The following is a 70,708-nucleotide window of genomic DNA, read 5'->3' on the forward strand; positions in this document are numbered from 1 at the left end:
AAAACCTGGACAGAGAGGGAATGAGTGTCAGTGTGTTGGAGGGAGCTCCCACACTGGGAGTTCTCTACAAGGATCAGATCACAAATTCTTGTGTGCTGTGTTTCACTTCTCTTAGAAATGGATCCTAGGGGAATCCTCCCTAGAATTGTGGGATCTCAGCTTTGAGAGGACCTTGGCCACCTCAGTTTGCTCTTCAAAGGGTTCCATGGCTACTCATTTCCCCAAGGAGTTGGAGGGTTCCTCACTGGATACTTCCAGTAACTTGATGGGCTTTTGGGTTGTTATTGTTATTCTCCATGGTGTCTTACAAACAGCAGCAAAATCCCCTCATCTTCCGACAGAGGCTGCAGCTGGAGTCCCCACACCCTATCCCACAGCGGCATGGCCTGTCACATCCACTTGTATTACTGGACCAGGAGGCGGGAGTGACTCAGTTCCTCAGTACGAAGTGACCCCATTCCCAATCATAAGCCCTCGACTTGCTCCACAGATGTTCTCCAGAATCCATAGAAGGGTTGTGAGGGGGCAGGGAGCAAAGGAAAACAATGAATCATCCCTTAGGTTAGCTGAAATTATTTTTCAAAGAGAAATGTAGAAATGGCTTGGACTCTAAAGTCTCTGGAGATGGCATGAGGTCCTTATAATAAGAACCAACATTTACATAGAGCTTGAAAGTTTGGGAAGCATTCTACATCTCTGATCTCATTTAAGCCCCAAAACAGCCTTGTGAGATCAATGGCACAACAATTATTATTTCCATTTTACAGAAGAGGAAACTGAGTCTCAGAGAGGTTAAGCAACGTGTCCATTTTCCAGATGGGGAGACTGAGGCAGAGGTTTAAGTGACTTGCCCAGGGTCACACGGGCTAGCAAATGTCTATGGTCGGATTTGAATTCAGGTCTTCCTGACTTCAGGTTCCGTTATCTGTGCACTGTGCCATCTGGCTACCTAGTTTGCAAAAAGTTCATCAGGCAATAAGCTTTGAACAGAGAACCATTCCATCCTCCAGACATAATGGGCTCCCTAATCCTGGCCAGTCATCTTGAAAACACACTTAGAGCAAAGAGATACAGTAGGAAGATAGATCATTACGATCCTAGGTCTAAAACCTAGAGGTCAGCTAGTCAAACCCCTTCCCTTGCCTTTTACAGATTTGGAAACTGAGACCCAGAGAAGAGACCTGTCCAAGGTCACATAGGTAGTAAATAGTAAAGCCAGGATTTGAACCCAGGTTCTCTGACACCAGATCCAGTGTTCTTTCAGCTAAATCACACTGCCTGTAGTTTTATTTGTTCTGATACTTACTAATATGGTAACTAGAGACAAATCATTTACCCTCTGCCCCACCCTTCCCTCCCTAGCCACAATTTTCTCATCCATAAAATAGGAATGATGAGATTTAGACTATCTTCCTCACTATACTGTTGCGAAGAGAGCATTTTATAAATTGTAAAGTATCGCAAAGGGGAGAAGGACTGAGCGCGGATGACTCAATGCCACCTATGCCTACTTCTAGGAAAAATAATGGAATCATTCATCCAGCTTGACCTGGAATTGGGGGTCTTCATTGTTAGGCACTGGGCCATTCCTGGACAGAATCTTCAAATAACTAAAGGAAAACACCTCTACTTTTGCAATATGAGGTATGTAAGACAAGCTGGTGAAGGGTGGGGTGATATGACCTTCACAAAACTATTGCCATGTAAGAGATAATGAAATTGAAACATGGAGAGTAGGGAGAAAACTGGCCTCCAGGTCACATAAGGGCAGGACCAAACCTAGAACCCAGGTGTCCTGACTCCCAGTTCAGGGTGTCTGTCTCTCTCCTCTCCCCAGACCTCCTTCTACTTCTGTAGATCAGTAAGTAGTCTGTAAATAAGATGACTTGCCCACAGTAACACAGTTATTAGGTGATAGAGTCAGAATTTGAACTCAGGTGTACCTGACTTCAAGGCTTATCCTCAACAACACTCCCTCTCTCAGGATTCCTTCTACTCTGCCCACCTCCCACTCCCCATTCAGGGCAGCAAGTGGAGCTGCCAGAACAGTCATGGATGCACAGAAGAAATCAAGAGAGGAAGCTGAGAAGGAAGCACAGACAAGCAGGACAGTTCTGAAAGTAACGTGTGGAATTTATTACACTTAAAATTTTTATCTTTGTATTTATTTTAATTACCTAAATTTCTCCATGACCCTTCCTCCCATCCTCCTGCCAGAAAGACATCTCATATGAAAGACTTTTTAAGAAATCAAGTTGTGTTCATCCTTTGTTCTCAGAGGACCAATGACTGCACGAGGGTGATGCCTTAGACTTGAGTGTGAATTGGATTTAAGTGAGATAGAGTCATCAGCCTCACCTTGTGCTCCCCTCCAAGATCATTAAGACAAAGGTCAAGACAAGTGCTAACCGCCCCAAGAAATCAGTGGTACAAAATGGAGATTCACGCGTTTATACAATTTCTTTTTGTGTTTTATGGAAATGCTCTTTTTTTGGTTTATTCAAAAGAATATAAAATTATATACAACAAAACAAAAATCCCCAAAGTCTGAAGGTAGGTTTGCCTTCTCTTTGTAAGGTTTTTTGGTTCTTCATGAAAGGCTCAAGCCTGGGGTGGTGATGTTTGAGGAGGAGAGGGGTATGAGGTGTAGAGGAGGGAGAGGCAGACAGAAGGATGGTGTAGGACCAAGAGGCCGAGCCAATGCATCCTTTGTTGCATTTCAGTGGTTTTGGAGATGGTAAGCATGGCCTATTGGTTGGAGGAGCTGCCTCACTCTGGGGGCTGATGTCAGTTTCTCCTGGCCCTGCTGTTTCAGGAAGCAGATGCTCGGGCTAGGACTCCAGGACCTTGGCTTGCTGTAATCAGTTTGGGAACACTTTTTCCCATGGAAGCAAGTGAGGGTGTTTGAGCTTCGACCTAGGAAATATCTTGGAGGAGGCAAGAAAAAAAAATGGGGAATGAGAACTTGGAGGAGCAAAGAGGGGAGAGGGTTGTTGGACAAGTTTTTGGGTGCCCTGTGCTATCTGGAAAACTTGGCCAAATGACTCATTCATTCCCTGAAGGTTCAGGAGGGGAGAGGTTTTGTTTTACACCATGACAAGCCTTTTCTGTATTTTATAGGAGCTGCTGCCTAGAACCCTTCCATAACATGGCTTATTACTGTCCTACAGAGATTCCTTGAAATTATGGCATCAGTGGAGAGAGCCCTGCGCTGAGTCAGAGGACCTGGGTTTGCACTTCTGTTGTATTGACTAGATTATTGACTTTAGGCACATCACTTAATCTCAGTGGTCCTCCGTTTCCTCTTCTGCCAAAAGAGGAGGATGGACAAAATTATCTTTATAGCAGTTTCCCCACCCCTGCTCTAGGGTTTCTTCCCATTCTAAGGATTTATCAATCTACATAACAGCTATATCAGAGACTAACAGCACTGAGTACAGGGTAAGTACTTAAGAAAAGTCGATTAGTAAAAGCCTATTATTTGTCCTATGCCTCCTCCCCTCCTTTCTTACTTTCTGTGGTCAGTCAGTTTCCAAGAAGGGCCAATTCTATTTCCTCAGCATTTCTCCATCTATCTCTCCAAATCCACTGTCACCACCTTAATTCAGGCTATGTTCCCCTATCTTAATAGTGTCCTAAGTTGTCTCCTTTCCCTTTCCAAATTCATTCTTCATAAATCTTGACTGAATATTTTCCCCAAGGGACAGTTTTAACAATGCCACTCTTGCTAAAAACAAAAACAATAAAACAAACCTTCAGTGCCTTAGTCTGGCATTCAATGCTCTCCACAATCTGGGATCCAAAAGACCTTTCTAACCTTATCTTCACATTATTTCATTGGCCAGCATGACCATTTCAGAGATATTTTATCCACATATGGGAGTGATCTTCCTAGAACAGTACCTACCTTCTGATACTATAGTGGCTGAAAGCTGTCTGGCTCTGGTGAGATTCCTCCCAGCTGGGAGATTCTGTGATTGTGGGTTTCAAGTTAGGGTCATATATCATAGATTCAGAATCAGAAGGGACCTTTGCTGTCCACCCACCTTGTTTTACATATATGGAAACCGAAGCCCACGGATACAAGGTGATATCCCAAGATCAGCTATCATAGTTAAGGGGAGGGTCAGGATTTGAACCAAGGGCTTCTGTCTCCAAATCAAGGGCTCTTTCCATCGTAGAATGCTGATGTTGACTTAGAGCCTTGGCATTTCAGGGGAGCAGATCTTATAGGTGATCCTTTCAGGCTTCTTTATTATACAGAAGAGGAAAACAAGGTCCAGGGAGGTAAATAAAAACTAACATTGATATAGTGCTTTAAGCTTTACAAAGTCCTTCACATATATTAATCATATTTGATTCTCTAAACTCTATGAAGTGGATGCTAATATTATCATCCCCACTTTACAGATGAGGAAACTGAGGCTGACAGGGGTCCAGAGACTTGCCCAGAGTCACTGAGTGGTTACATGGCCAGATTCTAAGTGCTTCCTGACCTTGTCCAGAGCTATGATCACAGTGCCATCTAGCGTCTCATTTATGGGAGTGATTTGCCTCAGTCAGCATTGGAATCTGGATTAGAACCCAAGCTCCTGGCTACCATTCTTGGGCTCTTTACATCAAGTCAAGTAAAAAAAAGTATTGATTAAGCCCCTACTGTGTGCAAGGCATTGTCCTAAGTGCTGGGATACAGAGAAAGGCAAAAGACAGTCCCTGCTCTCAAGGAACTCACAGTATAATGGGGGAGAAAACAACCACAGCAACAATATAATAGTAATAGGTTTTTTTTTAGCATTTCTATATCGCCCACTAGGTGTCAGGCACAATGCTAAGCACTTAGTAATATTATCTCATTTGATCCTTATAACAACCTGGGGAGGTGGGTACTATTATTATCTCTGTTTTAGGCAGAAACTGAGGCAGTGGTTAAGTGATTTTCCCATGGTCACACTGCTGGTATCTGAGGCTGGACTTGAGCTCAGGTCTTCCTGACTCCAAGGGCAGCCACTGAACCACCTAGATGCTTCATGCATGTCACATGTCAGCATTAAAACAATTCTGTGCAAACAAGACGCATAAGGGATGTTATGGAGATAATCAAGACAGGGAAGGTGCTAGAATAAAGGGGGCCTTGGCTCTGTAACCCCTCCAGGCAGATCTTGGATTCCTTTCTCCAGCCAGAAGAAAATCATCGGGGGGGGGGGGCATAACAACATAATTTACTTTTTCTTTTTTTTTAGGCAATTGGGGTTAAGTGACTTGCCCTGGGTCACACAGCTGGTAAGTGTCAAGTGTTTGGTCTGAGGCCACATTTGAACTCAGGTCCTCCTGACTTCAGGGCTGGTGCTCTATGCACTGCGCCACCTACCTACCCCGTAATTTACTTTTCTTGAACACAACAAAAAACAGGATCACAAGAGACCCCTCTCTCAGTCTCTGCCTTCGGGTGCCATGAGAAACACTTGCTATAGAAAGTGGGGTTTTTTAGTTGGGAGCTGAAGAAAGCCAGAAGGCAGAGAGGGGAGGGGAGAGCACTGGGGGTGTGGGAGACAGCCAGAGCAAATGCCTGGAGTCGGGAGATGGGCGATCTCGTTGGAGGAACAGCAAAGAAGCTAGTGTCGCTGGATCACCCGGAGCCGTGGGATGTAAGGTGTAAGAAGTCGGGAAAGGCGGAGGGAGCGTCACGAAGAGCTTTGCAAAACAGAATTTTGCATTTGCTCCCGGAGGCAATAGAGAGCCCCGGAGTTTGATGAGCAGGACTGTGGGAGAGTCAAACCTGCGCTTTGGAGGACGGATTGGGGCGTGGAGGTTGAGGCAGGCGGACCCACCTCCTGGTTATTGCAATAGTCCAGGTGCGGGGTGACGAGGACACGTGGTTAGAGAGCAGGGGGCGTGGACAAGCGACGTCGCAAAGACGAAATTGACATCACAGACGTGAAATCGACCACTCTCTGCTTCCGTGCACTAGACTAGGCAGCTCAAGACAAATAACACGCAGAGGCTGAGGGCATTCCCCCCGCGGAGACGCGCGTGACTATTCCACGCGCGTGGTGCGAAACTCCCAAGGTGGAAGCTTCCCGCACCCGTACAGAGTCTCTGGACGGGGCTAGACGCCCGTTTCGCTGTCGTCGTTGTTGTTGTGTTTACTAAAAGTGAGTTCCGCGCTTCCCAGCCTCGGTCCCCCCTCAGTTGTTTCTGTTTTTTTTTTTTTTAGGAATCCCTAGCCTGGAGGGGAGGGGCCGTACGGATGGGGGCGGAGTCGGACGGATTGGGCGCGACCAAGGTTGGGGGGCGTGGCCTGAAAGCCTTCCAGTCCTCCCTCCCCTTCCTATCTCCTCGCCTCCGGCGCCCACCGGAAAAGGCGGGGCCATAATGAGTGGGCGTGGCCTGAGGCCTCTCCCTCCTTTCTTTGGCTCTTTTGCTTTAGAGCCCAGCGGGGAGTCTCGGCCCATCTAAGAGGCGTGGCCGTGGGTAGGAGGCGTGGCCTGAGAGTCGCCTTATCCTTCTTTCCTTTTCGCCTGAGCGCAGCAGGGGGCGACCGGACTTCACAGTGACGCGTGGCGCGCACGCGGCGACGTGACGTCCTTACCTCGCGCCGCGCGCCCCTCGTACGTCATAACTCGGCGCCGCTGTCGCCGAGGAAGAGGTTGAGAGCGGTTACGCTGCAAGGGAGGCCGAGGCCGAGCAGGAGGTTCCGGAGCCGGTGAGGCAGGGACTAGGGGACTCTCGGGGCGCGGCAGGCACCCAAGCGGGCCGCGGCGAAGGGGGCAGGCCGACCTGGCCCGGAGCGGGCTGTCTGTCCGGAGGGGCCTCGGAGGCTTTCCCGCCTAAGGGTTCCCCTCGCCGGGGAGGTGGGAGCGGAGAGCCTCGGCTCTCCGGGGCGGGGAGCGCTTCGGGAAGGCCGCGGGGGGTACAGGGGACAGCGTGCCCGCCTCAGACCCCCACTAACTCGGGGGCTTGGGCGGGTCCCGGGCCCTCCGCAAAAGGGGTCCTCCAGGTTGTGTGAAGAGCGGCGGGAGGGGCCTGCTCTGTGGGGACGATGCCGCGGTAGATGACCGCGAGCTCCTCCCCAGCCCTCGAGGCCGCTTGGGCCTGAAGCGTGCCGGGAGAATGCTTTCGTGTCTGACACGCACGAAGGCCTGAGTGGGCGGTGTTGGTCATGGGGTCCATCAGAGGCCTGGCCCACCCCAGCTAAAGCCTGCTTCCTCCACAGAACATCTGCCCATGTCCGTTCATCCCGGCCTGAAGAAATGAGTGTCCAGGTAAGCGTGGAGGCGGCCTTGGGCGTATAGCCGGGTTCGGCTCAGGCTGCGGAGCTTCCTGAGTGTCCTGGGCCTTGCAGAGATAAAAGTGAAACGTTCCCTGCCCTCGGGAGGCTTGCCTTCTCAAGAGGCGCCGCATACGCACAGTACTTTGGGGAATGGGGATCGAAGGTGGGCAGGCAGGGGGCTGGTCTGGGAGCAGGGATGCTTGGAGGCCGAGTGCCCACTCTGTGCATAGAGCGCCAGGCCTGGAGTCAGGAAAACCTGAGTTCAAATGTGGCCTCAGTTACTTCCCAGCTGGGTGACTCACTTAACCCTGTTTGCCTCAGTTTCCTCATCTGTACAATGAGCTGGAGAAGGAAATGGCAAACCACTAAGCATCTTTGCCAAGAAAACCCCAGCTGAAGTCACAAAGGGTTAGACGGGACAGAAACAACTGAACAAGTCATTTGCTCTTTGCAAGGCCATGTGAAGGTGGTATAAAAATGTCTAAGAGTATGCTCCTGACCTTTTAAAGTTATGTAGTTGAGGTGAAATGAGATAAACACACCAAAAGATAACAGTTTCTTTGCTGGCGGCACCTTTTTTACTGTGTGTAAAAGGTGACCTCCCTGTACCTTGTCTGTTGGTCTGGGAAGCCTCTGTGCTCCTCTGGTTCCAGATCTTTGTTCCTGTGGCCCAAGACAGTCTGAGATTGTTAGTGGAGTTTAGAGTCTGGACAAGGGGCAGTCAGGGAAGATTCCTGTGGAAATTTTGTGGGAGGGAGGAGGGGGTGGAGAGAGAAGGTCTGTTTTTGAGCTCTGACCAATTGTGTAATGTGATTACTCTTCTTTTTTCAGTATAGCATTCTCTTCAAACAAGAACAAGGTATGAAAACACTGTCTTCTGGCCCTTCATTTCTCATCAGAAAGCAACAGCTTTAAAAGTTCCTTGTTCTGCAGAGCTGCAGTTCCTGAGCCCATCTTTACTTTGCCTTGTGTGTTTTTAAGCCATACATTGGATCACTTGCTATGATTGAAAAAATTCAGTACCCTTCAGCCAGCCTCATGTGGAACCTCTCTCTCTAAACCTAACCAGGCTCGTCTTTAGGCATCAGATGTAAATTCCTTTTTGACTACATGGTTATTACCCATGATCACACAACAAATTAGTGTTAGAGATGGGACTAGAACTTAGGTCTTCTGATGTTAAATACAGTTTGTCAAAGACCTCTAGCACTGTCCCAGACAGCTAGAGCCTCCAGCCCACAGATTGAAATATTTACCCAAGTGATGTGATGGTACTGGAGGCAGCATGCTGTAGTGGGTAGCAAGTGGGCCTCTGAGGCAGACCCAAGTTCAGATCCTGTGGGTTACTTCCTTACTCGGCGACCCTGGACAAGTCACTTAGGCTCATTCTGCTGCCAGCAACTCTCTGCATCTTTTTAAGTTGCAAAGAAAGTGTGGCTATGCAATGGGAGAAAAAATTCCTCACTAGATGTTCCCTATAATAATGAAATCACAGGTCTGGTCTGGAAAAGATAGCTCTGGGCAGATAATATTTTAATCCGTCGAAGATCTGTAAGTGTATGACATTCTCTGTGCCACTGGGCTGGGTTTCATGATTTCTAGGGAACTTTCCAGCTGCCACCTCTTCTCCCTGCCCCCCTCCTGCCAATGTTCTGTTCTGCAGTTTAAGGCTGTTTTAATGTTTTTGTTTGAATAGAAAGGTAATACTCCAAACCCCTTCATTAATGGAGGTATAGAACTAGATGTATAAATTTTATAAACATGTGATTGAAACATACTTTAGTATCTCAAAGATTTGTGATTTCATTTGTTGTGGATATTCACTCTGCCTGAGGACTCCCCATCATAACAGATATCTTTTTGAGTTCTTGTGCTTGAAGCATTTTATCACCTCATGACTCACCCTCTTGTGATGAATAATCATTTTTCCCTGCCCTAGCTCATGATGATGCCATCTGGTCAGTTGCCTGGGGGATGAATCAAAGAGAGAACTCTGAAATGATTGTATCAGGATCCTTGGATGATCTAGTCAAAGTGTGGAAATGGTAAGTTGATTTTTCTAGGAGCTAATGCTTCATAAATGAAGTTTTTGAGTTCTCATCAGGTTACAGGATCTTTTTCTTTTGGCTTCAGCAGTGGTGAATTTAAGTTGCAAAAAGAGATATACGTTTATGTGTATGTGGGAATTTGTTTTACCAAACTATGTGGATCTGTATTGAGGGATTTGTGATATCTTTGTTTTTGTTTGCTGTTGTTGTTTTTCAATTTGCTCTCGGAGTATGTATGTGGAGGGAGCTGGGATAGATTAATCAAAGAAATAGATTAATCAAAGAAACGTTTATTGCTTAGGAAAAAAAAAAAGACAATTACAACTACTGAAAAAACAAACCAGTGGTTGTAATCAGGAAAATATTGAGTTGTAGGAAAGGAGGGACAGCTGATGTTCTTCCAGCCTTATACCTTTCCGCGTGTAAGTTTAAAAGTCGTTCTAATGGCCTTTATCATATACAGATCATTAAGATGTTTTCACCTGCTCTCTGGCATTTAACCATATTTTGGGGATGCAGTCAAAACAAACCTGAGGGGAAAATGTATATCTCAAAACACTTTAATCAGCAAAAGAGAAAAAGGAGCATACAGCTTAAAGAAATAGAAAAATCATCAAATGAAGAACTCAGATAAATGTGCAAAGATATTGTAGAAATCAAAGAAGAAACAAAATTGAAAACAAAAAATGACTGAGTTGGTAAAAACTTCAAGCTATTTTTTTTTTCGGAAATGATTAATAATAGTAAAACCATTAACTACTTTGATTTTTTTAAAAAGAGGAGGAATAAATTACCAAAATCAAGATGAAAAAGGGAATCCATAATGAAGAAGAAATCAAGGAAATTGCTCAAAACCATATGTAAGGCTAATTATATGCCAACAAAGCTGAAAACTTAAATGGAGTAACATTTATAAAAATATCCAATTCAGATTAGTAAGATAAGAACTAGAACATTTAAACAACCCAATCTCAGAAACAAATCAAACAAGCCATAAGTTAACTCCCAAAGGAAAAAGCTAAGGGGTGGCCAGGATGGATTCACAAGTGAATTCTATCAAATATTAGCTCCTTTATTACATACATTTTTTACAAAAATAGATAACACCTCACCTTACCAAATTCCTTCTGTGAAACAAATATAAGCCTGATAGCCAAAATGGAGAGAGAGAAAATTATAGAGTCTCTCAATCTAATGAATATTGATGTAAAAATATTGAATAAGTTCTTACCACAGAGGCTGGATCTATCTCAGAAAAGCAGGGAAGGTTCAACATTTGGAAAACCTCAATCGTAACAGATTGTGTTAATAACAGAAATAACAGTCATCCATAGATGAAGAAAAGGCCTTTGACAAGATAATTTTATATAAAAAAACACTGAAAATCATAGGAATAACTGTACCTTTCCTTAATGTGATAGATATTACCTGTTTAAAACCAAGAGCTAGCATTTAGGGAGTGGGGAGGCCTTTCCAGTAAGATGATGAGTAAAGTAAGAATGACCACTGCCACTTTTACTATCTGATTTAGTTTTAGAAATGCTTGCTATAGCAATAAAAGAAGGAAAACAAATTAGAGGTGTAAGCATAAGCAAAATTATCTCTAGTGCAGTTGCAGAGCACCAGACATAAAGTCAGGAAGTGTGAATTCACATCTGGCCTCTGCAACTTACCGTTTTCCTGAGCAAGTCACTTAACCTCTGTCTGACTCAGTTCCCTCATCTGAAAAATGGGGCTAATAATAGCACCTACCTGCCAGGGTTATTTTCAGGACAAAAATGAGATGCTGTTTGTAAAGAACTTTGCCGGTCTCAAAGAGCTCCAAAATGGTACCTGTTGTTATTTGCTGGTGAGAGGGTGGACCAGTTAAAGAATCTTTGAGATTCAAAGAAAAAAATGGAAACATTTGTCATTTGAGTCAAGTAAGACTAGGATAAGCAAGATCCCGAAGCAATCAAGCCTCAGTGTCTGTTTGGTAAATCTGAGGGGAGCATCTGCTAAGAACAGGATGTTCTATTCATGATAAACTGTTGAAAAAGACTGGGAAGCAGCTGGGCACAATTGAAGCTTATGTCACTGATCTTATACAGTAATTTACCCTGAAAAGCTTTGAGTAGATAAATAACCCAAGTATAAAGGATGCCTTTGTTTAAAAAAAAATAATTAGAGGATAATGGAAAAAGGCACCTCGTAAAACTGGCTAGGGAGAGGATTCCTAACCAAACCAAGGGGTAGCGGTGCTCAAATGACGTAACATGTAAAGTGTTACGGAAACCCTAAAGTGCCGTATAAATGCCAGCTGGCTGTTACTGAAGAAGACAAAGTGAACAGTTTCGATCATATAAAATAGATGAGCTTTTGCATGAACACAATAATGCGGCTAGATGTAGAAGCAGTTAATGGTTAAAAAAAATCTTTGAAATAACTTGTCTGATGAAGGTCAGATATTTGAAATATACAGAAATATATGTGCTTTGACACATATTACAGGCCTCAGTGACCTTAGCTCTAAAATGAAGGGCTTGTGCTGTGCGGCCTCTGGATCCGTTCTTTGAAACAGATCTCTTATGAAAGTCCAGTGTTTAAACTGTCTAGAGAATTTGATACACGCATGTAAGAACAAGAGACCTACAACACTTGTTAACTGTGTAGCCCTGGGCAAGCTCACTTAGCTGATGTCTGCCTCAGTTTCCTTAGCTGTAAAATGGGAATAATAACAGCACCTACCTCAAAGTGGTTGGGAGGCTCCAATGAGAGAATAGTTGTAATGTGCTTGGCACATAGTAGGTGCTTAATAAATCCTTGTTCCTCCGTGCCTCAATAGATTATCATAGCTTTAGAGTCAGGAGGGATCCCAGAGACCGTATAGTGAAACCCTCTTTTGTTCTAAATAAGTTAACTTTTGAGGTCTGCAGAGTGACTTGCCCAAGGTCATGTAGGTAGTACATGTCAGAAACAGGATTTGAATTCACGTGCTTTGACTCAAGAGCCAGTGCTTTCCACTGTACCACATGGACTGTAGGTGCAAACTAAAGCTCATGTTGTGAGACATGGCCAGTGTGATCATCTGTTTGGCTTGACAGTACTCCCTTGTTAGGAGGGAGGGAATAGTCATGGGAAGGTGACACTGATGCAACGACGTGCATCAGTGAAACATTTAAGAAAGACTTTCCTTCCTTCCTTCCCTTCCTTTCTTCCTTCTTCCCTCCTCCCCTCCCTTCCTTTCCTCCCTCCCTTCCTTCATCCTTCCCATCCTCCCTCCCTCACTTGCTATTGGGATAATATGAGATGAAGCTCCTTGTAAGTCGGAATGCCACACAGAAGTGTCCACTATTATAATTGTTGTCATATTCTTTTATGTATTGCCATGTGGCAGCCACTTAGTGGCCGTCTGCTGGTCCGTGGACAGCAGACACTGTTGCTCTTTGCTTAGTTTCGTGTTCATGCTTGTCCAGCTCAGCTCCTTCCTATGATTGATTGTGTCTCATGGAAATGATTAGTTATGCAGAACGGACATCCAGAATGTTTGTGTTCTGTCACTCGATGGACCTCAGGTGAAGTATTAAATGGCCATTTCACCTTCACCACTTTCCCCCTTTCCTCTTGTTGAAGGAAAAATGAGAAGCTGGAGTTACAGTGGAGTCTGGAGGGCCATCAGTTGGGTGTGGTGTCAGTGGACATCAGTCAGACTGGGGCCATCGCCGCGTCCAGTTCTCTTGATGCTCATATTCGTCTGTGGGATTTGGAAAATGGCAAACAGATGAAGTCTATCGATGCTGGCCCAGGTAAGAGGGAGCTGCTTCTTTTTTTTTGGCACAAGATAAAGGCAGGCTGTTGCTGAAGAGACAGAGTTTCATAGAAATTCTGATAGGGCAAATCTCTGGCCTCATCGAGCAAATGTTTTGTGTGATTTTTAGCTCTTTGCAATATTTCCTTTAGTTATCTATAAAAGTGTTTTGTATAATTGATGACTGATCGGAAAGTGCACATTCCCAGTGCCAAAGTAATTCCTTTTGTGTGTCCTAATCTCCCATCCTTACCTGCTTCAGGATGCTTAGCCCTCCCTCAGACTCACTTGGATTAGTGAAGTTTCCTGCAGCTGCCTGCATATCATGGAAAGAGTCATGCTTTATTCAGCCATGAACACCGCTGCCTTTCATGCACACAGTAGGGGCGTCAGTGGTTGCTTTTGGAAAGTTGATCAAACACTTTTCTCCCCCTGCCCTGGGGAGTGGATGGTGCAAGCCTGACCTTCATTCCACAGTGAGGGAGGAGTGTGAAATTTCATCGCTGCTTAATTACATTCTGTTCGGTTAGACTGTTACAAAAGCAGCGCAGGGTAGTTTTACCTAGTGCTGGTGGGTCATTGCCAAGAAACATGATTATTAGTCTTTTTTATTATGAAAGAAATGTGCTGGGATCTAGGGCTGTGCCTGTGCCCTGGTCTTTTTGAAGAGACCGTTTGAGTGTTCTGGTGACTCAGCTTCTTGAAGGCAGAGACTTTGTTGTAATTATCCTGGTGTCTTTCATTGCCCAGCACAGGGTCTGTATGAAGTAGGCACGCAACAGATACTTGAACTGATTTGAGTTCCCTTTAGTAGCTACAGCAACTCATCTCATGGACCATAGACTCTCTGTTGAATAATGGTACGAGGTTTGAGTATTCACTAAGCAGTAGTGACATTCCAGGTTCCAAGCTCAGAACCAGAAGTTTGAGAAATAGATGGTCTTATCCAGAATGTGCCTGGGGTTAGGATTGGAAACCGTATCTGCAAATAAGCATGTGAAATATATTTATGGAAGCAAAATATGAGAATTGAAAGCTGAGTTATGGAATTTATAAAATGCATCAAACAGTGACTTGTGTAAAACAACAAATGGTGAACGGTTTGTTAAATTTTGTAATGCAAAAATGTATAATTTAGTTTAAAAAAAAAACCAAGCCAAAAGAACAGCAGGCCGGAAGACCATGAAACAATCCCAGTAATTGTTCTCCTTTGCCTTTACAGTGGATGCCTGGTCCTTGGCTTTTTCACCTGATTCCCAGTTTTTGGCTACAGGAAGCCATGTGGGCAAAGTAAACATTTTTGGTGTTGAGACTGGGAAAAAGGAATACTCGTTGGATACAAGAGGGAAATTCATCCTCAGCATTGCCTACGTAAGTGATCCTTTCAGTCCTGGGCCCTAACTTCCTTTTGGTTATTTTCACTGCAGGTTTCTTCTCATCTCCCGTTTTGCTATACAAGTACAGTATATACATTGGGTGAGATTTATTCCCTAGGTCTGTTTAGGTGCAGCACTGGGCACATTAGGCCTGGGCCAACAGTCAGCAAGAGGTCTTAAAGGAAACTTTGTGATATAGGTTTGCAGGGTGACATGGTGGTGACTCTGACGCTCAGGCCCTGGATGGCCACGTTCTCTGGCACTCTTTGTATGACCAACATTTATCCTGCTTGTCTGCTACTTCTGTTAACATTTTTCATTCTTGTGGATTGCTTTACATTTTTGTAACTTGTTTTCATTCTTCCCTTGCTTTTCTTGGCAGAATTAGCACCTTCTCTTAATTCCACTAATATATTTATTACCCAGTTAGGTGACCTTTTTGTGTTCTGTCATTTCTGGTGCTGATTCAGCTGGCATTTCTGTGTTAGTTTTGTCTCTTGGTTCTTTTTTTACGTAAATTTTTTTTTTCAAATCGAAGTATTTCTTTGACTCGTTTGTTATATCAGGTAAGCTCCTGCCATTTACTGTTTTTATGGACTTTTTTTCCTTTTAATACAGAGGCAGCTGGATTTAAAATGAGCCCCCACCCTACTCCACCCATTGATTTGTATTCTTCTAGCCCAGGGATGGGGAACTGATTAGTTCTGTAAAATTTGGACTCAGTCCAAAGGCTGCCCTTAAGGATCTAGAAGGCCTCAGGCTTCCCACCCCTGGTCTAGCCTATGTGTGTTAGGGGTGGAGTTGTAGTGGTTGTTCTTAGATGCTTCTGGCCTCTTTGTTAGGATGGAGGAATGGAAGATGTAGTAGGAATAAAGCTTTAGTGGTTGTTTCTTGCTGTTTGGAGCTCTTATTTCAGAGTGTCTACAGGTTGCCTCCCCCCCCAGTGACCTTCCACCAATCCTCCTTCCTTGCTCTCCCTCCCAACATTGGGGGCAGCTTGGGATAGTAACGGTGGCATCTGCTTTTTGTCCCAGGGTTGGGGGTAAGGTGGGTATTGCTCCCTGGCTCTGGTGGTGTCTGGAGCACCTCAAACCCTGCTCCCTCCCCTCTCCCCTGCCTAGATAGTGCTGGTGAGGTGCTGGCTGCTTTTGGACCCATCCTCTTTGCTTTCTGCTGCTTTGCTTTTTTCTCTCTGCTTTCCCCTTCACTGCTACTTTATCACTTTGCTCTAATTTTGTTTTTTAAATGCTTGAGGATTGCTTTTATTTACCAGTGGTGGCTATAGAGTATTTATATTTCTTTTGTTTTAGAGTGAGTAAAAGACCATTCCACTAAAGTTCAGATGAAATTTTATATGTATGTGCCTGTGTATATGTATATCTAAATGTCTGTGTAGGTGTATATGTATATGTAGTGCACTGTTCCCACACAGGCCTCTATTAATGTCAGCTGTTACTATGTCAATGCCCTCTTGCAGAGTCCTGATGGGAAGTATCTGGCTAGTGGAGCCATAGATGGAATCATTAATATTTTTGATATTGCAACTGGAAAACTTCTCCATACGCTTGAAGGTATGTGTCTTTGCACATATACAGAAGCCATGCTGTGTCAGCGATCCAGTCATCTCTTTAGATAACAGTATTGCTAGATGGCGAATGAGTTTTGTATTTGGAAACCCAGGAGATAACGATTTCAGTGATATCCAGATGAAGCTTGATGGAGTGATGAACACTGATTGTGTTGGCTGAAACATGGTGGTGCTCGGGTGGGAGTGGAGCAGAACTACTAAGGCAGAACAGGTCGGGGCGAGAAGGTTCTGTGTGTCCCATGGGACACCCTGGCAGCAGCGCCAGGAATTGGCCAGCGGACAGCTGAGGAGGACCGTCTCAAGAAGCAGAGCCTCGGTCAGTGGAATTTCTTCTCCCAGATTAATAGTATCTATTCTAAATTTCAGGCCATGCAATGCCCATCCGCTCTTTGACCTTCTCCCCAGATTCACAGCTACTTGTCACGGCTTCAGATGATGGCTACATTAAGATTTATGATGTGTAAGTTGCTGTTTCCAATGAAAGCGTTATGGTGAACACATGCAATGCCTCGGTCAGTCGGCAAGGGTTTGACTGTCGGGATCAGTTCTGTGGGCCAAGCCCTTTGTACGTTGGAACACATTGGAGCATATGGATTGTCATCTGAGCGGGAGGACCTTCGGAATTCCTGACTGAGGATGCCCTTTTCTCCCCTTACTTCCCCTGTCTTCAGACTTTGGGGATAGGCTGTGTGGCAGGGTTAATGAATAATGAGCATTCTTCTCCTTCTTATCACTTAAATATCCAAATGGCTCTGCGATCTCCTTGGCATGGCCGTTCCCACCCACACCTGCCCATTTTGTGCGGCTCTTGTCTGTAGCCTTCAGCACTCTCACCCAGGTTATCCAGCTAATAGGTGAGGCCCTCCCTTCTTTCCCAGCATAGTAGAGAGGCCATCAAGAAACAGCAGCTGAGCTTTAGTTTTCTCTCACTCTCACCATATGACTAACTCATCTTGTTCGCTTACATGCTTCTTTTTAAAAACTCTTTTACTCTGGTCTCCTTCATGATTCCTTGTTGGTTATTTGTTGCAGCCTACTCACATTTATCTTTCACTGCATTTCTCTGGCTTATGAGGCAGTACTAATAATGGCTAGCATTTGTAGGGCTCTTTAGAGTTTGCGTAGGTTTTTTTTACAAATGATGTGTCATTTTGTCCTCAAAACAACCCTGGGAGATAGGTGGTATTATCTCCATTTTACAGATGGGGAAACTGAGGCAGACAGGTTAAATGACTTGCCCAGAGTCACACAGCTAGTAAGTGTCTGTGGCTATATTTAAACCCAGGCATTCCTCATTCCAGGTCCAGCGTTCTACCCACTGTGCCATTTAACTGCCTTCAAATGGATTTATTTTTACAAATCTTTATATTTCTAATTGTTTTTATTTTTCTTCTTCTTCATTGGTATTATACAGATAGTGAGTCCCATATTGGTGATGGCGAGTTTTATCAGACTTTGAAATGAAGAGAGTGTAGGGTCAAAATGTGAACCTTTGACCCAAAGTATCCCTCACTAGCCAGTAACAAAGAGTAGGATAATTCAGTGTTCTTACCTATGATATTGGAGCCATTTCCAAAGACCACCCTCTTTTTCTCCTTTTGAGAGTTGAGGATTTTTGTCTTGGTTAGGTAAGTGTCTTATCTTATCCTGGAAGTGTCCCAGAATCTCAGACTGAGAAGGAAGCCCAGCACTGATGTTGTATACCCTGGCCAGCACAGAAGTCTCTGACTAGCTCCTCACAGACATTCTAGACGTTTTGTGGATGGCACGAAGTTCTGTCCTAAAGTCATGGGGTGGGTTGCCAGAAAGGACTTCAGAAATACCCGAGGCGCATCTTTTTATTTGACAGTTAAGGGAACGGAAGTCCAGGAAGGGAGTGTGATGTGCCCCGGAGCCGGGGCGGTAATCCAGATCTCCCTTATCTCAGTCCTGAGGCCTTTTCACCACACCACACTGCTTGTAGCTGCAGCGTGAGATCAGAATAAATGGTGCCCCAGAGCCCTTGCAGCTCTAAAGGGTGTGGACTTCTGGCCTTCCTATGTTTTCAGCTGGTGCCTTAAGGGCAGGAAGCCTGAAACTGAACTCATTCTTCCCCCTAGACTTCTGTTTCTGGTGATGGGTCTGCAGTCTTCTAGACCTTGAGGCTGGTTACATCAGGGTCATCTCTTCTCTCATGTTCTATGCCAGGGATCGCTCTTCCCCAGCCAGTCACTGACCAAGTCCTTGCCAGGCTCCTCCTTCCTGATGCTCGTGCATCACCATGGCAGGAGAGCACGGGGGCTGGCGGAAGCAGCCTTGCTGAGCAGTGTTTCACGCTCTGGCTACGTACACTTCTTTGGTTCACTGTTAGACGGTTTGTGAGTGTCCTGCTTCAGCCAAGTCTGGCCCAGTCCACAGTACCTGTCCCGGTGCCCTCTGCTGCCTCCTTGACTCTGGCTGAAGGGAGCTCTTTCTCTCCTCACATTTTTCCTGATCTTTTGTCTGGACATTTTGTCTTGGCACATTTCACCTTTGATCATATGCTAATCTTCCTTACCTTGTTTCAGAGTTACTTGTGTTTGCTTGCTTCCTGCCCTCCTTCCCCGATTTGATTAAAAGCTACTTGAGCAGGATGGTACATGTCATGGCCTTTCCTTTATCCCCAGCATGAGCCTGGTGCTTTGCACATGGTGGGTATTTCATAAATGAGTGAGTGAGTGAATGTTCTGTTGCCAAACCAGAAAAAAGAGTTGGAACTCATTGATAAGGTGCTCACTGGCTCACGTTTTGTATTTGTGCTCTTGTTATCATCACTGATTACTTTTTCTTTGATTTTTGAAAAAGGAGTGATAATAGCCTTCATTTGATGGTAAAAGTAGTCATTCAGCCTGTCTTGTTCAAGATTGAATAGAATATCCCTCCACCCTATTTGAAGAGAGTGTTTTTTGCCAGTGCCTTATTCAGACATGAACCAGGCTGGAAAGGGCCCCAGCCCTAGAATCCAGTCCTGGCTCACTTAGGGGCTGGGAACAAGTCTGGCCTTGGTTTTCTCACTGGCACAGTTCTCCTTGGGATTAGATCACCTTGAAGGTCCCTTCCAGCTCTAGTGTTTTATAATAATAATAATAATAATAACTGACATTTCTATAGTGCTGTAACTGTTTACAAAGTCCTTAAGCAGCTATTCCCACTTTATAGAGGTTACACAAGCCAGTGAGTAATTGTAGGCAGGGGCTTAACTCAGTTCTTTTTGACTACACATTCAACACTATCTACTCTTCTGATGTAGCAGAAGCTTACATTTTTACCTAAGGTTTTATGTATTTCAGTAGATTTGTGGCCTGTTTCATGTGGCTGCTTCTCCAGCAGTGCAGAGTAGACCCCATCCATGTCTTCTTCCCCCGTGTGATTCTTGCCCATGTCCTTCCACAAACACTTCATAGATGAACCTAACCACATTGGAGACCTCTGAATGTGCTGTGGGTCCCAGGACAACCCTCCTTCGGTTTTCCCTCAGTCTTAACTGTGTGGCCATCATTTCCTGAATGACATCTGTATGCCTCTTCTTAGCCATGAGTCATCATTGGTAATGTGACAACAACCTGCTAATATTCTTGTTCTTTGGGTAATTCTCAATTTTGATTCTTCAGAGTCTGTGTTCCATGATTCATAGCCAGTAATCACCATTGAAAGAATGTAGATCTTAAAAGACAGTTTTCATATCGTAGATATTTTTTGCTTCCTTTCCCTTCTCAATTGAACTTTATTTCTCCCCCTTCACCCCCCCTGACAAAGGATAACAATTTAAGAAAAGCATTCGCTGCAGACGCCTTGTGTATTCCCTAGTGGTGTCCCTCTGCCCCCATCCCAGCTCTGTCCCAGCTGAGTTTCATCGTCTCGTCTCTGGAAACTTCACTGGTTTTCCCATTGCTCTTCTTTTTCTTTTCATTTGCATTGGTGTAGTCGTATCTCTTATTCCCTTGGTTCTCCTTATTTCCTTCTGTGTTTGTCAGATAAATCTTCCGAAATCCTTGTATTTGTCATTTTCTACAGCACAGTAGTATTCCATGATAATCATCTTGTTCTGGGGGTTTTTTCAGCCATTACCCAAGTTGCCTAATTTGTTACTAGTTTTATTTTAGTTATTTATTTATTTTGCCACAAAGAGTACTGCCATGACAATTTTGTTACATATTGAATCTTTGTTTCTGTTTTTTATTTCCTTGGGGTAGATACCTGGAAGTAAGAATTCTGGGTCAGAGAATTACGGGCAGTTCAATCACTTTCTTGAACAATGACAGCTTGCACTATAGATCGGTTGCACCTTGTCATAGCTCATCCATGTTTCAGTGAGCCTAGCTGCCAAGCCTCCTCTAGCACCCACTGTCTCCGTCTTTTGTTCATCTTTACCAATTTGCACGCAGAAAGCTGAAACCTCAGAGTTATTAGACTTAGATTTCGCTTAGTATTTAGTGATTTTTGGAGTGGACATTTATTAATTTGAAAATCTTTTAAGAAGAATGTTCATTCGTATCTTTTGACTACTTGGGAAATGTGTCTTGTGGTCTATGTTTTGTTAATTTGGATGTTAGACTTATATTGGTGATATTTGATGCAAATATTTTCCCACCTCTAATTGTATTTCAATCTTTTGTGATCTGCCTTGCTCCTTATTTGGTTAGGAATTACCCCCGAGTTGCGTCTAGTTGTCAGGGATCAGCTAGAATCAATGAATATGGTGTACAATTTAGTGACTGCACACAGGCCTCCCTGTAGCCCCCTCTGCCCCACACTCTTTGTTGAAGATCTGTGTACTGATAGATAGCTCCATGCGCTGTCCTCCAGCTAGACCTCCGAGTCTGTGCAGTAGACGTTCTACATCCTTTTGGTTCTCCCTGTGTGGATTGTTAGCTGTGTCTCTTTTGAGTCTCTCTGGATCTCACTGCAGAGGCCCTCTAATATTCTGGGCCTTGATGTAATTATAGCGCAGTGTCATATATGAGCAGGAGCAGCTGGAGAATCTTATCATGGAGAGAGAGAGACCTTCACCTGTTATGTGCCACAAACCCCCTTGGCAGGCTGGTGAAGCCTATGGACCCCTCCTCAGAATAACTGTAAATTTTAAAATCCGTAATTCAAAGAAATGTTAAATTTTAGTTAGAGGTTAGTGAAAATAAAGATAGAGGTTTTTTTTCTCATCCAGATTCACTTGACACTCCTGAAATCTGTTCTAGAACCAAGATTAAGAACTCCAGATCTCTAGGAAATCCTTCTTCCACATCCTTCATGAAAATGAAGAACACCATCGGTGACCATAGAGAGATCTTTGTTATATTTCTCACTTGATATTTATCATCAAGATTACTGAACAGAATTATCTTTTTGGTGCTTGGTATCAAGGAGTCTCATGATTTTAACATCTTCAAGGACTATAACTTTTTGGAGAAGTCTACAAGCCTATTTTTTTGTTCTGCCAGGTCAAATATAATCAGTATACACAGTGGGATCATGTATTCTCTGTAACTTTTAGTCATTTGTATGACTCTGATGATGTCTGCTGTCAAAAATCATTTGTCAAAGACCACTTCCTTTCTCATTTTCATCAAGGATGACTTTGATATAGAGATAGTTCCTACATATTTAGACTATATACATGCTACATACACACACACACACACGTACACACAAGCACACGTGATGCATATAATGTTTTTATAAAGTTTTTGGAGATGTGTGAAAATAAATACAGGTTGGCAGTTATTAATGTTCTTTCCCGTACATTTTTAAATAATGCCATTTGTTGGTTTTTTTCCCTACTTCTTGGGTACCTTTTCTACTCGGCTATGTTGAAAATCCCTCGGTGTTCTCAAAATTTTGTCAACTCTAACACGGATTTTTTTTCTGGTCTTATTTGGTCTGGTCCACCTCTTCTTCCCATCTCCTTTGGTGTGATTCTTCTTCCTCTTCTGGAGCATAGGCAGGGAGGTGTTTGAGTCCAGATGTAGAGGTTCTAGTATCATCAGTGACAAAAAGTCTGTTACAGCAAGCAGCGCTGGCAGATCTCTTGTGCCCTTTTTTGTCTCTTTCTCATCTTTCCAGTTTTATCTATAAATGGTCTTTGGCTGACCTGGCTTAGTTGAGGCCTTCTCCTTTCACTGCCTATTGCTGTTTGGGGACCAATACTGTTTATAATCTCACATCATCATCCTCTTACCATTGTGAAGGAGGTTATATTTTAAGCCAGTGATCACCACCTTTTTCCACTTAGCAAGGAAATCAAGTGTTTTTGGTTTCTAGACCCTTTGGCTTCCTCATTGTGGGAACTGCTTTACAGAAGTTAAACTTCTATAGAAAATGGTGATTGTACCTATCAATGTCTTTTATCTGTTTTGTTTTAATAGGTAAGACTGGAGCTGCTGTAATTGCAAAGGGTCATCTTGACTCCTTATGTTTTTTCTTCACACAAGGCAGTGATTTTTGACCTTTGCTCTTGAGTTAATGGTTGAGTGCCCACAAACTGATCTTGAAATTATTCTCACGTCAGTAAACAGTCATATCTGTTAAGACGTATTCGCTTTCTTTTTCTTTTTTGATGTATTCAGTGCTCACCTCCAGTGCCTTCTGACTCTCTTGGAGAAAATTTAGTCACGTATTCTTGAGACTTCTGAATAGTCTGTAAATGTTCATTTTCTTTCATTTCTTAATCTTGAACTATCCTTTCCAGAGTATTTCTTCACCAGCATCCCGGTATGTCCACCTTAGCTTTGAAATCACTCAGAACGGGTGTGTCTTTTACCTTGGTTCGGAAAACCTTGCTGACGTTTGTGTAAAATTTCTATGCGTCTTGCGCCAGGGGTTGTTGCCGTTGTAAGAGTGTTTATCCTCATGCTGACCTTTGGCTCTTACTTTTTACGAGCATCGTAAGACGAGGCGATCAAGCACTGCAGTAAATCGTGTGCGTTGTCTTTGAAACGCCGACTTCTCCGCGCCTTTCTCTGTTCCTCAGGGTGTTGCAACTTCCCTGTATTTTCTGGTTCAACTTATAATAAGACTGTCATTATTAATATGGCTAATTTCCCCTGGTGTTGTGTGTCATACATTTTGGACATGGAGATTCCACATTGAGATTGTTATCAGTTAATGTTTGTAGACGATCCAGAAGCAGTGATTCCCAGCTCTGCCTTGTTTTCTGCTGTGCTGCCACTGTTATTCCGGAGGCAGAAGGGACCTGCGTGAGACCAGAGGCCTCATGGATTGTGGCGGCACCAAGGAATTCCCCACGTGGTCCCCAGTGTCCCCATGAGGAGTTTCACTGTGCTTAGGTAGGCTGGTCCTTGGACGGCAGGTACAGTCTGTTAGGAGGACTGTATTTGAAGCCCTCCCAGCTTGGTAGAACCTGCTAGAGCTGGCTGCCTTCAGGAACCGAGGGTCACCATCACACTAACACGAGGCTTCAAGGAGGGTTTCTGAAACATACTACACAGGCATTATTCTCTCCAATCCCTAAGCCAGCCCTGAGCAGTATGTAGAAGTAGTGTCATTCAACAGATTAGAAAACCGATGGCCAAAGAGGTGCAGATAGGATCTTTGATGAGTGTGGGAGAGTAAGAGAGGTGTCACAGAAGTAGAGGTCGTCGGTCAGAGGTTGCACCATGGTCACGGAAAGAAGAAAGCAGAGCCCCACAGTGACCAGACAGTGAGCGTGGGTCTGAGGTTCTTCTGGACTTTGGGCCAACCATGATCACGTTGCTGTTAGTAAGTAGTCGACCCAGTATGTGAACTGTGGTGCTTCTGACCCGGTTCTGTTCCACCGCCCTGACTCTCCGTGTAATCACAGAGACTTCTGTGTGTTGTGGGGCTGCAGAAATTCAACTTAATTTTGTTCTGCAATAGTGTAATATTTTTATAGAAAAGTGCGATCTGGGCAGTTTCCAGAGTCTTCCTAAGGCTGTCAGGCTGATCAATCAATTGAAATTGTTATACTTACAATCTTTACTCGGAATGTATTTTCATTTGCTTTAAATCTGTTTCTCTTTTAACAGACAACATGCAAATTTGGCTGGCACGCTGAGTGGCCACGCATCCTGGGTGTTAAATGTTGCATTTTGTCCGGACGATATTCATTTTGTATCCAGGTACTGAGAATTCTTTTTAGTTGTACTTATTTTCAGTCTTGTGTGATTTTTCATGGCCTCATTTGAGGTTTTCTTGACAAAGATACTGGAATGGTCTGCCATCTCCCTCTCCGATTCATTTTACAGTTGAGGAAACTGAGGCAAATGGTGGTTAGGTGACTTGCCCAGGGTCCCATAGCTAGTTATCTGAACGCTGGTGTTATGACTGCGGGCCCAGTGCTCTGAGCACTCTGGCGCCACCTAGCTGCCTCTCAGGATTCCTAGTCCCTCCTCAAAGTAAAGGAGACTCAGGATCTCCACGTACATTTCTGTAAATGATTCTTACCTGTGAGGGGCAGTATTTTATTGTGGAATGTTGTGTTGGTGATGTTGACAAAGATCATCTCCTAGGTTCTTTTGTACAAGGGATAATTGTCCCCAGTTTCTCTCTAGCTTCACCTCACATGTTTGTTTAGAGCAAGTTAAACCCCTCTTGGGCCATCTCGGTCTCAGAATTCAGTGATCTGGTTGCTAAATGTCGGCCCTCTTGGCTCAGTATTTTAAATGATCCTGAAGTGGAAGGTGGCTCACTGGTTTCACTTTAATGTTTTCTAGCTCATCAGACAAAAGCGTCAAAGTTTGGGATGCCGGAACAAGAACTTGTGTCCACACGTTTTTTGATCACCAGGACCAGGTATTGTACACGTGCCTTGAGTCTTGAGGTTTCATGTGCCTGTGGGATTTTGGAGCCATAAGGGCTCCACAGTCCTTTGGCCTTACCAGCTGGCCATTTGAATTGACCTGGCTCAGTCTCATCTATTCTTTTTGATCATGAGGCAGCAGATAAAACAGGCACATCTTCTCATTGGCATTTACATAGGTCTTTCATCTCTCTCCTCTTTATTTCCACTGCTACCACCCTCATCTGGGCCTTTGTCCCTGATTTGCCTAGACCATTTCAAAAGCCCCTAGCCTGTCCCCTCTCTAAGCCATCTTTAACACAGTACCCCCAACAGTGGTTTTTCTGATTCACATCTGACTGTATCTTCTGCTCACAAATCCTCCGAAGCACTGTCTTATGTAAAGTCCAAGCTCAGAATGGCCACACTCTGGCACTTGTCACCACAGATGTCACTGCTTCCTTCCATGTACATCACACTCCAGTCACACTGGAATACGGCGTGTTTCCTCAGACGGGCCCTTTGTGTTTAATGCCCGGATGCCTTTTCGATGGTCTTCCTTCCCTCTCTCCAGAGTTCCCTGTCCCATGGCATTCTTCCTATCCTTTAAGACTCAGTGGAAATGTCTCTTCTTCTGTGAAACTGCTACACTGTCTTTCCTTCCCCCCCCTCAGAGCTCCTTTCCTTCCCCAAGCTTTCCTTCAGGAGCACTGGTGTTGGCCTGGCTTTTGTTGCTCTACTTTGGTTTCCTTTTATGCTTATTTCTGTAATGTGTCTCATCCCCTATTATTTAGTAAACCACACCTTGCACAGTGAGCATGTGCTTAATAAGTGTTTATGAAATTGAATTGGGCTGCAAACCTTAAGGCGAGTTTTTGAGGCCATTCTACCAGCTTTGGCCCCTGTTCAGTTAGAGTGGCCTGTGAAAATTCTGTACTTCAAAGGATGGAGAATCTTTCTGCCATTCATTCCATGAGCATTCATTATGTTCAGGTTGTAGTTCACTGTAGGAGAGATACAGAAATAAAGACACGGTGCCTGCCCTTAGAGAAGGCAGCGTCTGATAGATAAGGATCTTCCCGAAGTGGCTAATGGGCCAGAATATCTAGAGTGCTGGACTTGGGAGTTAGGAGGGCCCTGATGGGAAGCCATGTCTCCTTACCTACTCTGGGACTGTAGACGAGCCACGTAACTCTTAGGGCTTTCACCTCCTCGTCTCTGAAATGGGGTGTCCGCTTCTCTGGGTTGTTGTGAGGCAAAAGCGAAAGAATGCATGTAAAACATGTAGATATGTCAGAATGTGGTTGATCCCGTAAGACAGGTATACAGAGTGCTGTGAGGATTCAGAGAAATGACATTGGCTGGGGGGGAGTTGGAGGAGAAGTAGAGAGAGCGGATGGACAGGACCAACATCATCACTGGAGGGGGGCCTTGAAGGGTCAGGATTTCAGCAGGCAAAGATGGGAGCAAGAAGGGCATCCCAAGCATCAGGACCATGGGAGCAAAGGGACAGAGGCAGGAAATTATGGAAAGAGTGTAGGAAACTGCCGCTCAGGGCAGTGTGCCTGCACAGTGTGTGAGAGTGGTAGGAAATGCAGAAAACAGGCCAGAGCACTGAAGGCTGAAGAGTTTGGACTTTGTTAGTAGGCAAGACAGATTCCTTGACCATCTTTAAAGCAGGAGTAATGTGATTAGAGCTATGCTTTAGGAAGACAAAGGGACATCTTGTCAAGACCTCAGAGGCTTAGCTTCCCAATCAGATGTAGTCGAGGAAACCTGCATCCTCACAAAAAAAGTAGGTGCCACCAGCAGCTCTCATCCTGTATTGTGGCTGATGGGCTTTGTCTGGATACTACAGGAGCTGGAGAGAACTACATTTGACCATAGTCAGGCTTTGAAATCCTGTTTATCATTTTGAGACTCTTGAACGTACGTGGTCAGTGGGCAAACAGCCCAAGAGTTTTGATGTCAGTTGCCAAAACAAAACACACCTGGTTCAAATTGTGATTTGCCATATTTTAGACATGGAGTGATAGAATGTCTCTTAGAGGATCCCAGTTTTAGTACAGGGAGCTAGAAGTACTTGTACTGACAGTCTCTGCTTGCCTTTTTAAACTGGTGGAGGAGGGAAACCCTTGTGGATCCATTCATTTGCCTGCTGGTAAAGTGCTTTCAATTGTAAGTACTGTATAAACATGAAATGTCAAGTTTTCTTGGTGAATATTAAATAAAAAAGATGGCTCTCCATTATAGAAATTCACTCTTAATAAACCATGTCTTCATATGGATTTTGTGGGATTTTTCTCATTTTGATATAGATTGAAAAGAAATCTTCCTTTTCTCTCCCTTCCCCCTTTAATGACGGCTGTAATCACATGCACTTTGGTTTGAATTTTAATCTTCAAATAAATTGTTCCCAACAGTGTAGCCCAGCTCTTAGTTTTGACAAAAGTATGAAAGCTCCTGAACATGCATATTTTATTTGGAAGTCATAAATCATGTAGACAGCTGCTTATATCCTATTACCTGTCAGAGGTCGCCGTTCTCCAGTCAGGTGCTGTGTTTCATTCCAAACAGTTTGGCTTGGAGAAGGCCCTTTAATGGTGGCAGCTGTTTCAGGATGCCAGGTTGCATAAAGGAGACTATAACCTAGCATGCTTAAGCTCATTCACAAAATCGTGAAAGTCAAGTTTACAACCTGTAAGAAAACCTTCACTGTTTATTCCCTGGTAACTAATTCTACCTTGGGTTAAATTCTTACTGATAAGAGTTCTGTTCCCAGATGAGATTGGCTCTGTATTGTTCAGATGTAGAAAATTATTCCTAGGGAGAAGATAGAAATTCCTCATTTTGGACTGGGAAGAGGTGAAGAAAATGAATCTAATGACACTGTGAGGGAACTTTCACTTAAAAAAAGAATTTGGCCTTTTCTCCAACTGGTTTGACTAAACTATTGGGGATTAATTAATGACTTAAATTTAGGGTTTTCTGGTCACGGATTCAAAGGACCACCAGCAGAGTGAGATAACTAAGAGAAATTTGTGATGGGACAGTTTCAAAGTTCCCAAAGGAGAAATGACTCCAAGTCATTTGTGGGCTCTTTTCCTCCTAGAAACAAACTTGGGATTTGTTTGAGAACTCCCTAGTGTAGATTTATGGCCCAAGGGCCGCTGCTGAGTTTCAAATTGACCAGAGGAGGGGCTCCCTCATTTTACAGATCCAGAGGGGAGGGCACTTACCTGAGGTTTCCCTGGTAGTGGAAGGGGCAGAGCTGGGATTTGAACCCAGTTCTTCTGGCTCCAAATCTAGTCTCTTTTTCAGTACCCCCCAGGTTTGGTGTGGGTGATCTAGTTCCCCCACAGATACTGGCCCCTCTTGTGAATCTTTGTTCTTCAGAAATTTAGAGCTGAGAAGGACCTGGGAGATCATTATCAGCCCTGAGGAGACTGAGGCTGAGGGCAGCTGACTTGTCCAAGACCACACAGGCAGTAGGCAGCAGAGCCAGGATCTCATTGGAGGTTTTCTGACCTCACAGCCAGTGCTTCCTCGCTGACCCAGCCCTGTGTTCCCCTCAACAGGCTCTTCCTAACCTCTGACATCCAGGCCATGTGGTGGGACCAGAGAGGGTTCAGCCGAAGCTGACATGTGTCCTCTCCTCAAGGGCTGATAAATCTAGGAATGGGAAGGAAGAGCATTCTTTGTACAGCCACAGGCTGTGTGCCAAAGAGCAATATAGGAAGACCTAAGTTCCAGTCGGGCCTCAGACCCTTACGTAGCTGAGTGACCCTGGGCAAGTCACTTAACCACTGTCTGCCTCAGTTTCCTCATCTGTAAAATGGAGATAATGGTACCTACCTCCCAGGGTTGTCATGAGGAACCAGTGAGATGATGTATGAGTCAAGTGCTTTGCAAACTTGAAAGCCCACTAGAAATGCTTGAGCTGCTGATTATCTAGCTCATTATTTCTCTGGGATGAGAAATGGATGAGGAGCCCTCACCTCACTCCTCATTTTCTTCCATCTTCACAGTTCTGATGACGTTCTCTGTTCAGTGTAATGAAAAAATTTAGAAGTGTGTGCATCACCAAATCTGGGCAAAGGCATCAGTGGGTGTGACTTTCCTCCTTCCATTTCATTTGCAGGTCTGGGGAGTGAAATATAATGCAAACGGCTCCAAAATCGTGTCCGTTGGAGATGACCAAGAAATTCATATCTATGACTGTCCAACTTAATCACACTCCAGACCGGGTAGGCTAATGCTGGGGCGGGGGGGAAGGAAGGAATGCAGAGAGGGATGGACCACACCATTCCCCACCTTTGTACATGTTAACAGATGGACATATGGAACACTGCGTTGTGCAGAATCTTTGGTATTTTTGGATATTCTTGATAAGTACAAATTTATATGTAGTTGTCATTTTCGTTCTTTTAATAAAGAATGCCGTATTCTCTGCACAGGTATTTAGATGTAGTATAAAATGTCTTTTAAACGCCCTTATTCCCTTTCCCTTTTCAGATAGCCTAGTTTTCTCAAGTGGATGACCCGACTGGGTCTGAACAAATTCACTTGGGAAAAGAACCGTGAGTCACTTTAATTAACATCTCTTGAAATTCAATGTTACAGCTGGCAAGAAGAGACCAGCTTTGCTTCCAAGGAGCTGTCCAGTTACATAGCCTCTTCCCCTTTTATTTCAGTGCTTAAAACAAGGCTTACGCGCCACCTGACTAGAGGTATCGAATTGTCCTTTGGTTCCCACTGGTCTGGTTATCGAACAGACTTACCTGCCTGTCGGGTGTATTTTAAGTTACACAGAAGAAGTTATTGTTGTGCACTAAAATCGAACTTCCTGCTTGAAAGTTTCAGTCATTGAAACATTGTTTTGAAAAAAGAAATAACATTCCATATAGCTAGAAAAGAAGGAAGAGAAGTTGGACCAATAAGAAAAGAATTAAGAAAAAACAAAAAACTCAACTATATTTGACAAAAAGGCAAAAATTTTCCAATTCAGGAAAAGCCAATGATGTCTTTTTGGTTCTGGGGAATTGACAGCTTTCAGGGAGATATTTCAAAGCTAAGAATTGCTCAGTCATTTAAACACTGAGCCTCAGTTTCCCTAGGGACAGCATATTCAACTACTTACCTCTATAGAATGGTAGTGTGGAAAGCACTACTATAGAAATGGTTATGATACAGTGAACAGTGAAAGTGACTTGAGTGGAGTAGCGTCCCTTAGGAAGTAGCGGAAAGCTCTGCGCTTAGGATAAGCGAGAGGAGGTCAGAAAAAGATGATGTCATAGGAAACAGACTGGCACAAGGATGCACACAATTCCTCTTTTTTCAAAGTACAATCTTTAACCAAATTCCTTTCTTAATTCTCAGATGAAGTCATATTTTAATTCTCTTTTCCTTTTCCATAGTAATTAGAGAATTACTGTTAAGACTAGCATAGAATTTGTGAGAACTCAAGTGTTGGTACCATTCTGTCTCACCCCTAGCATGGTCTAGTCAGAGATGGATGGCTTGAGAGTTAGAAAATGTGTATTCAAGTCCAAGTGATGGGACTTGGTAAACCATGGAGCTTCTCTGAGCCTCAAATTTTCTTTACAAAATGGGGATAAAAATTATCTAAACTACCTACATTACAAGATGGTTGTATGGAAAATGGTTTGTAAACGATCAAGTGCCATATGTTAATGTGATCATGTTATCTTTATAAATTGACTTTTTTAAGGGTGCTTAACTTTCCTGTTAACACAAATTTTCTTAAAAGATCAGCTTATAGGGGCAGCTAGGTGGTGCAGTGGTTAGAGCTCTGGTCTTGGAGTCAGGAGGGCCTGAGTTCAAGTCCAGCCTCAGGCACTTGACATTTACTAGCTGTGTGACTCCGGGCAAGTCATGTCACCCTGACTGCCTCATCGAAAAGCAAAAAAAACCCCAACAAAGATCAGCTTATTCTTTAAATGTAAGTCATCACGATAATTGCATTACCTGATGTAGTTTTTTGACAGCTAGTATCTGTATCCTAGAAGCCACAGTCTAATACATTCATGCCTTTAATTAGGATGAAATAGCTATACTACCTGAAATAATAAATTTTTTCTTCGTATTTGTCAGTTACACAGTTAGGAAAAGTGATACAGCCAAGTCTTGTGTCTCTGACATCTTTTGCAATGATTCCATGGGGTCTGTTCACTGGGCTGGCAGGCCTCAAGCTTTGAAACTGGCAGTGAGTTTCCTGTCTTGGAACATCATGCTTTCAAAAAGAATAAAAGTCACGTATCTTTCAAATACCAGCGCAATTTTATTTTCAGAATGACTTTAAAATACAGGTGAAAAAATTATTTAAAGTAATGCCCCTCTGTGGTCCCCATCTAGACAGTCTACTTAAACCAACAGAAGAATATAGAAAAATAAAATTGTGATAGAACTAACATTGATAAGTACTAATCATTTTTGTTAAGAAAACACAAAGTGGCGAGGGTGGGGGAGCAGGAGCCTTGATTCAGTTTAAATGGAAAACTCCATTTGTGCACAGGGAGAAAGAAGTTCACCCAATTGCTCTGTCCTGTGCCAGAATGTTACTGGCCAGGCATTGTTTTTTCCTCTAAGCGCAAAGTCCCTCATATGCTTTGAGCACTTTTGGTCACTGGGAAAGGAACCATGAACATTGTAAAATGAGGCTTAGCTCTAGGTCTTAGCCCAGCAGTTATTACCTAGTCGCTGGACCTGCCTGCGTGTCTACATTGCCTCACACATAGGTCAGAACTCAAACAATGGCCGTTACCCACTGTAGCTAAGAGCATCGTAGCTAGATCAGGTCTGTTTCAATAGCAGTATCTTGGGTTTGGCATTTTTACATTTACTACAGGTTTGGAAGAACTTAGCTGATGCCATTTCCCATTTTACTGTCAACAGCCACACCTCAGTTGTGTGTGTGCTTGTCCACTAGAACAAAGCTCTTCAGGCTGGCCGACTTACAAATGCAGTGGAATTTGATGGGCAGGTCAAGGTTAGAGAGACGTGATGGGTTGGTCGTAAAGCGGAGAGACCCATTAATGGCCAGCGACAGAGCTGTCAGAGAACAGAAGTCCTCCGAAGACACGGCGGGACCACCAGCCTGGTATCCACCGTGCAGGAGCACAGCAGAGTAGAACAGAAAGAAATGCTCGTGCGAGTATGAAGGCAAAGTTCCTCAGTCATCACTTTTTTTTAAAAAGTTAAGTTTTATGGGGCAGCTAGTAAAGAAGTGGCAAACATCAGCGTATTGAACATGGTACGACTGACAGAATTTACAGATTGTTCCTGAAGCTGCTCAGACATGGAAATAGCTTGACTTGCTCCTATTTTACTGTAGACACCCCAGCACCCGAGGGCCATGTTTGTGGCTGGGAATGTAGAGAAGGATTCTCTACAGTGAAGCTCTTTGGCTTGGCTGGTGTTATACAGGGGGCCAGCCGGGAAAAAGCAATGTCACGTGGGCGACCAGCAGGCAGCGGGGCTGCAGCCAAGCTGTATTTTCAGTATCACCTCCAGACAGGCGGTTTGGTTGGGTTTTTCCTCATACCAACAAATGTTTCGGAAGGGTTAGTAGTAATATAAGAATCCAATCCAAAACTGCCTGGCAACTCCTCCAGGTGAGGAGAGTGACCTTAGCCCCCTGTGGAGAGTGGGCCGGGTGCTGCGGGCTGCCCTTCCCATCTCAGGGTGGCGAGGCGGGTGCCTCTCGGGCCTGGGTGCTCTCTTCCTTCCCCAGAGCGGCATCTTAGCAGCAGTGGGGGAGAGCCCAGAGATGATGGTATCACTCGCTGCTGTGGGCGCAGGCTGGGGTGGGCGTGGGCGCCCACAGCTGCCTGACTGCCCTAGGGCTCCAGCTCTGATACCTGAGAACTACAACTTTCAATCAGGGGCTTCCCGAAGCTACAACCTAGAAGTGTAAATGAAAAGATTCCATATGCAGACTAGATGTGATTTACACTTAGAAACATTTAAATATAAATTAAGCTATAACTTAAGATACAACCAAGAAAGGGGACACTCAGCAATTCCTTGTGCTGAGCTCACGCACTCTCACACACACACACACACACACACACACACACACACAACACACACACACACACACACACACACGACAGTCCAGACACAAGGCCATTAAAGCGATGCCATTTTCATTGTGCCAACTTTACATTCATCAGTTTGCTAGTCTGTGCACACCACGCCACGTCACGCTGTCTGGCACTGCACTCCTGCCCTGGGACCCTCATCATCCTCTTCGTACGCTTCTGCGCTGTGGCGCCAGTTTTGTTCGTTGGGGTTAAATTCCTTGAGTTCTACTTGATCCATGTCATCTGTGACTCTTATTTTTTGTCGTGGCGGCAGTAAAGCTTCTAACTGAGGCAGTTTATCTTGAGGAAGCCAGTGTTTTTCAGGAAAGATAACCTATGTTGAGGGGAAAAGCACACATAAATGGAAGAGAAAAGGTGTCATTGGAAGACATCTTTCATGTAGTAAGAGGAAACAAACTTACCAAGAACTGTATGATGAGGGAGCCTTTCTCTAGCGGTGATTTGTAGATGGGCATGCCTTCATTATGTACACATTTCAAGTCACCGTGCTTTATCACTTCACCTGTCCATAAGAGAGGTTGGTTTTATTAGGCCCTAAGAATGAATAGTCTCTAGTTCCATGGTACATTTGAATGCAACCTACATAATAAAGTGTCAGTGTGATGTTAAGCTGGGGGTGGGGGGAGGGGGTGGGGTGGCAAAGCCTTGGAAAAGTATTATTGAGTTTATGCAATCTGTAAAGTGTCCAATGGGAAATTTAGACACAAGAATTTCTGCTCCCCCCACCTCTTTCGCCAGCATTCAAAGACAAACTTTATGAACTTGTGGCTAACACAGGCTATGTTGCCTGTGAAGGGGGCGGTGAGGTCGAGAACAGCGTCTGTCATCCGAGAAGGGCTGGGCACAGAGGCAGCTGGGAGAGTGACGCTCAGTGTCGTATGTATGTACAGTTCATGAGCACCTGGCAATATCAGAGCAGATTGCCAAACCCTTTCCTTATAGCCACACACCTCAAAGATGCTTTTGGGAGCATTTTTCCCTTTGCCATCTGGCTTCCAACATTTAACCACATATTTCATCATGTACACTGGGGAAGAAGTTGGAGGATACAATATTATGCCACTGAATTCAGCCTGAAGATAACAGTGGTCACTAACCATTATCACGAGCATATGAGGGAAAAAAACGGGGTGGGGTGGGGTGGGGCTACCAACAAAGTAATGAAGGAAAGGAGAGGATCAATCTCCTTGTCTGACAAGCAAGGATGATTGTGGGGCAAATATTACTGTCACACACGCCAGCAGTAACACCTCATGTAGATGGATAACAGTCAGTCTGAATTCCTGCAGATGTGATACAAAGTCTCATCTCCTAGCAGTCTGACACCGTGTCAGAGTTGGAGCCCCTGCTGGGGACTAGGATGTTTTCTACCTCATTCAGGGTGGGAGAGTCTTTGACGACACCCCCAACATCAAGGGGACGCCTGGTGTTGGTCACGAGGGTCTACTAGCTCCTAAGTAATAGGAAGTTCCTCCTCCTAGAGCTGAAATCTGCCCTGTCTGTAACTATATATCACAACTACAGGCTTGCCAAGGTCCAGAGCACTCTTAGTTTGAGCAAAATAAGATTTTTAAAAATAATCCACAAGTGCAGGCCAGCAGAGACCTGACTTGACAGTATTTACATGGAAGAAAAGCTAGAAGTTCTAGCTGATCTCAAGCTTGAGCTGATTACTAGTTTGTTTTTGGGGGAGGGGGGCGGGGTGTGGGTGTGTTAAAGCTAATGTACTTTTTTAAAAGGCTGTAATAAAGAAGCACAGTAGTCAGGCCACTGGTTTACACTTAACTTACACTGGTTCTGCCCTCTGGAGCAGGGGCCGCTAACTCTGGCCTGAAGACCAAATGTTGCCTCTGCCTCTTTCTATCCAGCAGTCACTGCACTAAAAAGGTTTTGTTTTCTTTTCTTTTAAAGCATTAAGGGAGGCAGCTAGGTGGCGCAGTGGATAGAGAGCACTGGCCCTGAAGTCAGGAGGACCTGAGTTCAAATATGGCCTCAGACCAAACACTTGACACTTACTAGCTGTGTGACCCTGGACAAGTCACTTAACTCCAATTGCACAAAGCAAAACAAAGCATTAAGGGCACAGTTGGCTCAAGCTTAAAGGCCACTTAAACCTACAGCTATTTCTTCCACATAAATAAACATTGTCAAATCAGGTCTGTCTGCTGGGGGGGGCGGGGAGCACCATGGGGGGAGCCCCCCAATCATTTCCTTGTGCACATAATTTTTCCAATCTTTACAATCTCAGACATGCTCTTTTGGAATTTACTTACAAAACTATTTTATATCAAAAATTGTACTTTAAAAAGAAACCCAAGTCCATCAAGAAACTAATGCCTGCACAAATTAAGAAACAAAACTAAGAGTTATCGCAGAGACAACATGGTTTCCTATAGACTAGAGCTACACATCATGTAGGACAGGGAAGGAGCACAGAAATACTGCCTGGACTGTTGCTATTAGAATTCCTATGGTATGCTGCCAGGAAATGATTCCTCACTTAGAGACTTGTGCTGGAATGATAATAAACTATAGAAAACTATTCTAGAAACAGAACCAGGTATTCTTGCTGCTCAAGTAAGAATACAGAAACGTAAGAGGATAAGATGAATTTTTGTCCTTGCCCAGTTTTGCTTCTCAACCCTGAAGTCCCTCCCAAGTTGTCATTTTTCTGTGACAAGCCTGGGTCCTCTTTTAATATAATTGGATGACTTGTGTACATTTGGGCCCCTTGACATGTATTGTTTTTTACTATAATAATGAACAAGAGAACTGAGCATGAGCATAAATGTTGGTGAAAGGAGCAAAGTTGTATGCTGTCCTCAGGGAACACAAGATTTCCAGGCAAGTGGATTTTCAAACTGTAACAGCTTATTTCTTCAAATATTAAAACCTAATTTTCAACATTTCTGACAGAAATCTTTTAAATGGTCATTTTTATTCTACTTTAAACTTTTCTACTTTAAGTAACAATAAACAACCCTTTGTCACTTGCTTCTATACTATAATAAAGTAATACTCTTAAGCTTCATTAAGGCATATTCAGCTATGCATAGACCAGGCAGCCCATGAAAAATGTATTTTTCGTGGGCTGTGTGTTGTGCAGGCCTGTTTCATGTCCTCCACATATTTTGCAGGCTGCCCAAAATCCTTTGGTGGGCCATATGTTATGCAGGCCTGGTGTAGGCTAACACTAGGATTATTGTGGGGTTTGAGTTCTTTTATCTGTTTAGCTTTTCCATCTCTTTTTGGTGGCAGCTGTTAACTTCTTGCTGCTGGTACTGTGATTGCTTCTAGCAACGTGCCTCTCTTCCCTCTGTTCTGATTGGTTCTCAACTTAAGAACTAGACAACTGGTCTTGTCAGAAGTATGTCTAAAATAAAGTGACGCAGATGGAAATATGGAGACCTGAGGGGTTAGGAACAGTGTTAACAATGGACACCAGCCACCATGGCTACTGAATTCAGGTGTCAGTCTGGGAAGCTGACCTTTCTAGATGGGTACATCTCAGCATAAATATTACTGTAGAAGAAAAGGAGAGACACGTGTGGGACTGGAGAAATGTAAGAAAGGGATGGGAGAGGAAAAGGAGAACAGAAGAAGAGAAAGATGAGGGCGTTCTGCTAAGCAGAGTTTTCTCTGCCTTCATGGGCTAAAGCCTAGACATCTTCCTGCTTTTCCATCTCTCTCCCTTCAGTCTGAGAAGCCAGCAACAATGGTCTTGCTAAGTTCTCACACTGCTGCCGGGCCTGTAAGTGTGTGGGCCTCTTGGATACATCCTGGGTTCCCTGCTCCCCTCTCTTTTGGAGGTGGCAACTGTGCCCCTGAAACAGGTCCCCACAGTAGCAGGTACCGCATGGCACACGTGCTTCTTTAAGGAGTGGCTCAAACCCTCCCCTGCACCTACACTGCACTCCACCCCACCCCACTGTGTGGAAACCTAGGATCACACATGCTTCTTGTATTGTTTGTAAGGGGAGAAAATATTTAGAAATATATATTTCATATCATTCAAGCATGACTGGTAGAAAAGAAGAAAGAGGTATGGTGGGTGGGTGGAACAGATGAGTGAACACCAGAGAAGAGATGAGAGACTAGAGAGACATAGAAGAGATGATCCCTGGAGGGGCCAGTCAGTTCTGAAGTGTTAATTCATGACCCCGCTCCTCTTTACTCTCAGCTTTGGGCCACAGGGCGTCATCACTCAGTCTGGGCTTTGACCAACCAACCCATTGGCCATTTCACTCTTATTTCTGTTTCTTCAACCCTCGCTCCTTAAACCTATAAAGACTAATCGGAGTGGTGCAAACTCATCAACTGAGGGAGAAGTCATTGTGACCAGGCCAACGACATGGAGAAAACCTGTTAAAAAACGGCTCTCGTGAACCTTTCGTTCGAACCCTTCACAGACTTCACATCTGGACTCTAAGCCCTGTAACCCATTTACATCTGAGGGGTCGACTTCATCAGGCTCCTCCACAGTGTTTGGAAAAAACTACTACAACTGCTGCTGTTCTTTCAGAAGCCACTGCAGGATAAACTAAAACTGGGCAATCATTGGTCAAATATCTCTCTAGAAAAATTCCGTGTGTGTGTGTGTGTGTGTGTGTGTGTGTGTGTGTGTGTGTGTGTGTGTGTGTGTGTGTGTGTGTGTGACAGACTGAGATGTCTGTTTTTACTTTACCACCAGGGCCCAGAGGAGAGTGTGTAGATGTATTAATCTTTTTGTTTTTCTCCTTCATAGTATTTTCCCCCAGTTACATGTAAAGATAGTTTTCAACACTCTTTTTTGTAAAATTTTGAGTTTGGCTGGAGTAGTCTGGACCATTGCTATTGGAAAAAATAAACACATGGCCTAATGTCAATAGTGTTGTCTTCTTATAATAAAGGACAGAAAAGGGGGAATGGGGAGGCAGTAGGAGAACTGGAGGCAAAGTGAATTCACTGAGCTTGACTGAAGATGACTCGTGGTGAGTGACAGGAGCAGAGAAATCCCACCGAACTTTCACAGGCGAACATACAGAATGATATATAACAGACCTGCCCCAAAGCTCACCTGCCTTAGAAGTTATAACAAGAGTTCGATTATCCAGTGTTTTTATCGTCTTTTTGAAGCCACACAAAGCTTCAGTGAGCTGAATTTTCATTTTCATGATCAAGTCATGGCCTCTTCTCTGAAAGACACCATGATCCTTCTGGTCAAGCACGATGATGACATCACCAGGCTCCAGCTCAGGCTCCTGATCTCCTTCTCCATGAAACATAATCTTTTGTCCATCTTTCATACCTAGGAAACATCATCCCTTGTTGATTGACCATTCTCTTAAATACAGTCCTTTTTTGTAAGCCTTTTTTTCAAGGGGGGTGGGAGGAGATAAGCATTTGTATAGCACCTACTGTTATGTGCTGGGCACTGTGTTGAGCACTTTACAAATATCTCATTTCATCTTCACAACAACCCTTGAGAGAGGTAGGTGATATTATTATCCCCATTTTACAGTTGAGGAAACTGAGGCAGACAGAAGGTAAACGACTTGCTCAGGGTCACACAGCTACTAAGTGTCTAAGGCTAGATTTGAACTCGGGTCTTGCTGACTGCAGGCTCTGAGCTCTATCCACGGAGCCACCACCTGCCTCCAAGGCCTTCACAGGCATCTCTTTAACACGACCTCTGTAGCAGGGGGCTGGGATTATCACCACCTTTTTACAGATGGGAAGATAGGAAAGGAGAAGTCAAATGTTATAAGTCATGGTCATGCTGCCAAGTCAGTAGCAGTTTGGAATTGGACTAATGTTTCTATATGCCATTTGGACTTGTGTGTAGAGGTCACTCATAATTCTCATTCTGTGATATATGTAGGTGTAGCTTGCACTACTAAACCCTAGCAAAGTAATGCTGATATGCAGACACAGCAATAATGTAACTTGAAATTTAAAAGACTTAAAATTAGCACTGGACTTTTTGATAATGCTTTTGTTATTGTTTTTGCAAGGCAACTGGGGTTAAGTGACTTTGCCCAGGGTCACACAGCTAGTGTGTATCATGTGTCTGAGGCCAGATTCGAACTCAGGTCCTCCTGACTCCAGGGCCAGTGCTCTATCCATTGTGCCACCTAGCTACCCTGACACTGAGTTTTGTACTTTCTTCAGTAGTTAGATGGGGAATTGTTTGCTGTTTATAGAAGGTATTCATATATTGATTGGGCAGTTTTTTTTAAGAGGAGTTAAATTTGAAAGAAGGCTGTGATGTTGTCTGGTAGGCATCAAGAATGGCATTGAGCCTGATTCCTATGTTGGGACAACTGGATGGAGCAGGAAGGGAATATTATGATAAAATTTGGCTTCAGTCAAAAGGCCGCACTTAAGGACCTAGAAGGCCACAGGTTCCCTACCCCTGGGCTAAGCTTTTGAAAGATGGCAGGTCACAGTATCAAAAAAGGGGGAGAAGAGAAAAACCCAGAAAAGAAAGACTGCAGTTATCCACAAAGAAATCCTTGTGTCTATAATAGAGTTAGAGGCAAGAAGCATTAAGGAAAACATGACAAAATCTATGACAGATTTTATTTCTCCATCTATTGTGTTTAACTGGATTAGGACAGAACCTTATACAAGGATGAGAGCTTACTTGGATAACTGGATGTTCTCTGGGAAAAGAAGATCAGGGGTAGGGGTGGGAGGCTGATGTTAACCCTGGGGCCTCACCTTTTTCTATGTGAACTTCTATAATTTTTTTCTCTCTTACAACTTTACAGCCATTACAATTCTCACACCGGTCCTTGGGGTTAATTCGTTCACCTTGGCCTTTACATTCAAGACATACTGTTTGAATCTGCTGGACCATTCCTGGCCCAATCTGCTGGATGTGAATTTGCATTCCTCTCCCTTTGCAGATGGGGCATTTTTCAACGGATCCCTTTTTCCCACCAATTCCTAGGGAAGCAAAACAAAAATGATATTTATGATCTCCTCAGAGTTAATCAGAGCAAAAGAGTCCGAAAGCTATGATTGTGGCCACACGTTTATACTTTGACTGTTCCTTTGAAAACATTATGTACAGAATGAAATAGAAGACTTAAGTTAAAGAAACATTGAATGAAATAATTTTGTTTTGGTCTGAAGTTTCCTGAAGACCACCTTAAAAGGAGTACTTTTTTGTTGTTCAGTCATTTTTCAGTGCCGTCCATCTCTTCATGACCCTTTTCTGGGTTTTCTTGACAGAAACAGTGGAGTGGCTTGCCATTTCCTTCTCCAGCTCATTTTACAGGTGAGGAAACTGAGGCAGACAGGATTAAATGATTTGCCCAGAGTCACATAGCTAGCAAGTCTGAGGCCAGATTTGAACTCTGGAAGATGAGTCTTCCTGACTCCAAGCTCAGCACTCAATGCACCAGTTACAAAACGGTTTTGTTGCCTTTTTTTTTTTTAATGTGTATTAATAAATTCATAGACTTTGAAATGGCATAAAATTTCAGTTTTCTCTGGCAGGCAGTAAATTTATACTTTGTCAGAAAGCAAACTGTGTATGTAATAATGAAGAATTCTGGGGCAGTTGAGAGTGTGTGTTATATTTTACTTTATTAGTTTACAAGATATGTACATTTCACTCTAAAGTCTGGGAAGTATTCCTCCTGCCCCCCTCCCCCTCCAAATTCATTACCTTCACATTTTTCACAAATTACATTTTTCTGGAGTGCTAGTTTCCTTGTTACTCCATTATATATGTCTTCAAGCGATACAGACAACTGATGCACGACATTCTTGCCTTCCAAGAAAAAGTACAGCAATGTAAGGACAAATGCATTAGGAAACCTCATCGGTTCAGGCTTAATACGAGCCACCCTAAAACAGGACAGTGCTTCTGTCTTATCTAGTGTTTCTCTTTGGCCAGCAGGGGAATAAGCTCAGAGAGTTTTTCCATCTCTATATTTCAGTGAATTAGGCTGTTCTCATCACTTACAAGTTACCTCTTAATCTGAGAGTCCTGCATCTTAGTTTTAGCTAAAAATTTACTTCCCAAGTTAGTTTTCTTAGAGCAAATCTGAGTGAGGCAGAAAGGTCACCCTGTACTCAATATAAAGTAAAGCAATATAAACAAAGAGACTGTTTAAATAATAAGCCCACTGATTCCTGATAAACACTTAGTTGAAGCTTATTTCAGGAAGGTAAAAACCAGACTTCCAACCAAAAAACAAAAACAGACTTCCTAAATCACTAAAAAAGATTTTTTTTAAAGCAGCGAAATAAATATATAAGCTAAGTCTTAATGGACCTATTATTATAAATTTTTAAAAGCTTGATAGTTTTGTAGGAAGCAAAGAAATATAATAGGTTAAAGGAAGTGTACCCTAACCATTATTTGGGATGGAATGTATTAATATAATTCTCATTAAAATGGTGCATTTTAATTTTTAGTATTCTTTGTCTTTTTGGAACTGATAATCTAGGTCCTTCTAACGTGGGTTAGTAAATCAGTAAAAATAAGTACATTCATAAGTGCCTAACTTACTGAAGATCAGATATTTTGGCTACATTGAGAAAAAGCAAGTTAAAAGGGTTTCTAAGCAGTAAAAAAAGATTAAGCCTCCCCCTTTTTCAAAGGGCCCTATTTATTTTTAATTTACAAACAATTCTAATAAATTGGTCGTTTGTTTTTCCTAGCTGTACATCAGATTATAAACAGATTAATTAAAGGGTAGAAGAGAGATAAAGGGGAGTGGGGTAAGGGGGGGGGAGGGCAAGGTAACTGAGAAATACCAAAGAAAAATTCAGAAACAAATTACTCTGAAAAGCATAAGTCTGGGGCCATTCGTACCCCTAACAACATACCTCTATTGCTGCTGAAGGCACACTGCTGAGTTACCCCACCATATAATAACCCAAGTTCATAAAATACCTCAATTCAATTAGACAATAGGTAGAAGTGAGAGGGCGGGAGAAGCTTCAGTTAACTGGAATGTTCACCTTGTGGAACACCTCATTACCCAATAAAGGATCAATGAAGCTTTATTTTCTACTTTGAACACAAGGCAGGCAGAGCCCAGCAACCAGGGAAGCTGATTCAATCAAAGAGCATTTATTTAAGCAACAGTTAGATGCCAGGTGCTGTGCTAAGCAACTGATTTTGTTGGTATATGGGCAAGGCATTTAAAAAACCCCCCACACTTGTCTTGTGGAGGGGGAGGGGAAGAAGACTATTTGGTTTCTAAGCAATTCTTTGTAACAGAGGTTTGTAACCTCTTTGGGGGAATGTCATGGCACTCTGACACTTTGGCAGGCTGGTGAAAACCTTTGAACTTCTTTTCTCAGAATAATGTTTGTTGCCTACATTCGTAACTGAAGGAAATGTTAAATCTCACTTATTAGTGAAAATAAAAGTTTTTTTCCTATCCAAATTCACCCCCCCCAATCTATTCCTGTACTCCCAGAACCCCTGTTCTATAAGGAATATTTTACCTTTATATTAGTAAACTAAAGAATACCTAGTAACAATGAACTTACAAGACAAATTATTTCTAGTACTCAGTATTACCTATATTCACATAATCCAGAAGATAATTAGGGTTAGACTACTATATAGAAGTATATAAAAGTTCAGTCTTTTTAATTCTCTTGTTTATTATGAACTTAAGAGTGGCATAGGAGAGGGCCCTTGTGTGTATGGTTCTGGTACATTTAAGACTTTTAACCTTTAAAAGGATCCCCCCCCCCCCATTTACCTCTTCTCTCTCTAGTCATCCGGCCTCCACCGCCAAAGAACATGTCAAAGATGTCCATGGGTGAGGAGAAGTTTCCGCTCGCTGTGCCTCCTTCTTTAATAGCCTGCTCCCCGCCCTGGTCATAAATTTCCCTTTTCTTTACATCTGAAAGTACTTCATAAGCCTGGGAGATGAGTTTAAACTTGAAAACAAAAACAACAACGAAGCCAGAGACTTGAGCAGAACAGCTTTAACAGGCAGAGCTATCACCTGAGTCAGAGCAGTTATCTTTCCTGTGTACTGTTCCAATAATGGCAGCTTGGTGACTGTGAGGGTTACACCAAAGGGCTTCCCTTGGTGATTGACAGGACTACTTTGTACCAACTTTTACAGATGAGGGGAGAAGCAGGCTTCCTCAGAGGGGCCCAGTGTTGCCAGCCAATGTCAGAATCAGGATTTGATTCTTGGGGGCTCATGTTCCAGGTACCATGTGGGGGCATCCTGTTTCCCTTTTCCTCCTCACTCTCTGGTGGCTCATGTGGCCAAGACAGTTCACCTCCATGACTGTCCTGTTTTTCCTATGTATGTAACATGTGCAGGTTTATGTTGAATTATGACTTGAATTATGACTTCACATGCTTTCTGTGAGGCTCAAGGAACCCTTGTTAAATCTTGAAGCCTACATTTATAATGCATATTGTGATAGAGCTGAAATGTTTCTGTGCATTTATTTGTACGTTATTTCTTTGAGGAAGTAGCTATTATCAGCCCCCTTTTGCAGACAGGGAAACACGTAGCACCTTAAATAACACAAAGAGAATTAGGACTTTGGAACTGAAACTCAGGTCAAGCTGCCCTCAGAAACTGGTGAGTCTCAAACTCACAATGGCTAAGTCCACCATAAAAATCACAATGAAAAACATTAACTGACTACCCACGAGGATAAGGCTGATTCAGGCTCAGATAGTTTTAGTAGCTTTAAATAGCCCTTTTTTTCACTGTAGTAAGTGAAGTTAAGTGCTTCGATAAGTTTGCCCTTCAAACCACTGGTAATTTGTCATTTAAAGATAAAAAGTATAGAGAAGTTCAAACTTTTAAATTTTTGTGTTTATTATGAACTTTAAAAACAAGCATGAACCCATTAAACATATAACGAACAGAAAAGAGGATTTGTACATGACACTGAACTTTTTGCACATAGTTTTAAAGTATGTTAAATTAAACACTAAATAGCTTGTCTGTGGCTTCTTCTAGCACTAGACATTCAGTCTGAATACTATGGCCAAAGAGACGAAGACAATGGAACTGGCCCCAGCGTCATCAGTACCTCCAAAGTTTGGTCGGTACTTCCATCTACAAATAACTGAGCCCTGCCCACTAATGGGTCGTTTTAGCTTATAAAAATTAAAAGTGGCCCAAGCTGACTTGCTGCCTCACTGATACTATATATTCTGATCTCCCCCAGTTACACTGCTGGCCCTAAGCTGGTGGAGTCTGTATACAAACAGCTTGACCACGAAGCCCAGCTTCCAAGTAATGCTGATACTTAGCAACAACCCACAACAAGATGGAATGAGGAGCCGCAAGCCTTCCTTGCACTGGGGGAGGGAGGGAAAGAGGGCTTACTCTCTTCACTGTGTGTCATGAATAAGAACAAAACAGCGGATTAGGAGCCCTGACAGAAGAAACCAGATTTGGTAGCTGCGTCAGGACTTTCAAGTGTCGCCTCACCATTTCCTCCCACAAGAACTCTGGGGTTGGAGTTTGTCAGAGAAACCATCCTCCGCAGAGGCCATCCAAGTTATGGGCCTTGTTATTCTCCCTTGTGAAAACCCCCATCTCCTTTTTTTTTGCCTCTTATACTCATTAAGTGTGCCAGTCCACTACTCACTTTTCCCTTCTTTTGTGACATGAGGGGTCTGGACTAGGATTTCTTCTCTAACATGGTGTAATGTTCTTGCCTGTTTCCTCCACTAAGATACAGCAGCGGGTGCCATTTGGTGCTTTCCACTTGAGAGCTTTTCCCATAGACTTAGAAAAGGGATATTGGATTTGGAGTCTGAGGACTTGAGTTCCAATTCCAGCTCTTACTTTATTTACTAACTGTGTCATGATCTTAGTTTAGGCAAGTTCACTTCATCCGATCTGTAAAAAATAAGGTTTGGCTAGCAAATCCCTTCCAACTCAAGCTGTGATTCTCTTCCTTAGTCTTAGATAAGGACAAGCTGGAAAGGACAAGCTAGTCCCTAACTCTCCCCGTGCCCCCCCCCCCTTCAGACCCATATTTAAAACCAACTCAAGAAGACAACCTTGGATAAATTAGGCCACGGGTAGGTTTGGGGTAGGGTGGGGTGTGTGCAGTATCTTAAAGCTAACTAAAATGGGTCTCTAAGCCTCTATACTGACACTTACTTCAACACTCAATTATGAAAATATTCTAGTACAGCCAAAGAATTATATATAAACATCGAAAATGTTAATACATAAAACAACCTGCACAAATATTTCCTTAGCCAACCCTACCTAGAATCCCATAAAGCAATGGTTGGCACTGCCCTCAAGAAGGAACTTGCTTTCCACCAGCAGGGATAGGTATAATTCAAAAGAGGTGGACCTCAATGACATCCTTCACAGTAAAAGAGAATTAACTTAGTGAATGCCTAAGGTTAAAGAGAAGGAATACATTCTGCCGGGGAAGGGAGGGGGAGGAAGGAGTGAATGGCAGAGCTAAATGGGAAAGATTTCTTCAAGAAAAAGGGGCTTATGGCTGAAGGTGAATTTGTAGAGTGTGAGGGGACTGCAGGGAGCAAATGGGCACTAGGAAGTGGCAGAACTGAGACCAGCTAGAATTCTAGCCAAAACTCTGCCAAGCTAGAATGGACCAGCTGAATATTTGAAGGGGAATAATGGGAAAGGAGGCTGGATGATTTAAATGCCAGAGAGGTTAAGGATTCTATATTTTATCTTGTTTGGCTGTGAGGTTTTTGATCTGGGGATTGATAAGGACCAAAAATCATGTGCTTTGAAAAAGCAATCTAAGATGACCATTTTGGAAAATTACAACTCAGTTTGTTTATAAAGCCTTTAAGAATCTTGAATCACATTTTCCAAGAACAAGAAATAAGATCATCCATGATGCCGACTGCATCTTTAGAGCTGACTAGCAAGCAGCACATGAGACGTTAAAATGACCTACGTAAGACAACAGAAAATTAGTCGTCCCCTAAATATAGATGAGAATGAACATAAGTGGGCAAGAGACAAATGGCCTAACAGCAAGTATTTTAAACTTGTGACGATGGCCACTGTTCACATAAAGTACACGTAGCTAAATATAAATATTCCATCAGTGCCCAGGCAAATGCTCTGAAGCAGCTCCCACTCTGAAATGAGTAAGGCAGACAGGGATTTTGATAGCTTGGTTGTTGCCATAGGTACTAAACAGAAGCCTATGGTTAACTGTGGCGAGCTAGCCGGCTTCAAGTGCCCCCTGGAGCCAGCTTCAGACCAAAGGAGCAGGAAGCCCACAGAGCTTACTTGAAAATGACAAAGCATAAAGGACACACTTTATCTGATCCGGGGAAGGAGAAGGACCATGGTGCCTTTCTCCAGAATGTAGTGTGTGACAGTCATCTTTTTGTTTTAGGTCAGGGGACAGTAACCATCAAAAGTATGAAATCCAGCACTTGTACAGAAAGCGTTCCTCTTGTTTGCTTGTTTATTTGAGACTGGGTCTCTGGATCACCCAGGTTGGAAATGAAGGGGGCTCCTTATCAGCCCAACCCAGAGACCGGAAGGAAGCTTTTGACCCCAGTGGAGTGGCCCACCCTTCTCACCCCAAGCTCACCACGGTGCTGCTTAGTGAGAACACTCAATTCTGGCTTTAGCCCTACTATATACGTGTCACTGAGTCACTGAGTCCTGGAGACTCACTAGTCTCAGCATCCACCTTGATATTACAGGCTAACATCTGGCTCTACGGTTTCTAGTTCTCATTTTTACACCTGGCAAAATTTTCTCAGCTTAATTAATGGGGGAGAGTTGGATACTGACATGTACCTCATTTGTGACCATAGAGAAACTAAGTGAATTTGTCCTCTGTAAAAAACATTACGGTTTTGTATAAATGAGGTTACTGTTATAACTATCCTATGTTCACTTTTGAGCTTTTCTTAGACTACTCTGTGTCCGTTTAAAGCTCTGTATATAAACATTTGTGAAAAGTTGTGTTTTGGTTTTTTTTTTATTTTTTGATGACCATCCGTGCCGGTCCTCCTCCACTCATCCCCCTGATTTTCCCAAGGTGACAGCTTTGACCCTGACAGAGCCACCGCGGCTACTGTTCTCCCATGGAGGAAAAAAAAAAAAGATCGTTGGTCCTGCGGGTAATTCTGCACCCTGAGAAATGCTTGCTAGGGCTGACAGTTACCGGCTGTCCCGGCCCAGCCGCGCTGAAGGTGCCCACAGACCACGATTAAACCCTGCCCGCTTTTGATAAAGTTCCTTCCCCCTTCTTCCTCTCCTGCGCCCTGTGCCCACAGCTCCAGCCGGGCTCCCGTTTCCTGGGGTCTCAATGATTAAAGATTCTTCCCCCGTCAACTTTCAACGCCCAGGGCCGGGGGGCGCGGGACGCCGGCGGCCGGCCGCGTCCTCTCCATCCCTCTCCCTCATCCTCCTCCGCCCGGCCTGGGGCAGGACCCCGGGGGGGGGGTACCGCACCTCACCCCCCCCCCGCCTCACCTTCTCGCCTTCGTCTGGGTTCTTGTCCGGGTGGTACTTGAGGGCCAGCTTCCGATAAGCCTTCTTGATCTCCTCGTGGGCGGCGCTGGGCTTCACCCCCAGGATGTCATAATACTTGGTCTCCTTCACCATCTTTGCTCTGCGGGAGGGGACGGTGGGTCAGGCGGGCGAAGGAGCCCCGAGGAGCCGGGGAGAGACGGGCCGGACGACCGGACGGACTGGCTGAGAAGGCGGCGGCGGCGGCTGCCCAAGGGGCGCGGACTGCTGCCGCCCTCGGACCCCAAGTCGGTCCGGCCGCCCAGCCGCAGCCCCAGCTACCCGGCTAGCTCCGGCGCCGGCCCCGGCCCGCAGCCGCAGCTCCCGGAGCTCCCGGCAGCGGCCGCGGCTCCCCGCCCGAGGACGCCCCCAGCTGTCGCGGTCGCCTCCCACCCGCCCCTGTCCTGTGTCAGTTGCACAGACGACCCCCGGGCACCTCCGCGGCCGCTTTTATGGGTCGCCGGCGGAAGGTTCCTCCGCGCACTGGTGACGCCACAGTGGCCCTAGAACGTTCGCGGAGGCTCCCGAGGGCTGCGCGGACGGAGGAGCTTTGGCCAAGGTTGGGGGGAGGAGGATTCCCCCCGCCCCGGGCGCTTCCCTCCCCCCTGCCCCGCGGGCTACCCCTCCCGCTAAGGGCTTCCCCTTCCTCGGTGACCTCCTCACCTGGGCACTCCTTCTCCGTAGGGACCCCTGTTCCCCCGAAGATCCCCTTCCCCTTGGGGCTCCCCTTCCCCCAATGGAACCCTCGTTCCCCCTGGACACCCCTTCCCCACTTGGGGATCTCTCCCCTGGGCACCCCTTCCCCTTAGGGACCCCTGTTCCCCCTGAAGATCCCTTCCCCCTTGGGGATCCCTCGCCTGGGCACCCCTTCCCGCGGCACACCGCACCACTCACTCGGGCTCGGGGGGGTTCGGTCCGTCCCTCCGCCTCCCCGGAGGTCCAGTTCTGGCCGCCGCCCCGGGCCATTTCGGAGGCCTCGGGCGGCTCGGCTGTGGTGTCGGCGATAGTGGTGAGCGGACAGGGGCCCGGGGCCTCGGAGCGGTGGGGCTGGGGGCCGCGGGGCGGCGGCGGCGGGGCGGGAGGCGGTGGCTGCTCGGGCGGCGGCGGGGGGGCCGCGGGCCGGGCGGGCCGGGCGGGGACGGGAGGCGGGGCGGCGGGGCGGCGGGCGCGGAGCCGGCCCCGGCTGACGGCCGGACGCGCTCACTCTGGCGGCAGGGTGGGTGCGCGGAGCTCCCTCCGAGCAGGTCTTAGACGGAGAGAGGGAAAGGGCACTGGGGGCGAGGTGGGCGGCCCGGGGGCGAGTGACCCCCGGCCGGTCTGGTGAGCGGATCCAGCCTGGCCTCCCACCTGGGTGTGGTCCTGCGCGCACCTCTGTGCGGTAGATGGGGCGAGGGTGGGGCACTGATGAAGTCGGGGCGGGGGCAGTGACCTAGGGGCCGATCGGACCGCTGGGAGCCCCCTAGTTTTACGGAGCGGGAAGCCGATGCCCTTGGAGGGGAGGACACAAGTGCCCGAGGGTCACACAAGTTCGAAGGGACCTCAGCGCCATCTGGGCAGCCCCCTTCTTTTACTGAACAGGAAACTGAGGCCCAAGGAGGGGAGCAGAGGGGACTCGTCCTACACAAAGGTCACAAAATCAGTGACCCAAGGTTCAAGTGCTTTTTCCACTATGCCACACACATTGCCTTCGAAGATGGGGGGTGGGGGACGTTTCCGTGGGATTTGGTAACTGGGAGGCGGAAGTGATAGAAGAAATGATGGAAGGGGGAGGAAGTGATGGCTGGGAGAAGCAGGATGGGAAAGGAGTTGTGATGGCAGGGAGGAGATGCCAGGGAGGATGGGGAAGGAGTGATGTCAGAGAGGAGAAGGTGATGAGAAGTTTTTTGGGTTGGAGAGGGTTGGTGATGAACGAGGAGGTGGTAATGGTGAAGGAAGGGGGTGGAAAAGAGATGTAATTAGTAGTGATAGAACGTAAAGGTAGTTGTGTTTGGAAGAGGTGATTCCTGTTATTTGAGGGAAGAAGTAATGAGAGTGAGATAGGAGAGGTGAGTAGGGAAGATGACATGGGGGTGGTGGTAGGCAGGGGTGGTGATATCCCTGATTGGCAAGGGGAAGAGGAGGGTCAATAACAGTAGAAAAAGGGGGAAAGAAATTCGTGACAGAGGTTTGAGGAAGACCAGGTAATGGAGATGATGGTGGGGGTGGGGTGGTCACTATAAGAAGCAAGGATGGTGTCAGAGGGTCTCTATGGGAGCAGGTGGATTTGATGGCGGGTTTTATAAGTAGTTGAGACTCAGTGGTTATTCTATCAAGAACCTGAAGCAGATTTTGTCTGTCATCTCAGTTTACTAGAAAGATGATTCACACACCTGAGAGCTTAGGTGGAGTATAAAGGAAAGACCCAAGAATTCTGATCTAGTCTGAAGACCTGGGTTCCAGGTCTTTCCTCTGTCATTTAGCAGCTGGTCATCCTTGGGCAATTCACAACTATTTTCTCCCAGAATAGAGATGAGGAAAGTAGTTGATAATTATAAAGTGCTGTTGTCTCGAGCAAAACGTGTGCATTTTTTGTCTGATTACCCTCATTTAGTATAGACAGATCCGTCATGGTCTAAACTGATCCTGAAGATTAAGAAGAAAGGAATTTTGGAGGTTGCCGCTGAGGGTTCTTCGGTGCCCTCTGAAGTTTGTCTTTGACCTCAAAAGCTCAAAATTGCGCTGTATTCAGAAAGGGGGCCACAGCAGGACTTCCCCAGGTTGGGAGGCCAGCCTTGTCTGTAGCAAGGGAGAGGGCTAAAAGGGTGGATAGAAAGTGACCCTAAGCTAAGTGTTATCAAATAGAAACAGTTTTGACTCCCTGCTCAGCCCCAGGCTGATCTGAAACTTTGAAAAGTGGTTTCCTTGGGGCGTTTTTTTAAAAACACCCATCTAACAAAAACCAAACATTCAAAAAGAAAGGATGGGGGGCTGGGGGAAGGTTTATGCTGTTTTTTGCATTTCTGGTTTAGAGGTGTTCCCCTTAGTTTTTTCTTAGAGTCTCTTTCCTTTGAGCTGTGTGCATCTGTGTGTGTGTGTGTGTGTGTGTGTGTGTGTGTGTATGTGTGTGTTCCATATTAGATAATGGCTGAGGACACTGTACATACACACCCCTTGATTCCCATGATGTCCTTTTAGTTGAATTTGGAGGGGCGAAGTGGAGTGGAGTTTGACTTGGCCAGTTGTTTTATTGAAAGGACCTATTGATAGAGTGGGTGTGTCATAGACAAGTTATCTAATTGGCCTGAGAAAGGAGAGGCAGTGCGGTATAGTGGATAGCACTGGCCTCTACCACTATATATACATATATATGTATGTGTGTGTGTATAAGTATATATATGTATGTGTGTGTGTGTATATGTGTGTGTGTGTGTGTGTGTGTGTATGTATGTATGTATGTATAGAGCTGAGAGGATACATCCTGCTAAGGGCAAGATCACTTAACCTCTCAATGCTCCAGACAACTTTCTGAGATTCAGTTGTAGAGAAAGTGCCTATATTGATATTGGTAGAGAAAACTTCTCTCTGGGAGCTCCATAACAGTAATTAATTCACAGATCTGATCTGGAGAGAACAAACATTTGAAAGCAAAAGAAATGTTTTTCTACAGTTTTCCATTGGGCAAAGTGTGAATAGCATTGGCAAGGGAAGTCAAAAGCCTTGGGGTCTGGTTCCTGACCTGTTACTCTGGGCTCTGGGACTGTGTCATGGGCAGGCTGCCTCTGCTTCTGGGCCTCCTTTAGCTGTCAGATGGAGGAGGGGGGTTTCGTTGCATTGATTCCTACCATCCCTAAGATGCCAAGGTGCCTCTTTCATTGTCTAAGGTTGACCAGCACATCACTCCTAACCATCCTTTCCCCCTTTCACAGCAAATCTCAGAAAGAAGGTAGGATGGAGAGATTGCCAGGCTTATTAGGCAGAAGGAAATGGAAAGGCCCAGTAACTTCCTCTAGTTACTTCACCCCAGTCATGGGAGACCTGGGCCTTGAATTCTGGGACAGAATTTTGAGAAGTATTTTTTGGAGAGAGCTGAGAATTGATGTTGCAGAGCCACAGGCCAGTTATACACAGAGAGCCATGGTGTTGGGGGGGAAACAGGCAGCCAGGTAAGTATTTATGAAGCACTTGCTGTGTGCCCTGAGGAATGGGTACACAGGAAGTCAGTATGGTACTTGCCCTCTGGAGTTCACATTCTAGTGGGGAGACAACATGGAAACAGCTATGTACATACAAGATATACATATAGAATAAATGTAAGGGAATCTTAGAAGAGTCAAGTGCTGAGGGGTCAGACTCACAGCCAGCAACAATTCCTGATTGCTTTGTGAGCCAGAATAAAATGGAACTGGGAAATATTTAACAAAGTAAATAAAAATACATTAAAACAAAAAAATAAGTTAATTTGTAGGGTTTCTTTTTGGGGGAGGGGATCAACTTACGTGATCTGTTTGTACTTGAATTTGACTCCACTGGTCTAGTTGATAATTAGGTGAGGAGAGTTCTGAAGTAGGCCTAAGTTTTGTTTCTGAATAGCAAACAGCCTAGGATTCCTGGGCAAGTCACTTAACTCTGTTTGCCTCAGTTTCTTCATCAGTAAAATGAACTAGAGAAGGAAATGGCAAACCACTCCAGTGTCTTTGCCGAGAAAACCGCAAATGGGGTCACAGAGAGTCTGACAGGACTGAACCAACAGAGCAAACACAAGGTCAGGTTGGAGCTGTTAGGATTGAATTTGGTGTGTCCTCTCAGCTTTACCATTTCTTCTAAGTTGGTGTTGGCCTTGACCTCTGCTTTCTTTAAGTGGCAGATGATCTGACTGCACAAACGAGTTGATTCTAAAATAATTCCCAGAGCTGAACACGACTGAAAGGTGACTGAGCAAAAAAGAGTTCTATTTCCTGAGGTGACTTTCAGTGCACGCCACACACAGTCAATTCTTTCCAATTCTTTTTGTGAATTATAGTCACTGAACATTACTGGGAGAATCAGGACTTGGACGGCAGACAGTAACTTGAAAGCCTCCTACTGTACAAACTGCTAAATATGTTCCTACCCACTGTCCTTCTGTTCAGTTTTTGGCTCTTGTTCTTTGTCCATCTGTAGTGTCTGTCCAAGACAAATGCACTGATGGGCTTACCTCTGTAGACTGCCCAACCAGCTTGCATGTCATAATCTGGACAACATGCATTTTTCACCCACTTTTTTTTTTTCCTGTTTGGGTTGCTAGGCTGATCTTTTTTTAGTGGCCATTTGTCTCTTGGAGGAGGCTCTAGCACTTGGTGAAAACAGTGTTATGTCCTTAGAAAGAGGAGCGTCAATAGAATCTCATTCTCTACAGGTAACCCTTTGTCCACGTGAACCTGGTATGTGACAGCTATCAATGACAACATATCTCCCTGATTTATGATTGATAGTAAGTGATTCATTGAACAAAGTTGTCCCTGTAACTGCTTTTATCAAGAAATCCTGTAATGTATTTGTGAGAAAGATCTTATAAGACACCATGGAAGGTTACAGTCTGTTCTACTGAAGCAAATGGTCATTTGAAATCATCAGACAATAAATATAGCAGAATCTCATATTCTCTCTATTTCTTCAGGTTGTGTGACTGTGATGATGTGGTCAGCAATGGAAAAGCTTCTGAAAACTCTATTTTTTCCCTCCTTTTCCCCCCCAAGGATATCCTGAATATGAAACCCCTTTTTCCTTTCAGTAGAGATGAAAGGGGCTGAGGGTGGGGGAATTGCAGGTGTGGGATTTGTTACACACACTGTCAGATGCCATTACTCTGTAAGTTATCTTTGCTTAAATGTTTTTCTTTGTTTCAAGGAAAGATTTGATAGCAAGGTCTCAGTGGGGAATTTTAAGGGGAAAGAGTATCATAGAAACAAAAGGTAACAATAAAATCTTTTCTTGAAAGGATGTCCTTAATATATGGATTGGGTTATTGACCATTCTCATCAAGATTTCATTGAGATGAGAAAACTGGTATATTGATGGGTCCTTACTGATGCCTTCTCAATTGTCTTTTTTTTTTAAGTTTATCAAACATTAAGTATCAGCTATGATTAAGACCTTGCTCTAGGTACTGAGGACATGAAGACTTAGAGAAAAAGATAATCCCTGACCTTAAGGACTTCACATTATATAAAGAAATATGTATTATTCTGGGATGAACGGAATCATGGTTTTGGTAATAAGGCTGTACTGTGTGCTGCTTTCTGTTTTTTGGTTTTTTTGTTGTTTGTTTTTTGAGGCAATCAAGTTAAGTGACTTGCCTAGGGTCACACAGCTAGTAAGTGTCTGAGGCTGGATTTGAACTCAAGTCCTCCTGACTCCTGGGTGTTTTTTGTTTTCCTCCTTTCCATTCTTCTGGAATCCTCCCACCCTGGTTCTTTAAGATTGACCCCTGGGGCAGCTAGGTGGCGCAGTGGACTTAGAGCTCTGGCCTTGGAGTCAGGAGAACCTGAGTTCAAATCTGATATCAGACATTTGACACTTACTAGTTGTGTGACCCTGGGCAAGTCACTTAACCCCTATCACCTCACCAAAAAGCAAAAAAAACACCCAACAACAAAATTTGACCCCAAGTGCCAGGACAATTTAGTCTGTATTTGGTCAGGCCCAGCTGGACTCCCAGATTCCTTCATCTAGAGGCGTGGTGGAGCTCAGGCGTGTTGGTTCTGCTAGCCATTCTGGTAGAGCAGCTGTGGAAATGATCTGGGCAGTGAGATCATGCAGTAGTTAGAACACCAGGCCTGGAGTTGGAAAGATTGGAGTTCAACTGCAGCCTCAGACACTTACCGGCTGAATGACTCTGCCTCAGTTTCCTCATCTGTAAAAATGAGCTGGAGAAGGAAATGGCCAACCAGTCCAGTATCTTTGCCAAGAAAACCCCAAATGGGATCACCAAGAGTCAAACACGGCTGAACAAGAACAAAGAAGCACTAGCAATTGTTTCCACGCCTGTTTGTGTTGTCCTTCCACTTTGGTCCACAGATCCTCCTACGGTGATGTGGGGTTTCACACCAAGTGTCTTCTAGGTTCATTTTCCCACCTCGTGCTTATCGCTTCTTAGACAAGCAGTCAGTCCTTATAATCTTCAGTTGTCCTCTTTCACGCCATTGGACACATAAGCTTCATTTGAAGCCAGTATTGTTTCCATTATCACCACTGTTATTCAATATTGTGCTAAAAATGTTAGCTGTAGCAATTAGAGAAGAAAAAGAAATTGAAGGAATTAGAGTAGGCAAAGAAGAAACAAAGCTATCATTCTTTGCAGATGATATGATGGTATATTTAGAGAATCCTAGAGAATCAAGTAAAAAATTACTTGAAATAATAAACAAATTTAGTAAAGTTGCAGGATAGAAAATAAACCCACACAAATCATTGGCATTTCTATATATTACCAACATTAAGCCCAGCAGCAAGAGATAGAAATAGAAATTCCATTTAAAATTACTGCAGACATTATAAAATATTTGGAAAACAAAACCAGGAACACAATTACAAAACACTTTTCACACAGATGAAGTCATATCTAAATAATTGGAAAAATATCAGTTGCTCATGGGTAGGCTGAGCTAATATAATAAAAATGACAATTCTAGCTAAGCTAATTTACTTATTCAGTGCCATACCAATCAAACTACCAAAAAGTTATTTTATAGAGCTAGGAAAAACATTAATAAAATTCATCTGGAAAAACAAAAAGTCCAGAATATTAAGGAAACTAATGAAAAGAAATGCAAACAACAGTGGTCTAGCTGTACCAGATCTTAAATTGAGTTATAAAGCAGCAATCATCAAAACTACTTGGTACTGGCTAAGAAATAGAGTGGTGGATCAGTGGAATAAGTTAGGTATGCAAGACACAACAGTCAATGATTATACTTATCTACTATTTGATAAATCCAAAGACTTCAGTTTCTGGGATAAGAAATCACTATTTAACAAAAACTGCTGGGGAAACTGGAAAAATGTGTGGCAGAAACTGGGCATAGACCAACATCTTATACCCTGTACCAAGATAAAGTCAAAATAGGTACAGGACTTAAATATAAAGACTGATACTGTAAGCGAACTAGAAGAACAGGGAATAATTTACCATTCAGATCTATGGAGAAGGGAAGAATTTATGACCAAATGAGATAGAGAACATTATGGAATGCAAAATGGATAATTTTGATTACATTAAATTGGAAAGTTTTTGTACAAACAAAGCCAATGCAACCAAGATTAGGAGGGAAGCAGAAAACTGGGAAAGAATTTTTACAACCAGTATCTCTGATAAAGGCCTCCTTTCTAAAATATATAGGGAACTGAGTCAAATATAAGAATACAAGTCATTTCCCAATGGATAAATGGTCAAAGGATATGAACAGGCAGTTTTCAGAGGAAGAAACTAAAGCTATCAATAGTCATATGAAAAAACATTCTAAATCACTATTGATTAGAGAAATGTAAAACAAAACAACTCTGAGGTACCACATCACACCTATCAGATTGGCCAACATGACAAAACAGGACAATGATAAATGTTGGAGAAGATGTGGGAAAATTGGAACACTAATGCATTGTTGGTGGAGTTGTAAACTGATCCAACCATTCTGGAGAGCAATTTGGAACTATGCCCAAAGGGCTATAAAATTGTGCATACTGTTTGACCCAGCAATACCACTTCTAGCTCTGTATCCCAAAGAGATCATAAAAATGGGAAAAGGACCCACATGTGCAAAAATATTTATAGCAGCTCTCTTTGTGGTGGCAAAGAATTGGAAATTGAGGGGGTGCTCATTAATTGGGGAATGACTGAAAAAGTTGTGGTATATAAATGTAATGGAATACTGTTGTGCTATAAGAAATGATGAGCAGGCAGACTAAAAAAAAACCCAGGAAAAACTTACATGAACTGATGCAGAGGGAAATGAGCAGAAGTAGGAGAACGTTGTATGCAGTAACAGCCACATTGTGCAATGACTAATTTTGAAAGACTTGGCTTTTCTCAGCAATGCAAGGATGTAAGACATCTCCAAAAGTCTCATGATGGAAAATGCTATCCACATCCAGAGAAAGAACTAAGGAGTCTGAATGCAGATGGAAGCCCACTATCTGCTCTCCTTTTCCTTTGTTGTTTTGCTTTATTGCTTCATTGCTTCATTCTCGTGGTTCCTCTCATTAGTTCTAATTGTTCTTTACATCATGACTAATGGGAAAATATGCTTAATCTGAATGTATAAGTAGAGCCTATATCAGATTGCATGCTGCTTTTGATGGGGGAGAGAGGAATGGGAGAGGGAGAAAAATTAAAACTCAAAGTCTTAGGGAAGTGAATGTTGAAAACTAAAAATAAATAAATTAACCAGAAAACAGACAAACAAACAAACAGTATTGTCCTTAGCTCACCCATCTCTGCTTGCAAGGAAGTCATGTTTGTTGTTGTCCAAGGAGGTATTTGGGGCCTCCTCACTGTGGCACCTGTTTTATTTCAGATCAATTTATCTCATACATAATAATTGGACTTAATGTCTTTATTTTTGTTTGTTAACAATCTCATTTAAATAGATTAGGTGGAACTGTTAGGATTGGGGTTCTATGCAAAGTTCTTTCATCTGGATTTTTTAAATGGTGACTGGTCTGACTGCACCAAGCGTTGGTTCTGAAGTAATTCCCATGTCAGTAACCAGTTCTTTTTTGTCCTCTGGGACAAAGTCATATTTTGTTTTTTGCTAACTTTTTGTGCCAGCCACATCCACTGCCTTCCACCTCTTTCCTGTCATCATTCAGATCACTGAGTACTTTATCAGCCTTTAGCCCTTTTTGGGGATGTTTGTTTCTTAATTACGAGCTGTGATTTCTTTCTTTCTTTTGTAAACTGTGTTTGTGTGATTTTTTTTTCCCTAGCCTTTTTCATGCACTGCCATGGCCACAGAACTCATCACCCAGTAGCCACCTCTGGTCATGGGGCTTTTGATCAGTCAATAAACAAACATTTATTAAGCACTTAGTATGTTCCAGGCTGCACTTGGCTGGGCACAGCGGTTCCCTACTATGTCTCCAGGATCTTACTAGAAGCCTGTAGAACTTTACCAGCACCTCCAGATCTTGCTTCTTGCTGGCATGCCCATCCATAGCCTCCGGTCAGAGATATAAATAAAATCTTCACATATCAGAGGTTGTAAGATGACCAAACTTGTATAGCGAGGGAGTATGGTTGTCAGAGAGGCTTAAGGAGCTGGAAAGGACTTGGGAGGACATCTAGGCCAACTCATTTTGCAGTTGGGAAGGCAGGGGCTCAGGAGTGGATGAGTCTTGCCCAAGCTCACACAAATATGGTGGAAGTGAGACAGGAGCCCAGGTGACCTGTATCCAGATTGCAGCTGTATGACCTTGGACAAATCCCTTTCCCGCTATGGACTGCCCTTTCTAATTCCAAAAGGAGGGGGTTGAACAGGGTAACCTCCACGGTCCCTTTCCAGCTCTCCAACTACTCCTACAATCCTGACTCCAAATTCTGAGCAGGGCAAGGATGTGATCAGAGCTGGGTTTTGTTCTTGGGGGGATAGGCAGTGGGGGTTAAGTGATTTGCCCAGGGTCACACAACTAGTAAGTATTATATGTCTGAGGCCAGATTTGAATTCAGGTCCTCCTGGCTCCAGGGCCGGTGCTGTATCCACTGCACCACCTAGCTGCCCCCAGAGCTGGGTTTTAAGAAGGTGAATCTTGGAGCTAGTTCTGGACTATTAGAGCAGGGGTTCTTATCCTGGGTTCCATGGGCCCTCAAAGAGTCAGTGACTAGGTTGTGTTGACTCCATCTGAGCTGCACTGCTGGCAAGATCCTTGACTTCAATGGGGGAGAAGGAGGACACCGAGCTGGATCATTGCAGGTCGATCTGGGGCTTCAGGAAGGGAAAAGCTCTGAGGCAAAGCCACTGGCCAGGGTGGAAGTCTCTCAAAGCCCAGGTCTGACAGTGACAGAGGAGGTCACCTGCTTCCCAGTACTCCATCCTTATGACATCACCTTCTTATCAGCTGTTTACTGTGTGCTCAGCTCCATGCAGAGAACCATGTCATCAAGGAGACAAAAAAGAAGCCTCAGGAGGCATCTCTGCAGTCTTTAAATCAGGGGACTTAGAAGAGATGGGCTGCTCTGATGAAGTATGCGTTTGGTGTCAGAAGACCCTGGTTGGAATCTTGGCTCAGCTGTTTGCTGCCTGTGTCGCCTTGGACCTGTCACTTTCCCACTCAAGATTTTAGTTTTCTTAACTATAAAATGATGTGGTTGGGCTAGATTAGCTCAAAGGTCATCTCAGTCTGTGATCCTGACTTTAAATATCTAGGCAAAAGAGAAAGGCTAGGAAGACCAAGAGAAGCTGAGTGGAGTAAGTAGCATTTTGAATGTAATTCAACATTCTGTTGCCTCGCAACCCCAAATCCTCCCTGTTCTTTGTCTTCACTGTGACCTCCTTTGCCTTGACTCCTTAATTCTTTCCTGGGCCATCACCACTGCACTGGCTTCATTCTCTTCCCTTCTTCACCTTGACCGCTAGTGAACCAGTTCAACTCTGCACTGTCCTCTTGAGTTTTGAGTTCCATGCTCCCTCATTCTATCGCCCATCTTGCCCCACCTAGCTCCTGCTCTGGATTACTTCCACTGTTTACTACCTTTGCTCCTACTCAAGTACTGCCCGAGGAAGCTGGAGGAAAAACACAAAACCGTGTTGACTGGATCCACCATAAATTCATGTTATGGAATCCCAAGTGAGCCCTCGCTGCCGCAAGGCAATCCTTTCACACTTTCCTACTCACCAAGCAGCTTTCCAAACTTTTTCATCCCTCTTTAACTAAATCTCTTATAGCTCCTCCTCCTCCACCATTCTCTCAGCTGAGAATCTTGCCTCCTATTTCCCTGAATAAATTGAGGCCATTTGCTGAGAGATTTCCCATGTGCCTTCTGCTACTATTTTATGTCTTAAAGTGTTGAGGTGGCCCCTTTCTTTGGCAAGGCAAACTCCTCTATATGCACAAAGGATCCCATTCCAGCCTGTCTTTTCCAGCAGATGGCCGCCTCTAGAATTCCACTCTCTGGCCTTTCTTCTCACTTTTCTCTCCTCTACTGGCTGCTTCCCTGCTGTTTACAAACATGCTCACATCTCCTGTCCTCAAAAAACCTTTCTCTTGCTCCACCCCTCCCTGCTGGCTATACCACACCACTCCTTCCTTTTATGTCAAAACTCCTTGAAAACCATATCTACTGCAAGGGTGTTCACTTCCTTTCTCTTTTTTAACTCTCTACCATCAGGCTTTTGACCTCATTATTCAACCTAACTTGTTCTTTCCAAAGTTATCAGTGATCTCTCTTTAATTTATTTTTAACATTTAAATTTTTTTAAGTTCCAAATTTTCTTCCTCTCTCTTCCCTCCCCCTCATTGAGAAGGCAGGCACTATATCAATTATACACATGAAGTCATGCAAAAAATATTTCCATATTAGCCATGTTGCAAAAACAAAACAAAACAATAAAGAGCAAGGAACACAGAGTGAAAAAAGTATGCTTCAATCTGCACTCAGAGTTCATCAGTTATCTCTTTAATGGTGGAGAGCATTTTTTGTCATAGCATCACAAATCCTTTGGAATTGTATTGATGCTGTATTGAATCATTGCCAATGATGGGGCATCTAGGTGGCACAGCGATAGAGTGCCAGGTCTGGAGTTAGGAAGACTCATCTTGCTGAGTTCAAATCTGGCCTCAGATGCTTACTAGCTGTGTGACCCTGGGCAAGTCACTTAACCCTGTTTGACTCAGTTTCTCATCTGTAATATGATATGGAGAAGGAAATGGCAAAGTGCTCTAGTATCTTTGCCAAGAAAACCCCAAATGGGGTCATGAAGAGTTACATGACTGAACAATTGTCAGTGATGGCTTCGTTGCCAGATCTAATGGCCTTTTCTCAATCCTCATCCTTCTTGACCTCTCTGTAGCCTCTGGACACCGTCAATCACATTCTTCTTGTTACTTCTTTCTCTCTAGGTTTTCATGACACTGATCTCTCCTGCTTCTCTCACCTCTCTGACGACTCTTTCTCAGTCTCCTTTGCTGGATCTTTATCCAGGTCACACCTTCTGTCCATGGGAGTTTCTTAGGCTTCTGTCCTGGACCCTCTTCTCTTCTACCTCTATAGCATTTCACTTGGTCTTGCTCTATGCTCTAGGCTGTTGGTTCTCCAGTCTGCTTAAGTAGCCCTAATCTCTCTGCTGACCTCCAGGTTCGCTTCTCCACTTGGACATCTGAAATTGAATGCCCTGTAGATATCTTAAAATCAGCATGTTCAGAACAGAACTTATTGTCGCCTCCCCCTCCCCAGTCTCCCTTCTTCTTGGCTTCTCAATCACTGTCAAGGTACCACTATCCTTCTAGTCACCCAAGCTCTCAACCTCTCATCCTTTAGTCATAACCCACACCCCATATGCGGTCATTTGCCAAATCCTGTCATTGGGCATTATCTTTAGTGTCTCTTATATACACCCCCTGCTTTTCTCTTATTTGTCACCAGCTTAGTGCAAGTCCTCATCAGATCATGCCTAGACCATTGCACTAACCTGTTGGTGGGTCTGCCTGCCACAAGGCTCTCCCCAGGGCAGCCATAGTGGTGTCTTTAAAGCACAAGTCTGACCATGTCAAGCCCCCACTCCCAAACCTTCTGTTTTCAGTAAACTCCACTGGCCCCTGTCACTTCGAGGATAAAATATCATTCTGTTTGGAATTCAAAGCCCTTCATAACATAGTTTCCTACACACACCTATATCCCCCTATCTCTTCAGTCTTCTTACACCTTAATCACCCCTGTCTTCTTGGCACTACAGGCATGGTGACTTTTCTTTATAGAAGACACTGCCACTCCTGACTTGGGGCTTTTCTTGGGCTATCCTCCATGTCTGGAATGCTTCCCTGGCTTCCCTGGATTCCTTCCAAGGCCAATTAAAACCTCACCTTCTACAGAGGCCTTTCTGATTCCCATGCATGCTAATGCCTTTCCTGTGTTGATCATCTCCCATTTACCCCACCCATAGCTTGTTTGTACACAGTTGTTTGCATGTTGTCCCGTCTCATTAGTCTGTGAGCTCCTTTGGGAGCAGGGACCGTCTTTTGGTGCCTGGCTCATAGTAGGTGCTTAATAAATGCTTGTTGACTGACTGACCTGCTCTGTAAAGGGCACTATTCTGGGTGCCAGACGATACAAAGATAAACATAAAACAGTCTCTACCATTTGGAGACCTCATAGTCTCCTTTTTCTACTGTTGTGAGAAATGGACTTTTTTTTTGTGAGGCAGAGTTAAGTGACTTGTCCAGGATCACTCAGCTAGTAAGTGTCAAATGTCTAAGGCTGGATTTGAACTCAGGTCCTCCTGACTCCAAGCCTGGTGTTCCATCCACTGTGCTACCTAGCTTCACCCTAAGGAACAGACTTTTAGAAAAGCCAGGTAAGTTGGTGATTTAGAGCTGGAAGGGACCTTGGAGATCATCCAATCCAGGGAGGGCTCACTTGTGGCCAGTGGCCCGTAACACTCCTGAGCGAGACCTGAACCAGATTAAGATATAATTATTAAGAGAATAAATGAAAATATAACAAAACATAGTTAACATCACACTATAAAATAGTCCTGTTGCAGTCCCCAGGAATCCTGGTTTAGTGGCCACCATTTCTATTGCAGTTTGACACATTGCTCTAATCCCCCCCCATCCCCACCCACCACCCCACCTTCTACACAGAAGTTTGGACTTTAAAGAAGAGGTAAGAAGAGTCCAGGGGGTGAAGATAGAGAGCAAAGGTGCATTTGTGCAGTGCATCTAGCAAGCTAGCAATAGTAGTAGTAGTAGTAGTAGTAACGATAGCTGGAGTTAACATAGTGCTTTAAGATTTGTAAAGTGCCCTACTACATTATGTCATGTGATCTTCCTAATACCCTAGGGAGGGAGGGGCTCTTATTATTCCCAGATGAAGAAACTGAGGTTTCTCAAGAGAGGTGACTTGCCCAGAGTCACAGAGTGTCCAAACCAAAACTTAAACTCAGCCCTTCCTGACTCGAAGTGCAGGGGTTTGGTCCTCTGTCCGCTGCTTCCTGGTAACCAGGAGTCTTCACTGGCCATCACTCCCACAGAACCAGAGGATGATAAAAGTGGCTCTGCCCTGCTCTGAGTGATGATTCTAATACCCGTTGAGAGTCCAAAATTGCCTTTGGAATTATCCAAGCAAGATTAATGTTCAGTCTTGTCTTAAGTTGACGTGCTTTTTTTTAGATTCCTTAATTCTTTGGAAATCAGTAATCTATGGGTGCTATACAAGAAAGGGGCCAAAAACCTTGTTTAATCTGAGTTCAATCAGCTAGCACTTATTAAATGCCTACTATGTGTAAGCTTTGTGTTAGTGATGTAAAGATGAAAATGAGATAGCCCTGCCTTGAGGAATTAGTATTCTATTAGGGGAGACCACACACACACACACACACACACTTCAGACATTACAAATTAATTGTAGAGTTTGGGAGTACCAGACTGCCCTCAGTGCCCAACATAGGACTTTGCATACATGATGTGCTTAAGAGATGGTTTTTGAATGAATAAATTCAGTAACCAGAATATCAGATTAACTTGAACTCTGAAAAGAGCCTTGGATTTGGAGACAGAGGGCCTGGCTGTGAATCCTAAATCTGGGAGTTACAGACCTCAGGCCATCACTGTCCCTCTTTTGGGATCTTACAATGAACTCGGGGGTTGTGTGAACAGCAGCTTTCTAGCCATATCCTTCTAACTAACCCTGAACCTAGGAGCTCCAGGACCTACAGGTAGCCTGGTAAAGGGGAATGGAACGCTCGATGAGAATGCCTGTGAGTTACTCTCCTAAGCTTACACCCTTTGCTAGCCTGCTCCAAGCCTTCTGTCCTTCCTTTGCCCTTTATAAAGCAATTGTAAAAGCAACAAGCATTTCTTTTTGTTTCTTCTCTTCTCTCCAGGGCAGTTTCCTTCCCTGTTTTGTGTCTAATATGAATCATAAAATCACCATAATGATAAAATGGCTTCCTTTGGCCCTATAAAATTGGTGATTGTGCCAGGATCATGGCCCTACTGCCTGAGGCCAGGGAGTGTTAGAGCCTCATCACTAGGGCAGAATGGGGTCTTCCTAGTTGCTGTTTTCCAAGGTTCCTTTGGTTGCCAGAGTAACGGTCAACACTGGCAAGTCTCCTAGAGTGAAACCAGTTTGGGGGAGTCTGGGACTCCTGCAGTTGCCAACGCGAAACCCTTTAAGAGGGCAGTGGCTGTCTTGTCCAGGCTTGCCTGTGGGCTGCCGCTGACTTGACCTCCCTTCCATCAGGGTGGGAGTCGGGGGAGGGGGAAGAAAGGAGGCTTCCTCTTGACCGGGGAAGTCCACTGGACTCTCTCAGGCGGGGATGGGGAGGGTGGGACCCTTCTCTGACATGGCCTTGGAGTCCACTGCCTTCCCCACCTCCATTAATCAGCTGGGTCACACGTTCAGCTACAGCCAGATTGCTCTATGGCAACAGGGGTAAATGAAGGTAAACAGAGACTGACCAGTCTGTTCTGTGTGAAGTATCTGAGGGCTCTTCACACACACACACACACACACACACACACACACACACACACACACACACACACAGAATGGCGGGTGTTCCTTCCTGCAGGAGAAAGTGAGTGAGCGGCTTCCCAAAGTTCTTTTGCTGTCTTTCTGTTCTGTGACTAGAGGGTTGGAGACCCCTCAAACCTGAGGCCTGGAAGAAATCTTAGCCATCACCTACCTGTTGTCCAAGTCCCTGATTCTGCAGAGGAGAAACTGAGGCTGGAAGAGGGGATAGTGCTTGTTCAGGGCACACAGGCAGGAGATGGTCCAGAAAGGACTGGAAGCCAGGTCTCCTGACTTCCAGTCTAAGACTGTACCTGTACACACGGACCTGCATTATGTTCTAGGCACTGATTCACAGTGATAGGACGATAGCCAATACATCAGTGAACGAGGGGAAGATAGTGTAGTCACCAACAAAGAGATTGTCAGTTACATGGTACCTGCTATTTAAAGCTGATTGAACTCAGATTAAACAAGGTTTTTGGCCCCTTTCTTGTATAGCACCCATAGATTACTAATTTCCAAAGAATTAAGGAATCTAAAAAAAAGCACGTCAACTTAAGACAAGACTGAACATTAATCTTGCTTGGATAATTCCAAAGGCAATTTTGGACTCTCAATGGGTATTTAATAAATCTTGATTATTGTAATTAAATAAATAGCTGATTTCATAATTTAGTATGTGTCTGATTCTTTTCTAGGTCCTACCCTGGATGGTGATATGCAATCCCTGTGATACACAATAATATTCATTCAGCAAAATGAATTGACCTAGGGCTGTACAAAGATCCTTGCTCTCGAGGAGGGCATTTCTTCATAAGGAAGATGAAAGTGTAATGATTGACCTCCATTCACTGAGTTTAGTCATAATGATAAAATGGTTTCCTTTGGCCCTTTCCTCACAATAACCTTGTGTAGGCAGGTAGCAAAAGTAGTATTAGCCCCATTTCACAGATAAGAAAATAAAGCTAGTAAGAGTAAGAGTTGGACCCCAAAGCCGAGTCTTCTGCTTCTCAGGACCAGGGCTTGGGAAGGCCCCAGTCATAGGGTCAGGGTTAGAGCTGGAAGGGGACCCCCTCCCCCCCGCAGAGGCTGTCTAGTCCAGACTCTTCATGGAAAGGAAGCTGAGATCCAGACAAGTGGGGGGATTTGTCCAAGGTCACACAAAGAGAGAGAGGCAGAAGGTTTTGAACCCAGATGCTCCATCTCCATTTTTTTCTGGATGTCTGCCGTGGCTGGAGTGCTCTTTGTCCTCATCTCCTCCCAGCTTCCTTGGCTTTCGTCAAACGTCAGCTAAAATACCACTTCTGCGGGAAGTCTTTCCTGCCGCCCTTTAATGCTGTGCCTGCCGTCTGTCATCATCTCCAGTTTACCCGGTCTGCTTTATAACTTGTTTGTACGTAGCTGTTTGTTTGCATGTTCCTCCCCTCCGCCTTCCCCACTGAGACAGAGAAGGCGGAGACTGTCATCTCATTTTTTTTATATTTGTAGTCCCTTTTTTTGTCACTTAAAGAGAACAATCGAGATGTACCCTTCATCCCCAGATTTATTTTATTTTTTTCTTAATAGTATTTTATTTTCCTCCCAATTACATGTAAAGATATTTTCAACATTCATTTTGGTCAGATTTTGAGTTCCAAATTTTTCTCCCTCCCCTCCCCCTTCTCTAAGACAGCAAGCAACCTGATATAGGTTATACATGTACAATCGTGTTAAACATATTTCCACGTTAGTCATGTTGTGAAAGAAGAATCAGAACAAAAGGTTTGAAAAACCGTGAGAAAGAAAAAACAAAAAAAAAAGAAAAGTAAAAAAATATGCTTGGATCTGCATTTAGACTCCATAGTTCTTTCTTTGGATATGGATAGCTTTTTCCATCATGAGTCTTTTGGAGATGTCTTAGATCCTTGCATTGCTGAGAAGAGCTAAGTCTATCAAAGTTGGTCATGGAACAACGTGGCTGTTACTGTGTACAACATTCTCCCGGTTCTTCTCACTTCACTCAGCATCAGTTCATGTAAGTCTTTCCAAGTTTTTCTGAAATCCACCAGGCAGGGACTGTCTTTTGCCTTTCTTTATATCTCTGGTGCTTAGCACAATTCTTGACACACAGTAGTGCTTAATAAATGTTTCTCTGCTGTTTCTTGACGATTGAGTCTTTTCAAACATCTTCAGAGAGTCCCTGTTACCCCAGAATAAACTACAACCTTCCCAACCGAGCCCATGAGACTTTAGGTTACTTTTCCAGTCTCATTTCATGTTATTTCTATTTTTGGCCTTCCCGATCTGACCAAACTGAACTTCAGAAGCTGTTGACTGAACTGGACAACCTGTCTCTGGCCTTTGTGAAAAATAAAATAAAACAAAACAAAAGACAGCAAAAGATCATCCCTTCATTTATAAGTACAGTGAGGTGGGCTTCCATTTTTTTTTCAGAATAACTGTACCAATTCACAGTTCCACAACAGTCTATCAATTTGCTTGCTTTAATGAAGCCCCTCCAATATTTGTCATTTTCCTTTTGTCATCTTTGCTAATCTGATGGGTGTGAGGTGAAACCTCAGTGTTATTTTAATTTACTTTTCTCTCTATATTAGTGACGTGGAACATTTTTATGTGTTTGCTGCTGATAGCTTGGACTACTTCTTTTGGAAGTAATCCTCCTCATATCCTTTGGCCATTTATCAATTAGGGAATGGTTCTTAGTCTTATAAATTTGAATCAATCATTATAGAGCTTGGAAATGAGACTTTTTTTTAAGGAGAATCTTGCTGTAACTAGATTCTTTGCAGCTCTAAAGTCTTATAATCTATCCTGATCCATGTGCATAGTCTACTTAAAGCAAGAGTGCTGTATTTTAGAGTCAGAGGACCTAGGTTTGAATCCTAGCTCTGTCATTTACTAGCTAAGTGACCATGGGCAAGTAATTTCCTTTCTCTGGGCCTCAGTTTCCCTCCCCTGTAAAAGGAGGGCATTGGAGTAGATGCCCTCATCTCCTTTCCTCTGATCTTAGAATCTTCAAAGAAAACCTCATGTGCCCCCTGTTATATGAGGCCTTGCCCGAAACCCCTTCCCCCACAGTCATTTAGTGCTCTCCCCTTAAAACTTATCCTGGGTTTATTTTGTTAATTCTTATATATGTATATGTTATCTGCATGGTAGAGTGTAAGCGACTTGAGGACAAGAGCTATTGTATTTTTATCTTTGTACCCCCAGTGTCTACTACAGGGCCTAGCACATAGTAGGTGTTTAAGAAATACTTGTTAGTTGATGGGTTGATCCACTCACCAGGTTCTTTCCACCTCCAGGTCATGATCCCATGATCTTTCATAAATTTTTGGTGGTTCCAATTTGTCCCTAATTCCCTTATGAGGTGTGACTGCAAATATGGTCACAAGTTATCTCTTGATAAAAATGGCAGGAAAAACAGCCAGTTTTATTGAAAACTTTGAGGTACATTTTCAATAACTAAATATCACTTATTGGTGCTTTCACTTAACGTGTTTTTGTCTCCTGGGAATTTTTAAGATAATCAATTTGTCTGTGAAAGATGGCTCTGAGATCTTGCTATTACCACTTGGAAGCTGGTCATTCTCCGGCTTTGAATTAGTGATTAATTTATCATAAATACTTAATCGTGTTTATTCAAACTCATGCAGATCTGGGCCTATTAAATGGCAGGTGAGATGATGCAGCAGCAGCTGGTATAGCTGTCCACAGGGGACGCTGGAGGAAGGAACAATTGCTGGGATGGGAGATGGAGGGTGGAGAGGGAAGAATGTAGCTGCCACTGAAATTCTTAAGTTAAAAGCTACCCCACTGGAAAAATCCCGGGGTCTCCCTTGTCCGAGGGGAGGAGAGGCTAGCTGTGAACTTGTGTGTGCTTTTAATAAACCCCATCTAGTGCTGACTCTTCTCATTCCTCCCTTTGCATATCTCCCCTTCTCTCTGCTCCCTCCCTCTCAGCTGCCACCCTGGTGCAGCCCCTATTACCTTCTGCCTGGCTTATTGCAAGAAACTGGGAGCTCTCGCTGCCTCCAGTCCTTTCCCTCTTCTGTCTGTCCTCCACTCAGATGCCACAGCAATCTTCCTAAAGCACAGGTCTGACTGTCATTCTATGGCTCCCCTCTTTGTCTCCTAAAGCCCTTCACAACATGGCGCCTCCGTCTCTTTCCAGTCTTCTTGCACCTTATTTCCCAGCAGGCTCTCTGCAATCCCATGGCACTGGCCTCCTGGCTATTTCTCACACATGGCCTTCCCGTCCCGATTCTGTGCCTTTTCACTGGTTGGCCCCATGCATGTGGCTCTCTCTCACTCCTCGTCTCTGCTCCCTGGCTCCCCCGACTTCCTTCAGGTCCCAGCTAAAACCCAGCCTTCTGCAGGAAGCCTCTCCCAGTCCCCCTTAATGCTAACGCCTTACCCCAGAGATTCCCTCCCATCTGCCCCATGTATATAGGTTATCCCCTGTTAGAATGTGAGCTCCTTCAGGGCAGGCTTTGTCTCTCCCAGCACTTGGCCTGGCACATAGAAGGTGCATCATATGTAAATGCTCATTGAATGACTGAATGATGAATAACTGAAACGGAGACAGTGTTTTAAAATGTGCAAAGCAAACCCTATGATACAGGTGGTATCATCCTCATTTTATAGGTGAAGAAATTGAGAGTCAGCAAGGTTACATGGCTTGTCCACGGTCACACAGCAAGTGAACGTGAAAGGTGGTTTTGAACTTAGATCTTCCTGACTCCCAGATTCTATCCACTACCCCACAGGACTAGTTAGCACAGTGTATCGTCAGTGCCAAGACCCTAGAAGGTCTGCCCTTATTTAAATCCTGGCACACAATAGAGGAGATTGGATGGTGCAGTGGATAGAACATCAGATTTGGAATCTGGAAGCAAGGGATAAAGGATGGGCGTCCTCTCCATTGGGATCCATACACTGGAGAGGAAGGTCACTGACACAGGTAGCCATTCTGCTGCTGCTCCTGCTGAGGGGGCTCATACTTAGGTAGAACTCTCCTGGGCTTGTCTAGCAGAGACAGTGGACCCTTAGGACTGTGTTCAGACTGGTTCCAGACTGTTCCAGCCAAGGCTGGCACTCTCCTGTCGTGGTGCAGTGACAGCTAGGTAGCCCAGTGGATAGAATGCAGGGCCTGGAGTCAAGAAGATCTGAGTTCAAATCCACTTACTAGATTACAGACACTCACTAGCCATGTGAGCCTGGGCAAGTTAATTAATGTCTGTTGCCTCAATTTCCTCATCTCTAAAATGGAGATAATAATAGCACCTATCTTCCAGAGTTGTTGGGAGGATCAAATGAGTAATAGTTATAAAATGCCTGGCACATAGTAAGCACATATAAATGTTAGCTGCTATTGCTATCATCATCATCACAGCCTTCAAGAATCCGAGACAGTCTTCAGATAAGAGAGAATGGGGGGGACTTTGGTTGCAGGAGGCAGAATACTAAGTTTAGTGATTAGAGCTGGACATCGAGGAGCTGAGCCCCAAAGAAAGGAAGAGACATATCCAAGGTCACACAGTTGGCAGCATCAGGATTTAAACCCAGGTCCCCCTCCAAATGCCATGTGTTAGGACTACTGAAGCATGTTGTATGTTATTAGAATAGAGACATGTTATGAGTTATTTATAATTGCAATTGTGACAATGGCTATGTTGCCAAAGACTCATCCTCTTACATGTAACATCGGTGATATGGCTTACAAGTATATGAGACCTAAGCTATTGACTGGAGCCCCAGTGTTTTCAGTTTAGAATTGTTTATGTTATAAAGGAGTTGGTGAGTTAGCATGAATGAATGACCAAATGTCCAAGTGGGAACTTCCTGGTATGTGTTTGGTAGGAAATTACCGCAAGTTGTCTGAAAAAGCACGTTTTGCTGGATCATGCTTGCCCAAGTACCCCTCCAGGGTCCAGGCTCCAGGCAGCTTGGTAAAGTCAGTGTTTGATCTCTTGTCCTTCCCAGCCCCAGGCACAATATGCAGGAGCGGTCCTGGGTGACATTTCCAGAGGTGTTCTGTCCGAGGAAGACCTTAAGGGCTCTTGGACCTTCTCTGCTTACTGGGAGAGAGCCAACCACAGCTAGAGGTGGCCATGGACATACACGGAAGGGCTCAAGTTGCCAACACTCCAGAATGAGGCGTTGGCACAGGTCTGTGTCCTGTGGGAAAGTTTTCGGGTCTCGTCTTCTGTTGTAACTAGTCATGTATGTTTGGTGACGTTGCTGGAGTGAGGAAGAACATTGTCATCACCATCCCATAATCCCTCACGTTCTGTCAGCCTTGCAGGTCTACAAAGCCCTTCCCTCCCAACAACCTGTGAGGTGGGTAGAGCTGCTCTTCCTGTTTGGATTTTACAGAGAAGAAAATTCAGGCACAGAGAGGTTGTGGCTTGGCCTGTGTTCTGCAGCTACTTATGTGCTATGGCTGGACTCAAACCCCAGACTCTGAACTCTTTCTGCTCTACAGTGAGGTCCTGCTTGGTGTGAATAGGGAATCCCCATAAGGGCTCCCTTTTTTGAATTCCCACTCCATACTTCCATTGGGCTGGAACCAATGGCCGTATT

At 44.2% G+C, this 70,708-nt stretch overlaps 2 protein-coding genes across 8 annotated transcripts; one reads left to right on the plus strand and one right to left on the minus strand.

Moving 5' to 3' along the window:
- The first annotated feature begins 5,942 nt into the window (after positions 1 to 5,942).
- SKIC8 (SKI8 subunit of superkiller complex) lies at positions 5,943 to 46,890 on the plus strand. 6 transcript variants are annotated; one of them, XR_002322270.2, is made up of 14 exons: positions 5,943 to 6,152; positions 6,529 to 6,703; positions 7,214 to 7,262; positions 8,102 to 8,129; positions 9,210 to 9,315; positions 12,931 to 13,103; positions 14,328 to 14,476; positions 15,959 to 16,052; positions 16,436 to 16,529; positions 24,091 to 24,183; positions 24,778 to 24,856; positions 28,984 to 29,089; positions 40,187 to 40,232; positions 43,918 to 46,890. XR_002322270.2 is itself a non-coding variant. In XM_020975964.2 (13 exons), exons 3-12 carry the CDS (start codon positions 7,251 to 7,253, stop codon positions 29,071 to 29,073), a joined length of 918 nt encoding a protein of 305 aa, XP_020831623.1. In that variant the 5' UTR covers positions 5,943 to 6,152; positions 6,529 to 6,703; positions 7,214 to 7,250; the 3' UTR covers positions 29,074 to 29,089; positions 43,918 to 46,890. The 6 variants fall into 6 exon arrangements, 5 of the variants coding, with proteins under 5 accessions (XP_020831623.1, XP_078006894.1, XP_020831624.1 ...); XM_020975964.2 differs by lacking the exon at positions 40,187 to 40,232; XM_078150768.1 differs by lacking the exon at positions 43,918 to 46,890 and having other exon boundaries at positions 40,187 to 41,379.
- On the minus strand, positions 31,122 to 48,520 carry DNAJA4 (DnaJ heat shock protein family (Hsp40) member A4). 2 transcript variants are annotated; one of them, XM_020975962.2, is made up of 9 exons: positions 48,330 to 48,520; positions 47,722 to 47,725; positions 47,404 to 47,542; positions 42,685 to 42,865; positions 40,626 to 40,730; positions 39,671 to 39,898; positions 38,025 to 38,255; positions 33,370 to 33,470; positions 31,122 to 33,281 (listed from the first exon to the last, which is right to left on the minus strand). In XM_020975962.2, exons 1-9 carry the CDS (start codon positions 48,403 to 48,405, stop codon positions 33,066 to 33,068), a joined length of 1,281 nt encoding a protein of 426 aa, XP_020831621.1. In that variant the 5' UTR covers positions 48,406 to 48,520; the 3' UTR covers positions 31,122 to 33,065. The 2 variants fall into 2 exon arrangements, with proteins under 2 accessions (XP_020831621.1, XP_020831620.1); XM_020975961.2 differs by lacking the exon at positions 47,722 to 47,725 and having other exon boundaries at positions 48,334 to 48,412.
- Positions 48,521 to 70,708: the final 22,188 nt, after the last annotated feature.

This window comes from Phascolarctos cinereus, unplaced genomic scaffold, assembly GCF_003287225.1.
Source record: "Phascolarctos cinereus isolate Bilbo 61053 unplaced genomic scaffold, phaCin_HiC Scaffold_3;HRSCAF=262, whole genome shotgun sequence".
Classification (NCBI taxonomy): Eukaryota; Metazoa; Chordata; class Mammalia; order Diprotodontia; family Phascolarctidae; genus Phascolarctos; species Phascolarctos cinereus.

What these genes read in the sequence shown, in the direction of transcription:
- SKIC8 (XM_020975964.2), top strand. An exon ending in TCATCCTCAGCATTGCCTAC is followed by an intron (nt 14,477 to 15,958) that starts GTAAGTGATCCT and finishes GCCCTCTTGCAG; the next exon opens with AGTCCTGATGGGAAGTATCT. An exon ending in ACTTCTCCATACGCTTGAAG is followed by an intron (nt 16,053 to 16,435) that starts GTATGTGTCTTT and finishes TCTAAATTTCAG; the next exon opens with GCCATGCAATGCCCATCCGC.
- DNAJA4 (XM_020975962.2), bottom strand. Translation starts at nt 48,405, where the DNA reads ATGGCCCGGGGCGGCGGCCAGAACTGGACCTCCGGGGAGGCGGAGGGA. An exon ending in ACCCAGACGAAGGCGAGAAG is followed by an intron (nt 42,866 to 47,403) that starts GTGAGGCGGGGG and finishes TTTGTTTTCAAG; the next exon opens with TTTAAACTCATCTCCCAGGC. An exon ending in AATTTGTGAAAAATGTGAAG is followed by an intron (nt 39,899 to 40,625) that starts GTAATGAATTTG and finishes TTGCTTCCCTAG; the next exon opens with GAATTGGTGGGAAAAAGGGA.